Source organism: Arvicanthis niloticus, chromosome 3 (assembly GCF_011762505.2).
Source record: "Arvicanthis niloticus isolate mArvNil1 chromosome 3, mArvNil1.pat.X, whole genome shotgun sequence".
Lineage (NCBI taxonomy): Eukaryota > Metazoa > Chordata > Mammalia > Rodentia > Muridae > Arvicanthis > Arvicanthis niloticus.
The window spans coordinates 138,251,278-138,319,239 of record NC_047660.1 but is presented as its reverse complement, the minus strand read 5'-3'; the positions used below and the strand labels follow the sequence as shown (position 1 = coordinate 138,319,239).

The 67,962-nt window shown below is 51.0% G+C and overlaps 5 protein-coding genes across 13 annotated transcripts in view; 3 read left to right on the top strand and 2 right to left on the bottom strand.

Moving 5' to 3' along the window:
- The window catches only part of Vav1 (vav guanine nucleotide exchange factor 1), a 52,279-nt gene extending 41,499 nt beyond the window's left edge, over positions 1-10,780 (bottom strand). The window contains exon 1 of the mRNA XM_034497804.2: positions 10,441-10,780. Coding sequence (XP_034353695.1) covers positions 10,441-10,644 — 204 coding nt within the window. The 5' untranslated portion in view covers positions 10,645-10,780. The remainder of the gene's footprint in view (positions 1-10,440) is intronic.
- Positions 10,781-14,360: 3,580 nt separating this feature from the next.
- Sh2d3a (SH2 domain containing 3A) lies at positions 14,361-25,196 on the top strand. Its single transcript, XM_034497214.2, has 10 exons — positions 14,361-14,510; positions 19,515-19,646; positions 20,485-20,834; positions 21,082-21,155; positions 21,921-22,393; positions 22,954-23,069; positions 23,207-23,381; positions 23,467-23,578; positions 24,119-24,304; positions 24,894-25,196. The coding sequence occupies exons 2-10, from the start codon at positions 19,533-19,535 to the stop codon at positions 25,052-25,054; spliced, it is 1,761 nt and encodes a 586-aa protein (XP_034353105.1). The 5' UTR covers positions 14,361-14,510; positions 19,515-19,532; the 3' UTR covers positions 25,055-25,196.
- Positions 25,197-25,921: 725 nt separating this feature from the next.
- On the bottom strand, positions 25,922-40,166 carry Trip10 (thyroid hormone receptor interactor 10). Of its 8 annotated transcripts, none has more exons than XM_034498021.3 (15): positions 40,008-40,166; positions 38,685-38,800; positions 38,531-38,587; positions 35,982-36,129; positions 35,842-35,904; positions 35,154-35,258; positions 34,927-35,055; positions 34,147-34,293; positions 33,843-34,037; positions 32,309-32,476; positions 31,994-32,103; positions 27,901-28,033; positions 27,536-27,684; positions 27,123-27,244; positions 26,050-26,339 (listed from the first exon to the last, which is right to left on the bottom strand). In XM_034498021.3, the coding sequence occupies exons 1-15, from the start codon at positions 40,029-40,031 to the stop codon at positions 26,191-26,193; spliced, it is 1,815 nt and encodes a 604-aa protein (XP_034353912.1). In that variant the 5' UTR covers positions 40,032-40,166; the 3' UTR covers positions 26,050-26,190. The 8 variants fall into 8 exon arrangements, with proteins under 8 accessions (XP_034353918.1, XP_034353912.1, XP_034353913.1 ...); XM_034498022.2 differs by having other exon boundaries at positions 27,123-27,241; XM_034498027.2 differs by lacking the exon at positions 32,309-32,476 and having other exon boundaries at positions 25,922-26,339; positions 27,123-27,241.
- A 1,767-nt stretch (positions 40,167-41,933) lies between these two features.
- Gpr108 (G protein-coupled receptor 108) lies at positions 41,934-51,868 on the top strand. Of its 2 annotated transcripts, none has more exons than XM_034498476.2 (17): positions 41,934-42,125; positions 42,723-42,842; positions 44,294-44,344; positions 44,510-44,592; positions 45,437-45,558; positions 46,759-46,934; positions 47,030-47,134; positions 48,596-48,729; positions 48,826-48,901; positions 49,262-49,335; positions 49,428-49,545; positions 49,690-49,820; positions 49,987-50,030; positions 50,291-50,340; positions 50,461-50,544; positions 50,650-50,774; positions 51,391-51,868. In XM_034498476.2, exons 1-17 carry the CDS (start codon positions 42,000-42,002, stop codon positions 51,461-51,463), a joined length of 1,692 nt encoding a protein of 563 aa, XP_034354367.1. In that variant the 5' UTR covers positions 41,934-41,999; the 3' UTR covers positions 51,464-51,868. The 2 variants fall into 2 exon arrangements, with proteins under 2 accessions (XP_034354367.1, XP_034354366.1); XM_034498475.2 differs by having other exon boundaries at positions 46,738-46,934.
- Positions 51,869-58,091: 6,223 nt separating this feature from the next.
- The window catches only part of C3 (complement C3), a 25,844-nt gene continuing 15,973 nt past the window's right edge, over positions 58,092-67,962 (top strand). Inside the window, exons 1-21 of the mRNA XM_034498571.2 lie at positions 58,092-58,253; positions 59,348-59,537; positions 59,905-60,067; positions 60,170-60,240; positions 60,960-61,051; positions 61,149-61,231; positions 61,345-61,435; positions 61,522-61,624; positions 61,864-61,990; positions 62,098-62,213; positions 62,298-62,444; positions 62,926-63,135; positions 63,253-63,459; positions 63,796-63,954; positions 64,126-64,255; positions 64,813-64,884; positions 65,062-65,262; positions 65,893-66,001; positions 66,468-66,553; positions 67,220-67,362; positions 67,483-67,695. Of these exons, the coding sequence (XP_034354462.1) occupies positions 58,174-58,253; positions 59,348-59,537; positions 59,905-60,067; positions 60,170-60,240; positions 60,960-61,051; positions 61,149-61,231; positions 61,345-61,435; positions 61,522-61,624; positions 61,864-61,990; positions 62,098-62,213; positions 62,298-62,444; positions 62,926-63,135; positions 63,253-63,459; positions 63,796-63,954; positions 64,126-64,255; positions 64,813-64,884; positions 65,062-65,262; positions 65,893-66,001; positions 66,468-66,553; positions 67,220-67,362; positions 67,483-67,695 (2,793 nt within the window). The 5' untranslated portion in view covers positions 58,092-58,173. The remainder of the gene's footprint in view (positions 58,254-59,347; positions 59,538-59,904; positions 60,068-60,169; positions 60,241-60,959; positions 61,052-61,148; positions 61,232-61,344; positions 61,436-61,521; positions 61,625-61,863; positions 61,991-62,097; positions 62,214-62,297; positions 62,445-62,925; positions 63,136-63,252; positions 63,460-63,795; positions 63,955-64,125; positions 64,256-64,812; positions 64,885-65,061; positions 65,263-65,892; positions 66,002-66,467; positions 66,554-67,219; positions 67,363-67,482; positions 67,696-67,962) is intronic.

Here is a 67,962-nt window from a genome sequence, read left to right as displayed (position 1 = left end):
AGATGAAATCTTCCACCTTGGAAGGAAGCCCATTAAGAACAGGATGTGCTAAGGGGAGGTGAAACATTCTATCCCACAGAAACGCCTGTTAAGCTCAGGAAATAAACAACGGGAAATAAGTAGGAAGTCCCTGAAACAGAACAAATTCTCTAGACTCTGCCCTCTCGAAGCACAAGCTGTAAGGACTACTGGTGACCACTCTCAGACAAGCTGAACTGCCCAGAAGAGATTCAGACAGGACAAGGCACCTGGAGGAGACAACTATCCACCCTGCAGAGCTGCCGGCAGGCAGCTTTCATGAGTCACCAACCATGCCAGGCTTTGGTGATAACGCTGTATTTGAACCATTTCTGCTCCTCTTAAGTGACCCCTGACCCACATTCCTATATGTAACCCAGTGACACTCAGTGCTTCACCAAGTTTGACTTTGGTGGTATCCTTGCTTGTCCTGGCTGTCTGCCCTGTCTGGCAGTAGTGAGTAGTTTACATCCCCCCCTGAAGACAAAATATTCATCCAATAAAGATGAGGGAATAGGAAGGGAAGGAGAGGAACAAATATGGAGGGGCTGAAAGAAGAATGGAGAAAGAAGAGAAAAGGAAAGAGGGAGAGAGGGAGAGAAGGAGAAAGACAGAGAGACAGAGAGGATAATCCACCTCTCTGATTTAGAACTGAGCACTAACACAAAGCCTGACCCAAAAACCCCAGTCATTAATTGACTCAGCATTTACTGTTTACCCGGCACCGAGACCCAGTTGTGGATGAGGGAAACAGGGCCCTGATGCCACAGTGCTTGTACCCTGGAAAGATGGGGGAGATAAACCAGAGGGGCTTGAAGCACAAAGTAATCTGGATATGGATCAGTACCAGCGCTGCTGAGTATGTGGTAGGAGGTACAGACAGCTGAGGTAGACAGTAACAAGGACAGACAACTGCACAGCCGTGGGGTAGTGGAAGGGAAAGCAGGGCTCAGCTGGCAGTCACAGCAAGGCAGAGAGGGGATGGGCAGTGTAGGGCAGAATGCTGGACTCGGTGACCTTCAAAGGTACAGGTGCATCCACTTTACAAAGAGTCTGCCAACATCTACAGTGACACACAGTGCAACCGAGACTCCTGACAAGCAGCTCTACTCAAAAAGTAAAAATACCTATGGATTGGGATGTGACTGAGGGCGGAGCCCTGCCTAGAATCTCCCAGTGAAGGGCTGTGTGGATACAGGACTGCAGGTACCAGAGGAGGCCAGAATGTGCATTGTAGCCCCTGAAGCTGGAGTTACAGACGGTTGTGAGCTGTCTGATGTCTGTCTGGGAACTGAACTTGGGTCCTCTGCAAGAGCAGCTAATGCTCTTAACCCCTGAGCCATCTCTTGATCCCTACCTAATTTTTTGGAGACAAAGTCACTATCTCAACCTGGAGTTGGCCCATTGGGGTAGGCTGGGTGGTCAGAGGTCCCCAGAGATTCTTTATCTCAGCATTCCCAAGATGAGGATTCCAGACAAACACCATCATGTCTGCTCAACTCAGGTCCTCACGGTTGCACAGCAAGTACTTTATCCCCTGAGCCACCTCCTGGCTCCCCACACCCTTGTTTTAAAAAAGAACAGCTACTCCTGATCCTCTGTATCTGCAAGTGGACTGTTTTCAGGACCCTGTCTGGACCCCAGGTAAGACAATAAACAGGGGCAGTCAGTAACGAACCTACACATTCTCCCAGAGACTTGAAGTCACCTGTGGTGACTTATCTCAGCTGACAGAATGAAAATGCTGCGGAAATGGCTGAGGATTGATGGCTGCGAACCAGCCCAACACAGACAGGAGTCCTCTCCCCAGGGTTTCCATTCAATTTGCTGTGCATGCAGAAGCCAGAGGACAAGCTTAAAGGCTCTTCCTCAGGAGCCATTCACCTGGTGATTGGAGATAGGGTCTCTCACTGGCCTGGAGCTCATGGATTTTCTGAGCTTTGAACCCCAGAATCCCTGTCTCCATCTCCCATGTGCTGTGATGGGTGGACCACATCTGAGTGCTTTACCTGAGTGCTGAGGATTTGAGTTCAGATCCTACTGCTTGCAAGGCAAGCTCTCTACTAATTGGTTAAACTCAGACATACACATCTTTTCAATTCATTCATTCATTTTACTCTGTGTGTGTGTGTGTGTGTGTGTGTGTGTGCGCGCTAAGTGATTTTACCCACTGAGCCATCTCACTGACTCTCATCTATGTTTCTCTCTGTCTGTCTCTTTCACACACACACACACACACACACACACACAATCACCCTCTTGAAGGCACCAATGCATGCATCTTTTTTTTTCTAGCTGTGTATCCCACACCCAGACCTGGTAGCACTGAATAACAATTGCTGAATCAGCGAAGAGATGACTGGCTGAATGTAGCCTACTATCTGTTCCCTGCCAGGAGCAGTTTTGAATCCCCTATGGCTCTAAGAAAGATTGATTTGCCTGGGAGCCATATATATTTCCGTCTGCTTTGGGGCATTTATTATCAGAAGAACAGGAATATGAACAAAGTGTTTTGCATTACTTATCAATGGTGGCTTCGTTCCCTCTCATTACCACATATCCACCCCTTGTCCCTCTGAAGCCTTTGGTCTTTTATAGACTGCTGCTTTTAGGAGACAGAACAGAGTGGGCTGTAGCTACTTCCTGCCTTCTTCCGTTCTTCTGCCTTCTTTTTAAATTAAATTTAGTCGTGTGTGTGTGAGTGTGTGTGTGTGTGTGTGTGCATGTGAGTGTGCTGTATGACTGTGCATATGCACATATAAGTGTGTGTGCACTCATGTATTGTGCCAAAGAAGTCAGCATCGGGTATCTTCCTTCCTTGATAGAGCTCCATCTTATTTTTATTTTAAAAAACATCCTTGGCTACATAGCAAATTCAAGGACAACCTGGGCTACATGAGATTCTGTCTCAGGAATTTTTTTAAAATAAATTATGGTGTACTCAGCTTACAGAACGGTTGCTGCTATCATTACTCTCTAAACAATAGAGTGTGTGGTTCCTTCCATAGCAGATGCGTTCTACCAGCTGTGGAGACTCACCTACAGATGACTTAAAAGCCAAGGGAGGGTCCAAGTAGGATCTATGAAAATACCACACCATTTTCTACAAGAGATCAAATAACAGGCTGATATTGAAATCCATGAAACTGGCCTCTCATGTACCAAGGGACCACATATGGCTTGTCAGAAGACTGCGGGCACCATAGGAGAAAAGACATAAAATTAGGTGTGGCTAGGGTGACTCGGTGGGTAAAACACTTGCTGGGCAAGCATGAGGACATGAGTTCAAATCCAACATAAAGAGTGGGGCACAGTGGTGACACTTGTAATCCCAGCCCCGGGGTGAGGGCAGGTTGCAGACAGGAGGATCCCTGGGGATCACAGGCCAGTCTTTAAAAAGATGGTAGGGCTAGAGACTTGGCATAATGATTAAGAGCATGCAGTATTTCTTTAAAGGACCCAAGTTCAGTTCCCAGCAGCCACAGCCACTGGTAACTCCAGCTCCAGGGGGTGCAGGGCCTCAGGCTTTGCCTGGCTTCTGCACACAAGCTCAGTATTCTCACAGACATGTACTCACAATTGGAAACCTTTAATATATATATATGTATATATGTATATATACACATACATATATACACATACATATATACACATACATATATATACACATACATATGTGTGTATATATATATATATATATATATATATATATATATACATATATATATAATGCAGAAGAATAGCACTTGAGGAAGACACACATCATTGACCTCTGGCCTCCACAGGCTTGTGTACAAGCATGCACACATATGGTAGCACACACAAGCACACAGACACACAAGGAAAAAGTGGATTGAACAGTGCATGAAAGGTGGGATTTCAATGAGGTGTTGAGAGACTGATGTTTAAGCAAAGGCTTGGAAGAGGTGAGAGGGCAGCCAGGTTCTAGACAGGAAACAGCCAGCACAAAACACCTGAGGCAGGATTGTGATAGATGCATTGGAGGAAAGGCTCAGAGGCCTGTGGCTGGAACAGACCTCCAGAGGACGATGGAGGGGTGGGGACTGAACCAGGTGTCTGAGGAACCAAAACTAGGGCCTGTGAAACAAACACAACGTTTGTGGTTGTCAACACAAGACCCAACCTTGGGATTTGTCCTTGAGAGGAAAGCAATAAGGACTGAATGATTCGATTTCCAGCGAGGGACTGAGGCCACCATCAGAGCCCTGCCTAAAAACCCCAGTGAGTGTCAGGGTCAGTAATGGAAACCCACCCAGAATCCCCCAGTAAGAAGTTGGGGGCATGGTCATTGGTGGAACCATGCCTAGAATCCCCCAACGAGGGGCCTGGGGGAATTTCTCAGAGGTAGAACACTGGTGTAGCTTAGGAAGTCCTAAGTTCCACTGCAGCTGAGACAAAGAGAGATATAAATAGGGAACTGAGTCATGGAGATTTTCAGTAACTTCCTGTAATGTTTAGTGTCATCAACTTGACTGGATATGGGGTTAGGTAGGAGCCAATCCTCCAGTCACACCTGTGAGAGATTATTTAAGCTCTGTACCTGCCTGGGAGGGATTGTCGGTTAATTGAGGTGAAAAGACACACTGTAACTGTAGGACCCCCATCCCATGGGCTGGGATCCTGGACTGAGAGAAGAGTAGAGAGTGGGCCCAACACCAGTGTCTATCTCTCTGCTCCCTGACAGTGTTGTAATCTGTGGCTAGCTGCCTCAGTCTTTCCACCAGACCTTCCCCACCATGATAGACTGTAGCCTGGAACTTTGAGCCTAAACAAACCTTCCTCCCTGTGACCATTTGAAAAATGACTCCCATCATCTCTGGCTTTAGAACATGTGGTCAACCGATGGCATCGTTTGGAAAGGTTTAGGAGATGTGGCCCCGTTAGAGAAAGTATGTCACTGGAGGCGGCTCACAATGCTAGAGTTTGCTCTCTCTGCTCCCTGCCTGCTGTTCAAGATGGGAGCTCCCAGATCTTCCTGCCACAGGACTCTCACGTTGATGGTGATGGACTCTTATCGCTTTCCATTCATAAATCAAATGAACTCTTCTATAAGTTTCCTTGGCTATAATGTTTTATCACAGTAATAGAAAAGTAACTAAGACACTTCCCCAAGATCCTGAAGCTGGAATTGGAACTCAGAGCGTACCAGCCCACTAAACTTGGGGCCTCAAATCTCCTTCCATTGAGCCTAAATTGAAATCTTGGAGATGAGATCCTATTCACTGTGGGATATTCACCAGCATCCTTGGCTCACACACTGTGGATAGCAACAGCTTCCCAGGCTTCCTGGAGATAGCAATGAGCCCAGGCACTGCCAAAATCCCCCTCAGAGGAGCAGTGTGCGTCCCTCACACTCACCTGTACCTGGGGTAAAACTACATGCTGCTTCTGGGCCTTAGTGGGTAGAGCACTCACCTAGCATACACAGGCCCTGGATGTGTGCATCCATCCCTAGCAACATGTACTCCGGGTGGTCCACATATGCCATCCCAGCGCTTGGGAAGTAAACTGCTGTACAGGACCGTCACCTGAACCAAACTGCCACCATCTTCATGAGCTCAGCTCTGCTTCTTACAAAAGATCATTGCAGCTGGGCCTGTAGACCGTTAGTATTCCCTCATAGGCGGATGGTCAGAGGGGTCATCAGACCCTGACCTGAGCATCCAGCCATTCTCTCTAAGCCACTGTGCACAACTCTGTCCTGACTGCATATGGCCTCAGAGTCTGGTGAGGTGCTACAGTACACAGTGTGGAAAGGAAAGAGGTACATCTGCACAGCCATACCAAAGCCATCAGCTCTGAGGGGTGCAGACCTTCTGGCTTGGCTGTTCTGGGGTCACTCTCCTGCCCATGACTGCCTGAATTCCTAGTTGCTGTTTGCATGAACACACTCAGGGAGACTCAATAAATGACAGAAAAAATTCAAAAGGAGAGTATCTCTCAGGGAGAGACCAGAGCTAAGGGACAGCGTTGGAAGTTTCATTTCCATGCGTCTTTCTATTTCAGTCACACAAGTGGATCATTTAACCAGACACCTGGCTATGCAAAAGGTCCTGTTGTATTTGTTCTCTGAAAGACACCCTGGGGATAGCACTGCGTTCTGTCCATATGGTGCTGTGTACCTGTGCTTCCACACTGCTGTCTCAATTGTGCGTGCTTGTGTGCAGCTGTGCGTGTGCATGCAGAGGAACATCACGTGTCCTGCTCTATCAGTCTCTGCCTGGTTGAGACAAGGTCTCAACCTGGAGCTAGGCTGGCAGCCAGCAAGCCCACACACAGCACTGGATTTGCAGGGAGGGGCTCACAGCCATACCTGGCTTTTTAATGTGTGTGCAGGTCCTCATGGTTGCACAACAAATGCTATTATCCAAGTCACTAAACCCAAGCCAATCACTATGTTAGCTTCTACTTTCAGTTCAGACATGCCAACCAAGGGCTATACCCACAACAACAGGTACAAACCCTCATACCCACCTGCATGGTTTTCTAGGGCTGGAAGCTTGTCAATGCGTTATTTGACAATTCCTGCTTCTCCTGGAGTACAATGAGCCTCGCATCCTGACGGGCCTTTCCAAAAACTCATTTCTTTCTCCTCAGACCCTGAGCCTAAAAGTTCCACATGGAGGACTGCACAGTTGCACAGAGGCAGGAAGCACACATTTGTGATATCTGAAGCCTCTGTTTCTAACTATCAGCCTTTCTGTGGGTCTTAGACCTCATGGGCACTGGCCAGTCCGAATATGCTCTACTCAGATCTCCAACACCAGTGCAACCAGCTAGAAAGCCACTGCCCTGAGCACATGAATACCTACCTGCTGCTACTTACCTCAGGACCTTTGCACAGGCAGCACACACACACACACACACACACACACACACACACACAGGTCACTACCCACACATCCACAAGGCTCACCCTTCACCAACCCCAGGTTTCTGCTCTAGTCTAGTGAGGTTTCCTAGACTCCTTACTCAAAAATGCCAAGCACCCTTTCCAAGCATAGCTTTCTTCAAAGTATGAGCCACCTCCTAAAAATGTATGCCTGTCATTATTTTCCTGTTGGTACATTTCCCTTCTTTAGAATATAGTGTGATAAGATATGAGCATCTGTGTCACACTCCCATAGTCCCCAGCAACAAGAGCAGGGCTTGCCCTAAATAGTCGCTGTTTGATGGGTGGGTAGATGGGTAGATGGATGGATGGTGGATGGATAGATAGGTCAGCCTTGGCTATGACACACAGGGGTGAAAGCTCATCCTTAAGTCTAGCTGGTGAATAGGTGGGTGGAAAAAATAGGTAGATGTATAAATGGTTAGGTGGGTGGATTGATGAATGGAGGGCATAGAGTGAGATTTTCAGCACCAGATGTATAAAGTAAGTACAAGACCATTCTGAGATATGGTTGATGGGGAGGTTTTATTGTAGATATGAGGAAGAATACAGCCAAACTGAGAGTACAGAGCATAGAGAGAAAGTAGTAGACTAAGCATGAGCAGCAGAATGGACCAGGCCACAGTGGGAGGGGGGAGAGCAAGAGAGGAGAGAGGGCCATGAGATGGCACCAAGAGTGCAGAGGGCACATGGTCAAAATGGCAGGAAGAAGAAACTTGGGAAGGCAAACCCACAAGCTGGTGACATTTAGGGAAAGGAGTGGGGTGAGAAGAACTCAGACTAGCCTCAGGGACTGAGTAAATCTGAACACCAGCATGTGCTTTGGTATGCTAATAGGCACTACAGTTAGCCATTTGTCCCAAGTTTCTTTTGGACCTGATAGCTGGCTGACTGGATGGATGGATGGATGGGTGGATGGATGGGAGATGGATGGATGGATGGATGGATGGATGGATGGATGGATGAGTGGGTGGGTGGATGGATGGGGGATGGATGGATGGACGGATGGATGGATGGATGAGTGGGTGGGTGGATGGATGGGGGATGGATGGATGGATGGACGGATGGATGGATGGATGAGTGGGTGGGTGGATGGATGGATGGATGGATGGATAGATGGGTGGATGGGTGGATGAATGGGGGGTGGATGGGTGGGTGGGTGGGTGGGTAGATAGATGGATGGATGGGTGGATGGGTGGATGGGTGAGTGGGTGGGTGGGTGGATAGATGGGTTGATGGATGGGTGGGTGGGTAGGTGGGTGGATGGATGGATGGGTGGATAGATGGGTTGATGGATGGATGGGTGGGTGGATGGGTGGAGAGATGAATGGATGGGTGGGTAAGTAGGTAAGTGGATAGATAGATGGGTAGATGGATGGGTTTGTGATATATAGATTATTCCTTCACTATTTTCTGGACAAAGGAGAGAGATAAGGAAATGGAGGAACTAGTCTTCTCACTCCAACCTCTACAACTTTATCTCTATTGTTTCCCAATCAGTGGCTCCCTTCCTTTTTCTTTCTGCCTTCCATATCCCATGGGCCACTCTGTCCTTGGCTTAATTCTGCTAACGAATGCCCAGAAGACCCAGAGGAGATTTCCGTGGGTACCTCCTCTGGCATATTATACATAGCCTATTGGTTCTCACACACATCTCCACCAGAAACTGAATTTCCAAGGAAGGTAGAAAGACCAGAAGCCAGAAGCTACAGAGAAGATAGATGGGGAAGCTTAGGGTGAACATTGGCCGAGCCTGAGGCTTCACACAACTGGGCATAGGGAGGAGCCAGAACAATGAGAAATGGTCCCTGTTACGTAAGTCCTAATTCTCCCAAGTAGTGTCCTTCTTGCATTCCTAGAGCACAAGGACCTGAGATGCATCTTATTCTGTCTCCTTGAGTTTAAGAGCTCTTTGGGGAGCCGGGCAGTGGTGGTGCATGCCTTTAATCCCAGCACTTGGGAGGCAGAGGCAGGTGGATTTCTGAGTTCGAGGCCAGCCTGGTCTACAGAGTGAGTTCCAGGACAGCCAGGACTACACAGAGAAACCCTGTCTCGAAAAACAAAAACAAAAACAAAACAACAACAACAAAAAACAAACAAAAAAAAACCTCTTTTGGGGCCAGCCCAAGTTCTCAACATTGCCTGGTACGCACTAGGACTGTGGCTGGGACACAGCTGGTCCGCTGGAGATCAACACCATGTACACTTGCCCTTCCGAAAATCAGTCTTAGTTATGATATATGGGGGTGGAGGTTCATCCTTAACTCTAACCGTTTTCCCAACAGCTGTGATTGCCACATCATAAGGCACCCTGAGTCCGGCCAGAGCTGGGGCCCAAGAGTCCCATGGCTACTTCCTCAAGCCCTTAAAGCTACTGGAGTTCAAGCAAATGTAGGCAAATCTCTGCTCACCTGTACCCAGCCCGAGGGACAGTCCATGGGGGGCAGTGGGTGCTGGGTTCTCTATCTCCTTAGGGGAACTCACAAAAGCTTCAGAGACTGCTAACTCACTGGCAACCCCAGAAATCTCCTAGAGATCTCAGCAGGCCATTCTCTTAAAGTAACTTCCTTCTTCAACTTCATGGGACCCCTCAGATGAGGGAAGAGACCAGGCTCCACCCCCATTGCCCACCATTTCTAGGGACAGCCTCCTGGGACTTGGAAAAACAGGCTGTGCAGGACTGACAGACTGAGGGCAAGAGGACTGATCCCCTTTACACCAAGGCTGTGTCCTTCAGACCTGAGGGCAAGGCCATGTTCCCTTAGATACAACTCATGTCTCTCACACCCCATGGTAAGGCTATGTATTCCTTTGACTTGAACCTATATCTTCCATTTCTAGGACTATCAGCCCCCCCCCCCCCCCAAAACCCAACATCTCTGGGGAAGGAGAGAAGAGAGTACAAAGCTACCAGTCACCTTTCACCACCACCCCAGCCACATTCAAATAAGGATTTGAATACATTTCCTAAGCTCACCGGGGCATAGTCTGACCAAGCCTCCCGAGTGAATCGGGGAGAGTGCAGAAATGCCGAGCTCAGGGACTCCTAGGACCTTCTTAGGACCCTTCATGAAATGAATAGAGTTAGAATGCCACAGGGTCTCACACTGCAGCCCCCAATGCACCGTGCCGCACGGCACAAAGCCCTGGCAGGAAATGGAGGAGAAGGAAGATGTGAGGAGGAAGAAGGGGGTGCAGAAGAGGCGGAAGAGGAGGAGCCACTGCTGGGCGAGAAACTGAAGGCCTCTCTCTTCAATGCTTGAATCTGGTGGTGCTCCAACCTCATGTACCCTCTTGGCTAACTACAAGACAACCGAGTACCTCTTAAGAACCCTTTAAATGGATCTCAACAGAATCAGCCGGCAGTTAAGGAGATTTCCCCCTAAATTTGCCAGGACAGATGCAAGACAACCAAGAATGTACAAACCCACCCAGAGCTCTGTTCGGCTCAGCACCTCCCCTTAGCCAGAGCCAGGCCTACCTTCCTCCATCCAGCTGTGCCGACTCACCTGGGACATCTGGGGCCGCAAATTAACCTCCCGCAGATTGATGGCGTGGGGAAGCAGGTTGTTAAGCAGTTGACACAGGAGGACACCATCCCGCAGTGCCTGTGCCAGCTCACACACCTGGGCCCCGTCCCAAGTCACACGGTGGCTGGGAGGCAGCACCCGACACTGGATCAGCCAGTGAGTGCACTGTCGCCAGAGCTCCATGGTTGCTGCCTGCCTCTCACTTGGCCCCTCGGGGAGGCCCCGTGCACCCTCGTTCCTTCACCGCCGCCGCTGCCTGCCCCAGTGGGGACAACTACAACACCACTTCCTCTTCTGTGACTGTAACTGTCGCCCCGGGCTGGGGGTGGGGAGGAGCTGTGGGGCGGAGGGGAGCACCTGCAGTTCCACCCTCACGCCTTCCACTCACTGGTGTGACCTTGCCCTTCTTCACCAACACTGAGCAGACCCGGGAACCTGCTGAACTAAGGTCCCACTACCTCATCCAGTCATAGGCACACACGCTGTCACCGCCTACCTCCTCCTAGTCCCCTTTCTAAGGCCCTGACCTCTCACAGTCTGTTGCCCCTGCAGCAGCCAAAGGGGACCATTGAACACGGAGTCAAGTCTCAACCATTCTTTCTCCACCCAAAACCCTTATGACCTTCCTTCTTCCACAGGGTCAAAACTCAAGTTTTTCCTGTCCCCTACAAGGCCCTATTCACCCTGCCCCAATCGCTGCCAGCCTCCTCTCTCTGTCCTTCACTCCCTGTGCTCAAGCTACACTGACCTTCATCCCGCCCCAGGGCCTGTGCACTTGTGCCTACTGCTTGACAAGATGCTAATGCTCTCTTCACTTCCTACGTGTTGCTTTTTGACTGGTGGGTGCTCAGCCATAGTTGGGACATCTATACCACCACCACCCCGAGGCTCAAGGGAGAAGGGACACAAATTAGGTAAGAGGGGGGTGGGGGCTGTGAACGCTGTCTCCAGGACAGGCCATGATCACTGTGCTCATGAACTCAGTGCAGTTATGGTGGCAGCCCAAGATCAAGCCAGGAAGGAGCCAACATTCTCACAGGCGGCGGTAATGGACACAGTGGGTTACAAAAGAGCAAGTAAGTGAGCATGAGGTAAAGAGAGTCCACTCTCATTCAGAGTGCTTGAGGGAAGTCAGAAGGGGAGTTGAGGGTGGGTAGGACCAAGATAGATTGTTAACATGTAGAAAATTGCCAACAAATATAACTATAATAAACATTAGAAAACATATTCTACTTTAAAAGCCATTTTTCCGCTTTTATTACAATTATTTTTCTCACTTTGTAGATAGATAGATAGTGTGTTGTATGTGTGTATTGTGAAGGTACATGTGGGGCACAGTACATGTGTGGAGGTCAAAGGTCAACGTGAGGGAAAAGGTTCTCTTTCCACCATGCAAGCCCCAAGGATTGAACTCAAATCATCAAACTTGGCAGCAATCACCTCTGCCCACAGAGCCCTCTCACCACCCGTTTTCCTTTTTTTAAAACTTGTGTAGTGAATACCATGTGTTCGCGCATGTGTGTGTGTGAGAGAGAGAGAGACAGAGAGAGAGAGAGAGAGAGAACCGTGGTGTGTGTGTTGAGGTCGCAGGACAGCCTCAGTGTAGGTCCTCTCTTCCACAGCTCCTGTCTAGCTGCTCTCTGAGCTTCCAGAATCGTCTCTGCCCCCATCTCATCTTAGGAACACTGGGAATAAAGAGCACAGACTACCTCCTCTTGCTTTAATTGTGCCCTAGAGATTTGAACTCTTGTCCTCTCATTTGAGTAGCAAGCATTTGACGGAACCATCTCCCCCAGCCTCCAAATGCCATTTTTTCCTTATGTTTTCCTAAATTTTAAGCCACAATCCTCCTCCCTCCTTCCCCATTTTTCTCCTTCTTCAAACTCTGACTGTGCCCAACAAATTGCCTGACATTGTCATACTATAGCCCACCTTCCCTGCCATGAGTTCTCCTCCGAGTCAAGGCCACCAGTGTCTTTCCATGTCATTTATTAATTAATTTGTTTAACAAATATTTGCTGCTTTCCTGACCATAGCTTGTCTGGAACTAAAATTACCTTGGCAAAGAAGCCTCTCCCTGACTTAGCCCAGCAGGTTCCAAGCCGCTTAGCACTACACCTTTTATCTTTACGGCCAGTAGGCGGCGCTAGACGGCTTCGCTGGACCAGCCTGAGTCTGATTTACATACTAAGGATATGGTAGCGGTGGGCACAATCTGGAAACCCTCCCTTTTGCAACCTTACAGGGGAGGACAATTTCCATCCCCTATTTTTGGTATCTGTGACTTCCTACGCGTTCTCTCCCTCTTCTGTAAACTGGGTAACAATTTCTTTTCTTTGCATGCAGTTAGGGTCGGAGATTAGAGGGAAAGGCCAGGCAATTAAACAAACAAACAAACAAAACCCGATGCAAGCTGGAGAGCGCCAACTAGGTTTCTAGATTCGAATTCCATCCCCACCACTTCCAAGCTGAGGTACATTTGCACCAATGGCTTAGCTCCCCTCTTCTCTCCACTGAGAAAACGGGGGTGAATCCGTCATTCCTAGGAGGATGTAAGTGAAAATTAAGCAGGTGAGACAGAGAAAGCAAGCCAAATTGTCTTGGTTTACGGTAGGTGTTCAATGAATGCTGCCGCTATGATATAGAATACTTTACTAAGAATATCATGTAGAGGAGCTGGTGAGATGGCTCGGAGGGTAAAGGCGCTTACTATCAAGCCCGATGACCTCAGTTCAATCCCTGGGGCTCACATTGTGAAAGCAGAGAGCTGATACCCACAAACGTTATTCTCTGGCCTGCGTGTGTGAGCACATACACACAAGATGAATAAATAAAATATAATAAAAAGGAATCCCATGTAGAGCCCAGACCGATCTTGAACTTCGCGATGTATCTAAGGCTGACGTTGAAATCCCGATTCCTGCATACTGGGCCAGTGCTCTACCCACTGAACCCCTGCCACAGCCTAAGACTTACTAATGAGCTTTATTCAAACGTGGCCTTTGAATCTTTGAATAAATGTAGTATTGCTTCTCTTGGCGCAAATTCTCAACCCTCAACTTCCTCTGACTCTTCTCCAGGCATCAGGATGGAACCCCACCCACAACCTGAGAAACCATCCCCTCTTTCCTCATCCTGGTCCCAAAATCCATCCCGAGCCCATCTTTGGTAAAGGCTGTCGCCTTTCACACAAGTTTTTCAATTCCAATGGCGGGTGGGGGGGACAGAGGGAAGCTGCAGATTTAACGCCACAGCTCCAGGGCTGCCCTGAACTGACTTGGATCCTTGGGGATTTGGAGAGACAACCTCAACTCGGTCAGGGAGACATGGCATGCGGTAAACGTCATTCTAGAGCTTGAGGCTGGGTCTCAGTGGGCAGGGAGCTCTCTCAGGTCAGTTCCAGGCACCACATAAACCAGATATGGCACACCTATCATCCCAGCACTCGGAGGTGGAGGCAGGAGGATCAGGAGTCTAAGTCATCCTCGGATACATAGCTAGGAGAAGGGAGAAGAAAAAGAAGAGGAATAAGAAGGAAAGAGTAAAAATCATTCTAGTTTCCCAAACTAGTATATAGTTCTGGTAGGGCGTGGCCGTGAGGAGGCCGGGTGCCTGTCTAAAGAGCTGGAGTGTAAGTAAGGGCCACTTGGAGATGCCAAGGAAGAGGAATCTATAGAGAACAAGACAAACACGCGCGCGCACACATACATATGGGAACACACACGCGCACGCGCACGCGCACGCGCACGCGCACACGCACACGCGCACACACACACACACACACACACACACACACGTTCATAGGGAGCACGGCTAGGCACACAGGTTCCAAGGGGCCGGGTGAACGCCTAAGAGGTTCCTATGGAGGCGGGGCCTGAAGGAGAGGGCCTCGATGGGGCGGGGCTTGTAGGGGCGGAATCAGGTGCTGGGGCTGGGTTCCAGCCAGGTGAGGGCAGGCGAGGCTGGGGCTAGCCCGGGTATGGACATTTTGCGTCTCAGCCACTGATCTTCCAAGTTGAGTCCCGTCGGAACCCCAGAGTCGCGTCTAGGTGAGTGAGGGAGTGGTCATTGTTAGATCCCGGGGTCCCTACTGGTCAGGGTGGAGCCATTAGCCCTTAGGGAGAACCCGAGGATCCACCCAAGACAGGCTACGGGGCCGGAATAACTCTCCAAGTGAGTAGCCACGAGTCATGCGTGTCCGAGAACCCGGGTGTGTTTTAGGTGGCCCTTCCGCAGCTTCCAGCGTGTTTCCTGCCCTCTGCGGAAACACTCTTGGCTTCCACTTTCGTGTGCGCCATCACAAATCCGGATCCGCCCCTCCCTCCCTGGCTGGCTCCAAAACCCTTCCTAATCTCGCTTGTGGTCACTGGCTAAAACGGGGCGCGCCTCTTACTGCGTGATCTCCCTTTCTGGTCTCCTTGGTCCTATGAAAAGATCAAAACCAGCCTGTCTAGCCGCCTCACTCTTCACTCGCTGTACCCCCCCACCACAACACTCAGGCATCCCAAAACTTCGCGGAGCTGCCTCAGTCTAAACCTACGCAGCTCCCAAGTTATCGCCTCCTTTCATACTTGAAGAACTCCTGTCCCCGGGCTGGTGAGTTAGTTCAGCTGATAAAGACGCTTGGCTCGCTAGCCTGAGTTCGGTCCCTGAAACGCACGTGAAGATGGGAGGAGAGAGCCTTCTCCACAGATTTGTCCTCTGACCCCCATTCTCGAACCTTGGCACTCCCTGTCTATCATTTAAATTAATTTTTTGTTTGTTTTTTGTTTTTTCGAAACAGGGTTTCTCTGTATAGCCCTGGCTGCCCTGGAACTTACTCTGTAGACCAGGCTGGCCTCGAACTCAGAAATCCTCCTGCCTCTGCCTCCCAAGTGCTGGGATTAAAGGCGTGCGCCACCACTGCCCGGTTTAAATTAATTTTTAAATTAATTTATATATAATTTAATAATGTGGCTTGTTTAAATAAATTTTAAATTAAAAAATAAGCCTGCCCTCTAGCCTTCCTTATCGAATCTTCCTGTTTCATGACTTAAACCAGGAGGGACCATTAGAAATTAGCCTCGTTCATTTATCTGTTGGTTGTAGCTGGGATTGAGGGAACTGAGGCTCCAGGGACAAGCTGGTACACAGTAGGTCTTAAATCATCAGTATCAGCTCAGTGTCAAAAGTGAGACCCCCCAATTCCACCTGGATCTGTGGGGTGTCTGCTGGAGACTGCACCCCTGAATTTATGCAGCTGTACAGACACTGTAGACCCACAGACCTCGGTCAAGTCTGCCTATCCTCTTCCCTGATTCCTCCGCCCCACCACCCTTCCCTTCCCAAATAAATTATCCCCCAAAAGACCCAGAAAATGACTGATGACTTCATTGATCTGCGACGAACCTGTGCTCTCTTTGTGCTCCCCAAGCTCAAACTAGAGTTTGCTCCTGCCTCGCCCCCATTTCTCCGTTGGTTACTGGAGAAACAAAAATTTATTTGAGTTGTGAAGTTCAGGACCATAGGAGGGTGTGGGGGGTGGGGTGGGAGGGGAAACCCTGGTGACAAACAGGAAGTGGGCATGTTCTGGAGCACACCTGGCTTTAGGTATTCAGAGCCTGAAGCAGCTTCCTCCTGCCCCACCCACCCCACCCCCAGGGCGCAGGTCTCTGTTGAGGTAGCCTTTCCCTCCACCCCCCCACCCCCTTCCAGGAAGTAGTGACTCAGGAGGCAGGAATCCTGCTGCACACCTCTCCCAAAGGCCTGAGTCACTTCTAGACTCCAAGACTCCTAGGTGGAGTCTGGAGATAGGTAGACAGACAGACAGACAGACAGACACACACACACACACACACACACACACACACACACACAGCCATCCCACCCAATATAACTTTTCTGACAGATATTTGAGACACAGGCTGAAGCTTGTGAAATAACGTTAAAGACCTAAAATTCTAACTATAATATACTAACAAAATTCTCAAAGACATGGAGAAACTCAAAATGTAAAATTGTAGTCTTTAAGTTTTAATTTCAAATGCAGGAGGGAGGCAGGAGGACTGGGCCTGTGGTTCAGAAGTAGAGCCTAGCATGCTTGAAGCCTCAGGTTCCCTGACCAGCTCTGCACCAAGCCAGCCTGGGGGTTCCTGCCTGTCATCCCAGCACTGGGGAGGCAGAGACAGCAGTTCAAAATCATCTCAGGTTATATAGTGAGTTCCCAGCCAACCTGGGCTACATGAGACCCTCAAAACAATAAACAAAACTTGTGTTCTGTTGGCTGTGAGAAGGCATGGAGACTTAATAACAATATGTAACAATGGTGGCTCCTGCTTCGGTTTCACAGACGCTCCTATCTTAGCCTCAGAGTACTGAGTTTATAGTCACAAGCAGCAGTTCCCACATAAATGACGGTAACTAAGCTAAGCGGCCAGATTTTATGTATATATCTGTGGTATTTCTACACGTACTTCGTTTCTCCTCTGTGTGTACATGAACGTCAGCCGTTGCCAGCAGTCTGTCTCTGCACAGGTGAAGCTGTGAGCAACTCAAAAATCAGTGTTCCTGCTTGGTTTCTGGTATATGTATAAGTGTGTGTGTGTGTGTGTGTGTCTGTCTGTCTGTCTGTCTGTCTGTCTGTCTGTCTGTCTTTCTGCATGTGTGTGTGGGGTGGGGGTGGGGTGTAAATGTGTTTGACCCAACGTACACCACATATAGGGTCAGGACAGGGAATGTAGATGTCAGAAGAGGCTGTGGAATCCCTTGGAGCTGAAGTGACAGGCTGTTGTGGGTTGCAATGTGGATGCTGGGATCTGGACTTGGGTCATCTGCAAAAATAGTCTGCGCCCTTGACTGCTAAGCCCTCTTTGCAGCCTCCCCTCGGGTCCTGACTGAGTCAAGGATGGGGTGCAACCTGGAAGTGTAACCCAAATAAATCCTCTCCTCTCACAGCAACAGAAAAGCAAAGTAGGGCAAGGGTACAAAATTTTGTTTTGTGCAATATATATTTATTTATAAATAACCGGATTATATTTATTTATATACAAAATTATCTCATCTGGCTCATCCCCCAGTGTGAATATAGCCAGTGTGAAATACTTAGGGCTGAGCGGTAACTCAGTGTCAGTGTACTTGCCTGGACCTAGGAGGCCCTAGGTTCAAACACAGCAATACACACACACACACACACAAATTAGCTAAGCATACACCTTTAATCACAACACTCAGGAGGCAGAAGCAGGCAGATAGATCTCTGTGATTTCCAGACCAGTCTGGAATACATAGCTGGTTCCAGGACAGCAAGGGCTACACAGTATGACCCTGTTTCAAACATATATATTTAAGAACATTATATATAATATATACATGCATGCAAAGATGGCTGCAAATTGCTTGTTTGATTTATCACATGCATTCAGTGTGTATGTGTGTGTATTCTCATCTAACATATCATTTGAACAGTAATGTTATGTGAACTCTTCACAACAGCCAGTGTAGAATCTTCTAGATGTCTATCAACACATAAATAGAAAAGACACGTGGCTCGGCACGCGGGAAGTGGAGGCAGGAGTTTAAGGACAGCCTGGGCTACATGAAATTTTATCTCCAAAAACAACTGGAGAGGAATAAAAGGGAAATCTGGTGTATATATAATGAGTATCGTGTAATTATAGAGAGCAAAGTGTGTCATTTGCAGGACAATTGATGGGACTGGAGATTTGTTGTGTTGATTAAAATAAGCTAGATCCAGAAAAACAAATACCCTGTTTCTTCTCTTGTATGTAAAATACATATGATCAAATACTTAGATGAACATACAGGCACATATATGATATGAAGTTAAAAGGTGAACTACTTACAAGTGGAGGAGAACCAGCACAGCGGAGAGTGCAGACAGGAAGGGGTGGCAATGGGCTGGAGATGTAATTCAGTGGGAAAGAGTGCTTGCACACATGTCCCCAGCACCCATGTAAAAAGCTGGCCATGGCCACACATTCCAGTAAACCCAGCATTGGGCGGGCAGAGATAGGTGGGTTCCTAGAGCTCACTGGTCAAGCAGCCTAGCCAAAATGCCAATCTTCTGGGTCACTGAGGGACACCCGCCTCAAGGAATAAGGCAGAGAGTAATAGAAACCCAAAATCCACCTCTGGCCTCAACATGCACATAAGGGTGCAAACACCTGCGCACGCGCACACACACCCACCCACCCCACCCCCCCACACACACCCATGAGCACACATAGGAGAAACACACAGGAGCACATACATATAGGAGTACACACACATAAACACATGTGCATACATACATAAACACATGCACACACATACACACAAATCTTTAAATAATAGAGGGGTGATGGGGTGAATATGAACAGAATATTATAAGCACATTGAAGATGCCATGATGAAGCCCACTGCCCTGTATGCTGAGTGTGTGCTTCTTCTAGCTTCATCCTTGTTACTGGGATGAACCATTGACCAAAAGCAAAAGGCTTCTTGCAGCCTCTGGGCAACAGTGTACCACTGAAGGACCACTGCTTGCTGGCTCAGACACAGATCCCAGTTAGCTAGCTTTCTCATACAGCCCAAGACCACCTTCCCAAGGAGTGACTAGTGCTAGCCACAGAGGGTCTGTGTCCTTCTTCACAATTAACAGTCAAGACATCTCTCACAGACATGCCCACAGCTAAATCTGATCAGGTCAAGCCCTCACCTGAGACTTCCTTCCAAGGTGCCTCTTTGCTATGTAAAGTTGACATTTAAATCTGACTAGAAGCCAGGCAGTGGGGGCGCAGGTCTTTAATCCCAGAACTTGGGAGGCAGAGACAGGTGGATTTCTGAGTTCGAGGACAGCTTGGTCTACAGAGTGAGTTCCAGGACAGCCAGGGCTACACAGAGAAACCCTGTCTCGAATAAATAAATAAATAAATAAATAAATAAATAAATAAATAAATACTAAAACAGACTAGAGCAAATAAATGAATGAATCTGCCATTTTCAAAAGTTAGGTGATGGTGAAAGGATAAGACCCAGCCCCTCAATGTGCCCGACTCATTGCTCCCATTTTGCAGATGTGAAAGACTGAGACAATGAATGTTCAGAGCTCAGCCCTGATGCCCTCCACCAAGAGCTCCATGCAGGCACGACAAGATAAAGATGATCTTTCCCACCAGCCCTGGTACCATGGTCAGCTGTCTCGACAGGTATTAACTCTGCAGGCTGGTGAGAAGATTCTCACACTCTGATGTGAGAAATCCTTCATCTTAGATGAGCAATTTGGAGCCAGGGTCTGTTGGAAATAGGTGGGCTAGAAGACCAGAGACACCCTTGAAGTTTGATAAGTAGGAGCTGTCAGTCTCTGAACTAAAATCTCCCTTTCCTGGGATATCATTGAGGAGACTGAGTAAAGGTCCCATACCTCACTTAAATACAATAAACTGTGACAGACAGAGAGCTAATGATTGCCCAGGAGCCAGACATTCTGGGTCCAGATCCTAGACTTACATTCTTTGGGACTATGGACAATGAATTTGGCTTCTCTGAAACTCAGGTTTCAAATCTATAGAGTGGAGATCAAAGAATTCCTCTCAAGTTTGATGTGATGGTACATTCTGTAATCCCAGGACTCAAAAGGCAGAGGTGGGCAGATCTCTGTGAGTTAAAGGCCAGCCTGGTCTACAGAGTGAGTTCCAGATCAGCCAGGGTTATGTAGTAAGACCCTGTCAAAATGAAAACAACAACAACAAAAACCTGTAAAGAGGCTCTACAGTTTAAGGCCACTCTGGATTATATAGAGTTTATCTAAAAAAAATTTTTTTTTTAAATTAAAAACTCAGTAATTCTGGAGTCCTTTTCTGGCTAGAATCTCCTGTGGGGAGCTGGGAGGCACGGATCAGGGGTAAAGTCCTCCTCACCATGCCATGACCCCTCACCCCCCAAGGAGAATCCCTCAGTGAGGGACTGGAGCCCCTGATTCAGGGTGGTTCTTGTCTGGTGGGAGGGGAGGGGTCTGGACACATGCCACCTGTTCTGCATCATCAGGAAGCTGAAGCCCTTCTACTACAAGATGGTGACTTCCTTGTTCGTGCTTCAGAGTCCCGTGAGGGCCACCCTGTAATCTCCTGCCGTTGGCGAGGCAAGATTCTACATTTTGAGGTGTTCCAAGTAGCACTGCGTCCCAGGCCTGGTCGTCCACGGGCTCTCTTTCAGCTCGAAGATGAGAGATTTACCAGCATGTCGGCCCTCGTTCACAGTTACATGAGTCGCAGGCGCCCACTGTCCCAGGCCACAGGAGCTGTAGTCTCCAAGCCTGTGAGTCGTCAGAGGCCGCTGATGCACGGTCTCAGTGAGGATGTGCTCACAGACAGCCCGCCTGCAAGCAGGCCTTTCAGGTACTCAGTATTGAGGATTCTTCTGTCTTATTATTTCAGACAGGGTCTCATGTAGCCCAGGCTGGGCTCAAACTCACTGTGTAGTGGAGGATGAACTACTGATCCTCATGCCTCCACCTCTGCAGGTCTCATAATTAAGAACTAAGAAATGCCATCACCAATGTGGCTGGCGGATCGATGATATTGGTTGGTAGCATTTTTACGTCTCAGGATGCTCCCACAGCCTTTTGCACCTTTTTTTGTCTAGGCCTAGAAAGTGGAGCTCCAGCCAGCCTACAGATTTGGACCATTCAGGAAGAGGTGAAGATGACACCAGACCAGGTGAGGGGCCCCCAAAGTGGCAGCGGCTCAGAGATTGGCTCTGCCACTCTCCCTTAAGTGAGCTCAGTCCCCTGGACCCACCTCTTGGGACCTTGGTTTCGTACTCTGGTCAGTTGAGAGGCTCTCAATACTGACACGGGGCCATAAGTGTGTATTCAAATATGTGTGTGCATCAGGCCTGTCAGGCCAGCTACCAGAGAGGTAAAGCCATGAGGCTCTCTGATTCAAGGCAATCTACACTGTCCACTAAGACCCTCTCTCTCTCTCTCTCTCTCCCCCCCCCCAAAAAAAAAAGGTGGGGAGGGGCTGGGGAGATAGTGCAGTGGATAAAATGCTTGCCATGCAAGCATGAGAACCTGAGTTCAGGCCCCATATTTTAAAAAGTCAAGCTTGGTGGTGCAATTTTTGTTATTAGAGACAGATGGGGCTCACTAATAAGTGACAGTGACAGAAACCTGCTCAAACTGTGCCTGAGGGGCAACTCTAACGTTATCCCCTGACATCCTTATGCATGTGCGTGCATACCCACAAACACACGGACACATACACCTTCAAATTAAAAAAAAAAAAATAGTATCTAGAATTCAGAACACTCCCAAAGTGTTGAAGGTTTGTCTTTGAGGTTGCAGACACTGGGAAGGAATCCTCGGTTACTGGGCTGAACCAGTAGCCGAAGCAGGAGAGCCAGCTGCTTGTGTCTCATTTCCACCCCCTCTGCCAAGCCATCTTCTCTGTACATACCCATATCTCTCCTTGTCTCCAAAGCACCCCCTGCTTTTGAATCTGCCCTATACCGGACAAGCAGTGAACCCACATTGCTGAAGGGCCTACCTCATCTGGGAACTACGGCAGACAGTCTCAGAGCCTCTGATGGACAGCTTCATGCAAAAGCCTCCTCCGAGCCACTCCAGTCACCCTCCCTGGCCTCTGAACACTTCCCAACATACTGCGAACTCCTCCCCCGAGTGCCCAGCACTCAGAGAAAGACTCCCAGACCAAGCTATCCAGAGCCAGATGTCTGGTGGTGGGAAGCCAAGGAGGAAGAGGAAGAAGAGGGGGACAGATGCTTCATAAGACCACAAGCTGAGGTCTCATTTTGTCCCTCTGGCCACCCTTCCTGCCTGCTGGGTCCCCATAATCGGCCTTTGGACCCTGCAGTTCTGCACACTCTTAGAAACTTGTTTGTAGCACACCATCCTGGGAGCACTGCTCTGCACCTGCTGTTGGTGGATTGCCAGGTGGGTCATCTGGTAGGATCCTCTATCAGCAAGACAACAATCTGTCACTTTTCCTGGGGAGTTGTGAACAAATGTCTGCTCACCATAGATAAGGCACCAGCAGGCAAAAGAAGGAAATGATTTCAACTGAGTCTAGCTTAGTGACCTGGAAAGTTTGTGGGGTTGCTTCCCTGAGTACAGGTGAGAGGTTACTCACAGGAGGAGCATTGGTGACTCAAAGGCAGCAGCAGCATCACTTAAAAAGCCCAAAGCCAGCTTGGGAATCTACTCACGAAGCCTTGTCTCTAGCATCCCCTGCAGGCAGCTCTAGGAATTGTTACTGCTTATGAATTTTGTGAACCATGTAAGCTTCAAAGATTGCCTGAGACTTGCAAGTTTCCTCAACTTTCCTAGTCTTGTCAATTCCCTTCTCTTCCTAGAAGCCTGCCTGCTCCTTCCAGGCAGGAGTGTTTCAGTTAGGAAGACATGCTTCACCACAGGAGCAGAAGGCAAGCTCCGTGGTATAGATAGATCACCAGCACACTTGCCTGTTTCACCTCACTTTGTGATCTCCTGTCAAGGCTGTAGGCCTCCTGGGAGTGACCAAGAGTCAGCGGATTGCCATGGGTGTCCCCTCTGGTCTGGAACTACTCACACTTCCTCATGGCCATCACCTGAGGTTGGAGGTGCTGGAGAGGTGAGGTTGGGGGCAGGGTAACTCTCTAACCAGTTTCCTACCTCCATGGTGGAGGTGGCTAAGCAACCCACTTCCTGCTCCCCCTCCCATCACGAAGTCTCCTGCTGTCCCCAGACCCTTGCATTCCACCTCTATAGGATTGAGACGCTGGCGCTGGCCGGGGCCCTGGCTGTACTGGGTTGTTCGGGGCCCCTGGAGGAGCGCGCATCTGCTCTGAAAGGCCTGGTGGAGTTGGCATTGGTGCTGAGGCCAGGAGAGACAGGGGACCTGCTGGGACTAGCTGGGGTCATGGGCGCCCTGCTCATGCCCCAGGTGTGTTGGGAACAGAGATGGGGAGGAAGCCTGGGTGTAGGTGACGGAAAAGAGGGTTAGATGGGATTCCTGTCTCTGTATCCAGGTATCCAGATTAGAGAGCACCTGGCGTCATCTGCGAAGGAGCCACACAGAGGCTGCGGTGGTCTTTGAACAGGAGCTAAAGCCTCTGATGCGGGCTCTGGATGAAGGTACAGGTGAGAGGCCTTGACTATGCCTTACCTGCCTTGGGCTGTTTCTTAACCCTAGCTTTCCCTTCCCAGTCACCTTACTCAGCTTTCTTCCCAACCCCAGGCTCCTACCCTGTTCCTTGCTCCCCTCCCTGCCCTAAGTTTTCTTCTTCCCCCTTTTAAGCTTCCTGCTCTGTGCTAACACCTTTGCCATATGCTCCTCCTCTGCCCCAGCCTCCTTCCCAGCTCCAGGCTCCCCCTCCCGCCCTCCTTGCTCTAGACTCCTCCCCTACCATTTGCTAGAGCCATTAGTCTTCCCCGCTCCTGCTCTAGGTCCTAGACTCCTTCCTGGCCTCATGATTGGCCCCATCCCTAGGTCCCACCTTCTTTAATGAAATCCTTCCTCAATCCTGAGCAGTTCCCCTTCTCTAGGCCCTGCCCCTATCCCTGACCTCACCCCACCCCTCTCAGCCCCCACCCCCACTCAGCAAGTCTTTTACCACGCCCTTGTTCCACCAAGGCTCTGTCCTATGCCTGTCTCCAACCCAAATCCTACTCTTCCCACAGTACCCTGCAACCCAGGAGAGGTTGCCCTGCCACATGTGGCACCAGCAGTGCGCCTGCTGGAGGGTGAGGAAACCTCTGGGGCACTGGACGAGTCCTGTGACCGCCTACTGCGCATCCTGCTTGGAGCCCGACAGGTGGCCCGGGATGCGCCCCTGTTCCGCAGGGCAGCTGCCCAGTGCCTGCAAGGTGAATAAGAGCCTCTTGAAGGCCTCTTAGGCCAAGCTTCCCGGTCTCACCCAGCTGGGACGCCTCACCCCCGGAGAAGGGGTGCAAACTGCAGTCATGAACGCCAAGTATTGTTTCCCACTATAAAAGGGACCGCTAAGCCGGAGGAGCTACACCCATGGTGCCTCACTCCAACCTCTGGCCTGGGAAGACCCCCTCCCAGATGATCACTGGGATCCGCTCCAAGATGACTCCTTCCCTAGTCAGAACCCCGTCTCCTTCCTGGGCCAAACCCAACTTCTAAGACTCTTACCCTGGGTCATTTCTAAGATTTTAGATGTTTCCACCCTCTAAAGGAGCAAGCTGGGTGGGCGTGCCCTTCAATCCCACCTCCAGGCATAGCCCCTAAGGCAGGGACCCCTGCACTGTGCATCCACACTGGCCACCCCTGTGCCCTGTTCTCCTGTAGGAATCAAGGGGTACCCTTCCTCTGCTAACCTTGCCCAGGCTCTCCCCCATAGCTCCTATGGGCCAAAGTTCTTAGCATTAAAGGACAGGTCTGGGAGAGGCCTGAGCCACAGCTACAGCCAGCACACCTGACTGCCCACAGGATTCAGGCCGGACCCAGAACTACGGGAGGCACTGACCACCAACTTCCTGCGCCGCCTACTGTGGGGGAGCAAGGGAGCCCAGGCCACCAGAACTGACCGCCTACAGAAGTTCCATCACATCCTGAGCATCCTATCCCAACAACTAGAACCTCATGACTGAGAGCCCAGCCCCCAGTCCTTTTATACTTGAGGGACCCAAAGGAGGCTCCCCCAAGCTATTCAAGAGGCTATGAAATGAACTTGGTGCCCACACCCATCACGCCAGCACTTGGGAAGTGCAGATGGGAGAATCAGGAGTTCAAGAGCATCCTTAGCTACGTAACTTTGAGGCCAGCCTGGGCTCTATGGGGAAATTGTTTTGAATTCTGCACCCTCTCAGGTCAAAGCTTGTAAGAATCTTCCTCTTAAAACAGACCCCAAGGGACTGAGATGCAATAGTTGCCTCCTTTTTACCAAAAAAACTACTCAAGTATCCACAGACCAACCCTCACAGTCCAGTATGTGCTACTCACCCTACAGCTGGGGTACCCAGAAAGTGACCACATGGTGAACGTGTGACTTTTTAAAATAAAGATATCTTATATATAGGTCTGGTATCAAAGTTCAAATCTGACTCTGCCTCTTAAATGCTGACCACCTGCCCTCTCTGTGTGCTCCATCTAGAGAAATGGAAGGTGGAAGTGCCTGGTATACAGCAGGAGGTTCACAAGCATGGGGACCATGTGCAGGGAGGGCTTGCCAGAGCACACCTAGGTCCACCTCCGTTTATTCCACACGGAGCTCCTGAGAAAGGTAGCTTTTATCTCATTTTAGCTTGGGAGGGTACATGCAGGTATGAGTGCAATTGCCAGAGTTGGCCAGAGGGGGCATAGGCTTGCATGTTTGTGAGCTTCGGGAGCTGCTTTTCAAAGCCAATGCCTGGCCCTCTGCAAGAGCATCCAGAGCTCAACCACCAAGCTGCCTCCCCACAGAGATGCCTTCTGAAGGTCCACTCACTCCTGATATTGGAGGTGCAAACTCCAAGAACTTTATATAACTATATTTTTTTAATATAAAACAAAACTTGGCCCAAGCCGAGCGGCAGGAGAAAGGCCCTAAATGACGCATATGTACAACCACATGGGAAGCCACAGTGAGTCCCTGTAGGGCGACAGGTGAGGTGGATGAAGGACAGCAGGTTACACAGGTCTCAGCCAAAAGCCACGAGGGCAGGAATAAAGTGCAAGGTCCTGGGGGCCCCCTGTGGCCCAGAAGCAGCAGCTGACAGCCCTGCCCCTCATCCCCCTCCGGTGGGGTTCAGTTGAGTGTGACGCGGAGGTAAGACGTGGGCACATAGCCCTCACCTCCCTGTTTCCTCCTGACCCGCGTCCATCCATCACCCTTGTCTTCTTCCATCAGACTGAGATCTTCCCCCTCAGACATGGAGACGGTTCCTTCACTGGATCCTGTTGTGGAGTGAGGGGTGGGTATAGGTCAGATTTGGTGATCTGATCAGAAGTCATGGCTCCAAGCAACTGCCACATCCCCTGGTGTAAGGTTAATATTGTCAGCTACAGAATCTGGGAGCTCCTAACCTCAGAGACAAACTTGTAGGATGGCTGAGAGGAAGCTTCAAGATGGCTTGGATTTAGATGGGAAGCCCCGCAGTGAGATGGGCAGCACCACCCCACTGGTTTCGGTCCTGTACTAAATAAAAGGGAAATGGAGAGCCCATGAGGCAGCACTGTGGGTAAAGGTGCTGTCACGTTTGAAAGCCTGAGTTTAATCCCCAGATCATAGATGGTAGGAGGGAACCCATTCATGAAAGTCATCCTCTGGCCTCTCTCACACAAAGAACAAATAAAAATGGTTTAAAATAAGAAATAAACCCTTCCTTAAGTTGACTCCCCAGGTCCTTCCTTTGGCTAATACTGGGGACTGAATGGAAGGTCGAACAAAGTCTTCTCAAACACCCTACCACTGAGCTACAGTCTGCAGACCGAGTTCTTTTCTTTCTTTCTTTTTCTTTCTTAGTATAGAATAGGGTTTATTCAGGGCATGGGGAGGGGAGTTAAGAGGATAGTAGAGGCAGAGAGAGGGAGAGAGAGGGGGTAGAGGAATAGAGGAGTAGAGGCCAGCCATGAGCTCGTGGAGGCGCGGGGGAGGGCAGCAGAGAAAGAGCAAGAGAGGAACAAGAGATCAGTTCTTTTTGTCAAAACAAAAAAATTTAACTCATGCTATAGGCCCACCTTCAAAATGGTAGATGGCCACACACTGGCCAATAGGGGATGCAGGTTCTTCAAAGTCCTCATCGAACTCAGTATAGATGGGGGTGTCCTGGCCTTCTTCTGAAGGGGGCTCTTCTGAGCTGCTTGAGAAGTGGAAAAATGATGGGAGCAGGACCCTTCAGGGTCTCTGAGCCACTCCCCTGGCCCTCACTGGGACATTCTAGGTAGAGCTCCACCCTCTGACCACGCCCCAGCCCCTCACTGGGGAATTCTAGGCAGGGGCTCCACCCCCTGACCACACCCCCAACCCTCACTGGTTGAAATTCTAGGCAGGGGCTCCACCCTGGTCACATCTCCAGCCCCTCACCTGGGAATTCTAGGCTGGTGCTATGCCAAGCCCACACCTCATAACTGCTTCTGGTTTCCCTACCTACCTCTCCTTATTATCCTGGGATCCACTGTTGTTGCTGCTACTGCTACTATCAGGTGGGGCAGTAGTTGGGGGATCAGGAGGCCTAGTGTGACGGCTTAGACTGTCTCCTCGGTTACTGAGGACCCGGCTTTCAGCTTCTGCCAACCAAGCCTAGGGTTGGTTGGAGATCACAGCATGAGTTCCAAGGCAAGGTTTTGAGGTCATCCCACTCTGGACTGGGGTCATTTCCTGACATCACCCACACACACCCAAAACTTAGATGGTAGGCAGCTGGATTCTATCCCTCCAACACCTCCCCGTCCCCCACCCCACAGTGACTCATGCAGCTCTGCCTGTGACCACGTCTCCCCAGGGCATGCCTCTGACCTCATACTTCTGCACTTCCAGCTTCAGCCTTTCAATGTTCCCAAGGGTCTCTGCAATGCGGGGCTCTAAGCTGGCAGGGTCCCCCATTTGTGGTGTTTTCTCATATACATCTTTCATCTTCTTCAAGGCCTCCCTGAGACCAGATAGACAGACAGACAGGAAGGAAAACACACTCTCTTATGACTTACCAAGTAAAAATCAGGCTCAAGAAGAAGCAAGACTCTGGTGATGGAGACAAATGTCCCTGTGTGCCTGTGCTGAGCTGGAGGATAGCAGGTTTAAGGTTAGCCTCTGCTACAACAGCAAGTTCAAGGCCAACCCAGGCAACTTAGTGAGACCTTATCTCAAAAAAAAAAAAAAAAAAATCAAAACAAGACTATAATTGACTCAGTAGGTAACCCAAGCACGTAAGAGAGAGGACCTGAGTTCAGTACCCAGTGCCCAGGTAAAAGCCAGGCATGGTGGCATACACTTGTAATCCCAGCACTGGGGAGGCAGAGATAGAAAGATCTAAAATGGCCAGCCGTTCTAGTTAAATCTGAGCTGCAGGTCAGTTAAAGACCCTATCTCAAAACCAAAGGTGATAGGGGAGATGGCTTGTGGCTAAGAGCACTTGCTGCACTCAGCCTAAGGACATGAGTTTGAATCCCTAGCACCCATGTAAAAATATGGGTGCAGTTCCCACAGTTATCACCCAAGTGCTGTGCAGGGCAGAGATAGGAAGAGGCAAAGACCAAGACCCGATGTCCATGAGACCAGCTGCTGGTTCAGCAAGAGACTTTTATCTCAAAGGAGTGAGTCAGAGAGATAGAAGAGCTACCAGTGAGACCCTCTGACCTCTGTGTGTGCAGGGCTGAGGCAGCTGCACATACACCCACACAGGAAACTACCGGCACCTGAGGAACAACACTCAAGGTTGGCCTGTGGCCACCACAAACATGACTGACCACACATGTTAAATAAGTAAATAAGCCAGGCATGGCGGAACACTAAAGGTCTAAGGCAACCTGGAAAAGTTAGCAAGACCCTGTCTCAAAATAAAATACAAAAATAAGGGCCAGCAAGATGTCTCAGCAGACAAAGGCACCTGCAACCAAGTCTAACGACCCAAGTTCCATCCCTGGGACACATGGAAAGAGAACGACTCCGGAGAGCTGTTCTCTGGCTTCTGCACAGGAGCCAAAATAAGATAATGAATAAAAACACAATAAAAAATAAACAAACCGAAAAGCCAGCCTTTTTAACTCTCAGCAGGCAGATGCTTCACTCCACTAGAAACGCCTAGGCTGCATGCAGCTCCAAGCATAGCTTCTGTCCCATGATTTCCATTCAGTGGAAAAGGCCACATGTGAACAGCCAAATAGAAGTTGGCCGGCCACCTGCTAACAAGTGGCATGCATCACTCCTGTTACATAAGGAGGCTGGGCAGAGGATTTTGTTGCTTGGAAAAAATGACTAAAGCTTTTCTTGTCCTTTTAAATCTGGAAGCTTTTTCACCTTAATATTCTGTGTTTCAGCATTAGATAACTCGCTCTCCTTTCCCTCCTATCAAGACAGCAACTCAGACTGATTAAGCTCCTGACGGTGGTTGGACAGTGTGCTGTCTTGGCATTAACGGTAAGGATCCATGGGACGGGCGTTTTGTTTTATTTTGCACTCTACTAAAAACTTTGAAACTGAGCCTTGGTGCCAGTTTCGTCATTCCAACTACTTGGGAAACTGAGGCAGGAGAACTGAAAGTTCCAGAGTAGCCTAGGCAATTTACTGAGACCTAGTCTCAAAATAAGGATTACAAAAATAGATAAATAAAGCTGGATGGTGGCGTGCACGCCTTTAATCCCAGCACTCGGGAGAAAGAGGCAGGTGGATCTCTGAAATTGAAGACCAGCCTGGTGTATAGAGCAAGTTCCAGGACAGCCAGAGCTACACAGAGAAACCATGTCTTGGGGTGGGGATAGGGAGAAAAGAAAAAAAAAAAAAAAAAAAAAAAAAAAGAGGGCTGGGGGCATGATCAGGGGTCAAGTCCTTGTCAAGAGTCCCCCAGTGAGGGGCTGGGGATGTGGTCAGGAGTGTAACACCCCTTCACATTCTCTACTCCCTAGAATCGCCCAGTGCTGCTAAGGGTGGCTCCTACCCTACAGGGGACAATCCTGTCTTAGAAACTATAATCAGCAGTTTGTTGTGGGAAAGTATATACTACCATAAGCTGGTTATTCTTTAATTTATGTATTTGCTTATTTATCACACATGCCTGTTGTGTGCACATACATGCCACGGCACCTGTTTGGAGTGGGTTCTCTCCTTCCACCATCTGAGATCAAACTAAGGTCTTCAGGCTTGGGTGGCAAATGCCTTTAGTCACTGAGGGGACCAGTAATTTTCTTGTCTTTTGCTCAGTGATGTGTAGAGACTGCACAAGAGCTCACCAGATTCCATCTGCTGGATGATTTACAGGAAATGGGAAATAAAGGATTCTTTCCGGCTTTTATGCTTTTGTTCTTCACTGTTATTGTTTCAAGACAGTGTCTCAAGAAGACCAGGCTGGCTTCAAACTTAGGATCCTCCTGCCTCTGGCTCTGGAAAACTGACATTACAGACAGGGGCTACCACACCCAGCTGTGTGGCAGGAATCTCCTTTAAAACCATCAGATGTGGCTGAGGAGACGGCTTCAATCAAGTGTTCACTGCACAGGCACAAGGCAGGACTTCGATTCCCAGCTCCATTGTACAAAGCCTGGCTGAGACCTCATATCTGTAATCCCAGCATTGGATGGGCAGAAATAGGATATCCCCAGGTCTCTTTGGTCAATCAGCCTAGGCCACTCAGCAAGCCCAGATCCCAGTGAGAGACCCTGACTCAAAAAAAAAAAAAAAAAAAAAAAAAAAGAGTCAAGTGAAGCCAGTATAGTGGTGCACATCTTTAATATCACCACTTGACATCACTGTGCTTTCAAAACCACCAGCCTGGTCTATGTAGTGAGTTCCAGGCCAGCCAGGGCCACAAAGTGAGACCTAGTTGAGGCCCCAAGGCCTGACACTATTACTGATACTATGGTATGCTTACAAACAGGAGCCTAGCACGACTGCTCTCCAAAAGACCCAACAAGCAGCTGAAAGAGTCAGATGCAGATATTTACACCCAACCAATGGGCAGAAGCTGGTGATCCCTGTGGTGGAATTAGGGAAAAGCTGGAAGAAGCTGAGGAGGAGGGCGACCCTGTAGGAAAAACAGCATTCTCAACCAACCTGGACACTGACACTCTGCTCTGACACTGAACCACCAACCAGGCAGCACATACCAGCTGATATGAGGCCCCCAACACATACACAGCAGAGAACTGCCAGGTCTGGACTCAGTGAGAGAAGATGATGCACCTAACCCTCAAGAGACTGGAGGCCCCAGGGAGTGGGGAGGTTTGGGACGCCCCAGGGGTTGGGGTAGAAGGGTAGGAAACAATTTCTGGGAGAGGGGGAGGGGTGGGAGAGGAGGTACAGGATGTGGAAGAAGGTGGACCAGGGCGGGGATAAAGACTGGACTGTAAAAAAAGATTAAAGAATATAATAACAACAACAATAAATTCTTAATATTAAATTAAAAAAAAAAAAAAAAAAAGCAAAAATGGTCAAACCAAAAGGACAAGGTAGGCGCTAGAGAGACAGCTCAGGGGTTATTTCCTGAGCAACCTTGAGAACCAGATGCTCTGATTCCTGCATCCATGTAGCAAGTTGGGTAGACAGCCACACGCCACCTGCAACCTTGGTAGGTAGAAACTAGACATACAGAACTTGCTGGCTGCCAGCCTTGCCAAAAAGACCCAAAGTCCCAGTTTTGGGCCAGACCCTGCCTCACACAAGGAGAATGAAGAAAGAGAACACTGATGCCCACCCTCCTACAGCAACCAATACACACCCACAACCTTCACAGCCCAGATTGTGTTGCTAAAATCCTTGTGTACCATTGAAACAGTAGCAGCAGGGATGGGACCCTCAGGAAGCCAGGCAAATGCTCTACTGAGGTGGCTGTCCCCAGTCCTTGAGTAGCTCTGCTTAGGTCTGCATTCACCTCCAGCCTCCTCTAGCCTCCCATGCTCACCTCTGGTCCTCCTCCTTCTGCAACTCTTTGTTCCGCTCTTCCAACTGTTGCTGGAGTCGCTTTCTCTGCTGCTCCGGGGGCAGGTGACTGAAATCTTCGGTGACCACGGTCTGCAAGATGAGACAGGGTCTGAGTTCAGGATTTGCGACCCTACATTTCCCAAGCGCCTCTCTAGCTCCTGAGATACCAGGTCCACCTTCCTCCCCTAGCAAGGATTTTAGGGAGTGAGGCCATGCACAGAGCAAAGCTGGAATCTGGGGGACCCAGCAGGCGGCAGGAAAGAGTCCAGGGTCCCATCATCCGGCCTCAACTTACCCCACGGCCGCCTCGGAGGCTGCGGAAGGACGCTAGCCGCGGCTTGACCGACTTACTGATCTCGTTCAGTATGGCCAAGGGGTCGCGGCCAGAACGGGGGGATGAGGGTCCATCAGACAGTGTGGAGGGTAGGTGACCCCCCAGGAGGGACAGGGATGGGGGACGCGGCTAACGGTGGGGGGCCAGGGAAGGGGGGATGGGTCAAGGATGGAGGCGTGAGGATGTAGTCGGAGAAGGATGGACGGATGGGACACAGGAAACAGGAAAAACAAAATGGAGAAAGAGGGAAAAATAATGATAAGAAAACCACAACTGAATGATAAGATCACACAGAAAACACCTATAAAAGCAACAACAACAACGGAAGATTTGGGAGGTGCCAGGGAAGACAAGAGCAGAGGGGCCAGGGCCAACAAGAGGGCTCAGCAGGGAAAGGGTTTGTGCCAAGCCCTGAGTTCCACCCCCAGGACCCACAGGGTAGAAAGAGAAAACTGAGTTCCATAAGCCATCGTCCGACCTCCATACACCCCAAAATATAAAAATCTAATAAATTAAAGACTGTGAGGCAGGTGCCAGTCACTTCCCAAGCCTTCTTAGAGTCCCTTGAGTCTTAGGGACTCATACAGAACCCCAGGAGATGGGGCACCTACAAGACTTTCTGCACTTACAGTCTAGAAAGTAGGGTGCATGACAGAAGTAAAAGCTGGGGACAAAGTGATGGCTCAGTACGTAAAAATGCTTGCCACCACCAAGCACAATGACCTGTATGATCCCTAGGACCAAGGAGAGACCTGAAAGTCCTTCTGTGACATCTACATGTGCATGAGCACACACACATACACATAATTTTTTTTTAAAAGAACCAGGTTGGTCAGACACACAGGCTAAGGGGGACACACAGGGAGATGAGAAGTGGGACTATCAGGTGCTTGCCTACTACTCAGAAGTCCAAGTTCAAAAGAGAGGATGGCAGGTGGGAGGAGGGATGGCAGGTGGGAGGAGGGATGGCAGGTGTCAGGTAAGAGGAGTCTAAGTTAAATGGGATGGAAAAGAAGAAAAAAAAAACAACTGCAAGGAATGGCTAAAAGAGTGATTGTGGAAGGGATAAACCGAGGGGTGTCAAGGTAAACGCTGGACACTAAAAATCAAATTCCCAAGGAGAAAACGCACAGGAAGTGGAGGGTCCCCAAAAACATAAAGGATGGAGTTAGAGAAGGATGACTCCCAGGGATTGGGGGGCAATTCACAGCTGTCAGGCCAACATGAGATCTTCAAGGGTCTTAGGATGCAGCAAAAGATGCCATAGGCCCCCAACCCTGTCCCCTCTCATGTTCAGAGGGACTCCAAAGCTAGCCAGTGGGCTCTCAGGCCTGCCTTCCTCTGTTTCCTTCCCACCAGACTGGGCCCACAGCCAAGAGGGAAAATTCCTGCCCCAGGACTCGGCGTTCCATGTGGCTGCAGCTGACTCAGCGAGGACTTCGGCTGACTGTCCCCCCTTCCACCCACTCCTCACCCCAAGAGCTCCAGACCCCACCTTGCTCTTTTTCCCGAAAGGCCAACGCTTGGCACGGCTACGGCTGGAGGCTGCTCGGAGCTCAGGTCTACCATCCGGGGTGCCCAGGCTGCTGTCCGAAGGCACTCGGTTCATAACTTGGCTGAAGTCTTCGAATTCCAAGTCACCCGGGCGGGCAAACCCTGACTTGTGTAATTCGATGAGAACCTGTGAGTCCTTTGGGAAGGGACACGGAGTGAGTGGCAACCAGCGGCTAGTTTAAGAAACTCTGGGGAGCCCCTCCGCTAGCCCACGTCCCATCCCCGGGCTCGTGCTGAGCACCCACGTTCTTAGCATCCACGGACTCCGCGGCCACCTTCATGCCCTCCAAGCATTTGCCAATAATGGGAACCACCTGCAGCTCAGCCTCAGCTAAGAGCCCATACCCGGCCCCCAGGCGGGTGGTTCTGCGTTCGTCCATGTCCTGCAGCTTCTGAAGAGTGGAAGGGAATACAGGGTAAGTCAACCCTACCAACACCTTCAAGCTGAAGGCATCAGCCCTCAAGCCCAGGCTTGACAGAGAAGACAGAATCAGATCTGCCCTGATGACCCCAGGGGCAGGGTGAAGATGTGGACCCAGGAGCTCAGAAAAGTCTTCTCAAAGAAGGTTACAAAGAGACAGAGCCTGAATAAAGAACACACGGAATATAGACAATCCTGACACCAGGGTTGGGACAGAGAGTGAGGAAGATGGCTGGGGAGATCTGAGACCTGGGGCTTGTTACAGCTAAGGCTTAGAAGGATGAACAATGGGAGTTTCAAAAATCAAAGAGTCTCTTCCTTTCGCCCTTCCTTCTGTCTGTCCACTCCTTTCCCAATCCTTCCTCCGTTTCCTCCCTTCTCAGACAGGGTCTCTCTACTAAGCCTTGGCTTTCCTAGAACTTGCTATGTAAACCAAGCTGGCTCAGAAACTTCTGCCATCCTCTGCCTCTGCCTCCAGGATGCTGGGACTACACGCACGGTCCTCTTTCAATCTAAGAGTAAGGACATAGGAGCTGGGATTCTAACACTCCAGTGGGAGCTAACAAACTCTGAGGGACTTTGTCAACAAGCTTAAAGCACTCACATCGAATATCTGGGGCATCTGTGAGAAGTAGAAGTGAGCCTGGTCTCGGTTGAAGCGCTGCAGCTGGGCGGCGTATTCGTTCTTGCTCTCTTCTGCCATGTGGTTCCGAAGGTGAGCCTGCTGCTTGGCCTGGGCAGTGGGACGGCAGGGAGGAGGTCATGCGCAGGTCCTGGCCTCAGCACACTCAAGATGGCCTGAGCCTGTCCCAGACTTCACCCTATACACACCTTCTCCACATCCGCCTTGGTGGCATTAATGTCCTGATCCAGCCGCTCGGCAGTGTGAGCCGCTTTCTCAGCCTCCCGGCAGTCTCGCTCAAACTTCCGCTTACTCTATGCAGGAGACAGAAGTGGGGTGAAGAATCTGCCTTCCCCCAGTAGCAGAGTGGGCTGCGTATCAGCCAACTGTGTGGGTGGCACACACCAGTCACCCCAACACCAGGAGACAGGAGGATTAGGACTTCAAGACCAACCTGGACCACCATATGAGACTTTGTCTCAAAAAAAAAAAAAAAAAAAAAACCAAAGGGATGGCTCAGCAGGTAAAGGTGTTTTACCTCAAGAAAGGCCAGCTACCTGAGTTCAATCCCCAGAAACTCCTCAGAGGTGGGAGGAGAAAACGGACTCCAGAATTGTCTTGTAGTCACACGTACTCCTCATGGTATGCAAATGCCCCCCTACACACACACACACACACACACACACACACACACACACACACACAGAGTTCAAGGCCAGGCCAGCCTGGGCTACTCCAGACCCCACCTCAAAAAAAGGTGTAGGCATAGTAGGTGTGCTGAGTACCCCACAGGGAGAGGTGGCCCTGGCCACATAGCATGAGTGGCTCTGTGCGTAAGCAGCCACACATACCCAGCTCTTCTGGGCCTGAGCTAACAGCTGCCCCATACACACTCACATTCTCTAGCTGTTTGAAGCCATTTTCCAGCTGCTGCTGGGCCCGACGGCCCTCCTGGAAGTGCTGTGCAAACAAATGGGAGACCCTTAGTGAGGTTCCAACAGGGTCCCCAGCAAGCATGGGTGGAAGGGGAGTCTCACCATCTTCCTCTCCTGCTTCATCTCCTGTGAATACTTAGCCAGCTCCAGACACACTCGGATACCAAGGCTCTCAGCCACCAGTTCTCGCTGGCCTGCAAAATCATTGACCTCCTGGAGAAGCTGGACAAATGACTGTTGCTGGCTGAACCTGGCAGGAGACAAGCAGAGTTCAGGACCAGAGATGGACCTGTGTGAACCCAGCCTGGCACAGTGACATAGGCCTGTCATCCCAGGGCAGGGCAGGGGGAGCAAGAGTTTAAGGCCAGCCTTGTCTACATGTTGAGTTTGATGTCTGTCTTTGCTACTTGAGACCCTCCCTGCAAAGAGAGAAAGTGGGGGTGGGGTGGGCAGAAGGGAAGGAGGAAGAGAAAGGCAGAAGGAGGAAAAGAGACAGAAGGAAGGAGAAAGCGAAAGGAAAAAGTGGAATGAAATCTTGAGTTACATTCATTCTCAAGTCTGTGTCCCTAACTTCCAGCTCTTAATTCAGAAGCATTTTGCAAATCAACTTTTTGGAGGACCGATGCTTATAACATCTTCCCTGTTGTTGTTTGAGGCAAGATCTCACTATGCAGCTCTGGCCAGCCCATAACTCTCTGCCTGTCTCTGCCTCCTGAGTGCTGGAATTAAAGTTGTGAGCAACCATGCTCAGCCTTTGCAACATCTTCTATGAGTCATTCCTGGTTGGTGGCAGAATACTAGAATCAAATGTCTGTTTAGGTTTCGAAACAGAGTCCAGCTACATAGCCCAGGCTAGCCCAGACCCCTTGCTCTTCCTGCTTCAGCTTCCTGAAGCCACTATGCCTAGCCCCCTCATCATATTTTAGAGGTATGAATACAATAATCCTTCAGTAGCCATGGCAACAATTTCTGGGGTACTTAGAGGGTACCAAAATAAAGGATGCTGGAGCCCTTGTATACAACAGCAGGATCTGCACAGGGTCTGTGCTGCTGGCCCAAAGCTCTCCAGATGACTCAGGACTCCTCCACAATGTAAACACTATTTACTTAATCCAAACCGTCTGGATTAGAGAGCAATGACCAAAAAGTGTGCCTGTGCTCAAGAAAGGAATGGCTTTGTTGGAGTATTTTCAGTCCTTGGGCTGGGCTAGAGGTGCTCAGTGGGGAGAGCGCCTAGATCCATCCCAGCACCCTGGATGCGGAGGCAGGGGGATCAGTGGGGAGAGCGCCTAGATCCATCCCAGCACCCTGGATGCGGAGGCAGGGGGATCAGTGGGGAGAGTGCCTAGATCCATCCCAGCACCCTGGATACGGAGGCAGGGGGATCAGTGGGGAGAGCGCCTAGATCCATCCCAGCACCCTGGATGCGGAGGCAGGGGGATCAGTGGGGAGAGCGCCTAGATCCATCCCAGCACCCTGGATGCAGAGGCAGGCAGATCAGGCTATAGAGTGAGTTTGAGGCCAGCTTGGGTTACATAAGACCACATGCACTCACACTCACACACACAAACAAAGGTATGCACACTTTTTTTTCAGTCCTTGGAAACCCTGGAGTATCATTCATATCAAGCCACCAATGAAACCAAATATCCCAAACCAACAACTATCTTAATTTCTGGAGCTTTTTGAAGTAAACCTTTTATTTATGTACTTATTCAAAATACAGTTTCACTAAGTAGCCCAAGCTGGCCTAGAACTCACAATCTTCCAGTCTGGGCCTACAGATCCCGAGTGCTGGAGTAACAGACATTGCCACCATACCCAGCTCACCTTTTAGATTTTAAAGGGAAGGGTTTAGAATGAAGTTTAAAGTTTCTGGAAATAACTACGACTGGCTACCAGTATGTCTCTTTAGAATTTTAAGACAGGGTAGCATGTAGCCTAGGCTACCCTCAAACTAACTACATAGCTGAGGCTAACCTTAAACCAACCCAAGGGTGCTAGGATGACAGGCAAGCACCAACATGTCCAGCTTTGGCCACTGCTTTTAGACACGTAAACTCAGTTCTTTGAACGCACAAGATAGAGTAGAAAGTTCTGCCTTCAGACCCTTTTTACAGATGAGAAGAGAGGCAATCAAAAGTCACTGACACATTCCAGCTCTTGGGTTAAGAGACAAGTCCTGGCTAGAGGGAGCAACGGGACAACCAAAACCTTATCTCAAAGATAAAAACTAGGGTCGTCGATGGTTTAACGGGTAAAGGTGTCTGCGGCTAAACATGATGACTAGAGTTTGATCTCTGGGCTCAACATGGTGAGAGACAAGAACTGACTCCTTCAAACTGTCCTCTGACTTCCACAAGTGCTCTGTGGCATAAGTAGGTTCATCTCGCTCTCCAAAATAAACAAATATTAAGCAAAAAGCCCCCAAATAACTCAGCTACAGCACAGTGAGGGAAAATAAAAGCTGAGAATTTACAAACCAAAAGGGCTCTCTCTCTGCTGGAAGTGAGTAAATTCCACCTTTGGCCAACCAGACTCCTAATGGGAGGTGGGACTGGAGGTGCAAGGTGGTGTGGTCCCTGGGAAGGTGAGAGACCCACACCTCCAGCCCCACTCCCCGCCCCCACGGAGCCTTAGCCCATTCTTACTTGACTTCGGGGTCATCTTTGGTAGGTCTCTTGGGAAGATACTTTTTCACCAGGCTCCTAAGGGTGAGGACAGAGGCAGGGAGGCTGAGAACGCGGCCCTCCTGCGGGATCCCCACGGAGTCCCAGAGCAGTGAGCACCCACCCTCGTGCTCACCGGAGTTGCTTGGCATAAGCCTGCTCCACCTCGGCGCGTTCTTTCACAAACTTCACGTATTTGTCCAACAGATCCAGCCCCCACTGCGTGTGGCGTTCCAGCACCTCAAACTGATCCTGATTGCAGGAGTGCGATTGGGGAACGTTAAGGTCACCTAGGTGGGGGGCACCGAAGTCCCAGCGACCCGGAACACCGGAGGTGGGGTGGGGTAAACAATCTCGGGGCTTAGCGGTTCCAGCAAGGGCTGGCTGGCTTCCCCAGGCGCCGCCCCGGCGTGGCGCAGGGGAAGAAGGCAGGAAGCTGGCGGGAACCCCCATCTCCTCCTCCTCCTCCTCCTCCTCCTCCTCCTCCTCCTCCTCCTCCAGGGAAGGGCCTGGACAACAGGGCCAGGGCCCCAAACCAGACAGCGGGGTCTCTGGGAGTCCGGGTGACCAGCAAGGGTGTGGAAGGAGGCTAAACCACTCCAGCTCCCCCCATCCTCTAGTTCCCTCCAAATTCCGAAAAATCAGGAGGGCTTGGCACAAAAGTCAGGCACAGAAGGGATGAGTTTGTGCAGCTCAAAGTGCATGGAAGCAGGATCGGGGACCTCTGTGGCCAAATTTCCCTATTCGCCAAGATCCCCCGGGATCCTCCATTGAGTGACTCAGTTTCCCCTGCTTTTGTGATGCCTCCACTATAGTGGCTCACCCCCACTACAACCGAAGATTCCACCGCCTCCAGAAAGAGGAGTGGTCAATAGTCCGACAAGGATTCAGGGAAACTTCTAGGGCTTCCTGGGTGAGGTTAAGAGGCGGGTAAGGGGTGGCTCCGCCCAGCGCCCGGGGCCGAGTCCTGCAGCCCCCTTCCCCTCCCCCTCAGCGTCCCAATGTAAGCGGGGAAGGAACCCAGTAAGGCCCCACGTGGGACTGAAGATGACCAAAGGGTCCCCTCCCCCTCCCAGCAGGACAGGCGGGCGACGGGCAGGGACCCAGGGGCCGTAAGATTAGCCTCCAAGCCAGGCCAGGACGCTCAAAATAGGTGACCTCGCCCAGCTGTCCCCCCCTCCCTGGCCTGGTCCAGGGACTTCTTCTGATGGTCTTACTCTCAACTCTGTGCCTCAGTTTCCCTATGCTGGTCCTGGGCAAAGAATCCCTGGGGCCCTCGAGGCGTCTAGAAAGTCCCAAAGGAACTTTTAAGAGAGTGCGGAGGGCAGAGGGCGGGGACCCAAGGGATCAGCTGCAAGGAAAAGCGCGGAGTCCGGGCAAAGGTACTTCGGGGACAAAGAGCGGAGAAGCCAGGACCCCAGCAACGGAGAACCCTGGAAGCTGGGGAGAAAGGACTTACCCACAACTCGGTACCCCAATCCATGCTGCTCTTGCCGCTGAGGACGCCACCGCCTCCTGCCCGGGTCTTCACCGCCCTCCACAGAGACTCAGCCCCAGGGCAGGGTGCCCAGCCTCGCCCCGCCCCGCTGCCAGACCACGCCCACCAGCCTAGACTACCACGCCCCTTCGTGTTTTACCACGCCTCTGCTCTGCCGAGCCCCCAGCGGGACGCGCTGAGGGCGGAGCCCAAGTGATGCTCCGCCCCCTATTAAAGCATCATGAGCCTCCTTAAAGGACGCCTCTATTTTACAAATTTGTACCCCATATTATTCTCCTCTGCCATCCTAAACTATTCATCCATTCCCTTCAACTTCGCAATTCTTATAAAGAGGCAAAATATCAAAACCCCAAATCCAAACAGTCTCTCCCACTTCTCCCCCACTCCATGGCAGGGAAAGTCTGTGGTTGGTCATTAGGCTCTTGCGGGGACCTACTCGGCTCCAGAAATCTGCATTTCGTCCCACTAATAGCCTGTTTCCCTCCGGCCACAGAGATGGGATGACTTCGATCTACCTCAGGACGCACCTCCAGCCAAGGCCAGGTCCATTAGCACACACACCCCACCCCATACCCCACACCCCACCGCATCCTGACTTCTCTTCCTTCCCGCCAGAGCCTCCTCTGAGAAATAGAGGACAGGTTGTCCTTCGGGCACCGTTCTGAGCTACGCGCACACACTCACAAACACTCACACACACACAAACACGAAGGGGGGGGCATGCACGCACCGCACCTCGCGTTTGCACTTGACTACGCGTTTTCCAGCCTCACTCAATAAGTAAGACCCAATCACTACTGTCCCTAGAGATACCTAAGTATCTCCCCCGCCCCTTTAGACTCTGGGACCCTGGGGCTTAGGAGTTCAGGTCCTCCCAATCATAAAAGTCCGTTCACACCTTGTAAATCCCCTTGGGGCTCCAGGATAAAAGGGAAGAGGCCCTGGTGGCTCCCACCCCCACTCTGCCCGGCTCTAGGTGCTTTCTCCTCCGCTGCAGAAGTGTCAAAACACTCTTGGGAAAGAGGCCCTGGAGCCCATGCTGGAACTGAGACTCTGGTAGGCCTTGGCCCCACCTGCTGGTGGTTTGTGGGTTAAGCTCCGAGATGTAAAGTGGGGTAGAGGGATGGTGGAGGAGGGAGGAGTCAGAGGCCCAGTGACAAAAAAGGTATCAGACTGGGGTGGGAAGCTTCGCGACAGGGTCAGCAATGTAATTAAGAGTTGAAAGCTACAAGTAGGGTCCAGCAGCTGGGACTCTTCCAGATCTAAGGACAAAGTAGGAGTTGAGGAACCAGTGTGTAAAATGGGGTCGGGGAGGAACATGGAGAAGTCAGTGTTTCAGGTTGAAGTAGGGATTCAGCTGCTGCAAGGAGGTTAAGCCTGGGGCGGAGTAGGTGGGACCTACAATGGCATTCAGCCTAGGATTAGAGGTCAGCATAGGGTGAAGAATTTTAGGATTCTCGATGGCCCAGCCAAGTTGAAACAAGGGAAGCTCACAGACGCTTACGTTTACTAAAAACTCCACTTCTGGCCGGGAGCTAAGTACGGGGAAGAGAGGAATGGGAGAGGAAGTGCGTCCTTGGGAATACTGGGAAATGTAGTTTATGTATGCGTCGTTGCACAGCTCTGCTCCCTCTACTTTGTGGGTAATGTAGTCTTGGACCGTTAAGAGTTGCTGAAGGAATTCCGCTTTAAGGGACGAAATATGGGTTCCTGGATCACTGGTGAATCGTCCTGTTCCTCAAACTACATCCGGGACAATCTGCTTAGCGATTGGAGAGTATGAAAGGGGGGCTGAAAAGGATAAGCACGCCCATTTGAGAAATCGTCTGACAATCAAAAGGATCACCGTTGATAATTGGGTGACTCGACCACGTCGTGCGACTATTGGCTGAAAAGTGGGCGGCCCCTATCAAGCGTCAGAGTCTGTGTTCGGGGGCAGTCGCAGCCCCAGAGATGGCTGTGAGCGAGAGGAGGGGGCTCAGCGGCGAGAGCCCAACGCATTGCGGATGGGGATACTTATCGCTGCTGGTGCTGATGCTGAACGGCTGCTCAGGCCGTATTCACCGTCTGACTCTCACAGTGAGCCCCGCAGGCTTGGTCTCTCTGTCTTCCCCCATAGCTCTGCCGGTGGATGGAGCAGCCGCACCCCCCACTGCAGGCCTCTAGTGGTCTCGTCCCGGGGTCCCCCCTCCCGGTGCTCGTAATGGGTTAGCCTGGCTTAGGGGGCAGGGCTTCATCTCCCGGGACCCCTGACCCCTGGCGCTTTAAATTTCGGGGGAACCTTGGTAACTACCATAGGACCTTCTGGGAGGAAGGGGTACCTGGTAGGATCTTCCTGGAATTCACTTGGGGGGGGGGGGGCAGGTAGGCTGGCGGGAGACTACTTTAAAATTTTAGCCCAGATAGAATCGAAAACTTTTCCAGGAAGTCGAAGCTATTCACACCAGCATTTGTAGCCCACTCTCTCAGGGGCCTGTCATGGGGTTGCCAGGGTCTCACCCCCCTGGACACCCAAACCCACCCTGTAGCTGCCTGGAACTGAAGTAGGAAAATGTCACCAGCACCAATACGCTGTACCCAGGAAGGCTTTATAGAGACTCTCAGGGAAACACACAGTGAGGTTGAACTTGGTGGGGAGAGTGCTCTTACTGCCACTGTCTCTTTGGTTTCCTGCAGGGGGAGAAGCGAGCTGACATTCAGCTGAACAACTTCGGATTCTACACCAATGGTTCCCTGGAAGTAGAGCTGAGCTTACTCCGACTCAGCCTCCAGGAGACAAAAGAGAAGTCACCAAAAGTGAGGGGGGCTCATGGGAGGGCTCAGTACACAAGGTCTGGAGTTTCATCCTAGCTCGGTCCCTCATCAATGTGATCTGTGGCAAGTCCCACAGCATTCTTGAGCCTCAGTTTCCCCACCTGTCACTTAATCAATAGAGCATCTCATGCAGTCTGGGTTTGGGGGGTACAGATTAGTCATCTTAGTGTCCCTGCTGGCTGATGAGAAGGATCAGAAGTTAGCCAGCCAGTACATATGTATAAAATGCATTTGAATTATACTCGCTTTTCCCCCTAACTCCTCCAAGATCCATTCCCACCTTCCCAAACTCCGCCCGATCTCATGTCATTTTTTTTTTTTTTTTTAAAAAAAGACATGGCCTCACTATGTAGCCCCAGATAACCAGGAACTCTGTGTAGACCAGGCTGGCCACAGGCTCAGAGCTCTGCTAGCCTCTTTCACCCAAGTGCTGGGATCAAAGGCCTGTGTTTTTTTTTTTTTTTTTTTTTTTTTTTTTTTTTTTTTTTTTTGTTTTCATCTGGGGCCACACCCTCCCTCCCTCGGTCAACATCCATCAGCTGTCCACAGCTCCTTAGCTAGGTGTAGGGGTTCAAGCACCCCTCTTTCCTCCATGCTGGAATGCTGACTGACTCAATCTGGGGGCAAGGGGGCATCCATAGCTGCTGTGAGTCCATAAGTAACAGTCTGCTGTGTTCAGAAGACACTGTTTCCCTCTGGCCCTCCTCACCCTCTGCCTTTACAGTGTCCCTTTCCTCTTCCTCCTCAGCAGTGTTCCCTAAGCTTTGGGTGAAGAGGTGTGATGTAAATGACCCATGGGTAGTGGCCTTGTTTGTTTGTTTGTTTGTTCGTTTGGCAGAGAGGTAATGTTCAAGGCAGGGTCTTAGAACTCACTATGTAGACCAGAGACCTTGAACTCACAGATCCAGTAGCCGAGTGCTGGGATTAAAAGGCATGCACTCCTGTACCTGGCAGGCAGCCTCTCTCTGACAGTTTGTGTTATGACAGAGTCTCATATAGTTAGCGTCAAAATCAAGCCCCTTCTGCCTCAAGTCCATAGCCCTTGAAATTGCAAGCATGCTCTGCTCTGCCCAGCACATATCACAACCTGATTGGGTAAAGCCAATCAGGAAATGCACTCCACATGAGCATTGTGGGTCCAGGATGGGGCAGGACACTGAGAAGCTAGCACATAGTGGGTGTTCAGTACCTGTGATAGCACATAGTGGGTGTTCAGTACCTGTGAGATGAACCGGTAGTGGTGCTACATGCTGAGGTAGAAGTAGGGTTGCTGCAAGCGTAGAAGTTCAACCCCAAGGTGGACAATATGGTGAGTCCTTACCACGCAGGGCTACCTGGCTAGTCCCTGTCTCAAAGCAGAACAGAAATAGGCTACGTTTCTTCTGCTGCCGAGGATAGTTTGGGAGCCCTTCACTTTTTCTCTTTTCCATCAGGTGGGGTTCAGCTTGAGCAGAGTTCGATCTGGCAATGTTCGCTCTTACTCGGTGAGTGGAGAGCATCAGAGGGGAAGAGGGAGAATGGGTGTGGTGTCGGGGCCTGTCTTCTCCATATTATGACTACAGCCAAGGAGGGGCCACGGGTGGATGGGGAAGCACACTGAACAAGGCTATGGGTGGTTGTAACCCAGGTCCCCTCCATCCATTACCCAGAGCCGAAACTCCAATGAATGCCCTCTGGACAGAAACAGCAGCAACTTCCTGGTCCTGTTCCTCATCAATATCAAGGACCTGCAGTGAGTTGGGGCGGGGCAGCCCTAGAAAGAAAGCCAGTCACTTGCTACATGGTACATTTTGTGCGTGCGTGCGTGCGTGCGTGCGTGCGTGCGTGCGTGCGTGTACATGCTTACTGCTGGAAATTGAACCCACTGCCTTACAAACTGTAGGCAAGTACTATATCTCAACCACACCACCATCCTCTCAGTAGGGGATTCTAGTTGGAGGGGTCAAGGGAGGCAGGGAGCCTTCATCCCTGAGCCACAATCCCAGCCCCTCACTGGGGGATTCAGGGTAGAGGCTCTACTCCTGAGAACCCCCAGCCCTCTGTGTACTTTTTAAGACAGGATCTCAATAAGTTTTACCAGGTTGGGCCTTGAGTGCACCCTGTAGCCCAGGCTGACAGTCCTCCTGCCTCAGCCTTAAAAATATCTTGACTCACAAGCCTTCTCTCTGTAGACCATGGTCTTTCAATTTGGTTCATAAATGGCCCACCCCCGATGAACTGACAGTTGCTATTACAAGGAACCATGACTGTGTGAGCTACTGTGACTGGCAATGGCCAGGTGCTGAGATTTGGTGACCAGTGGCTCTGAGAGATGAACCAGTCCCTTAAGGAGGGCATCCATAAGCCGGGTGGTGGTGGCACATGCCTTTAATCCCAGCACTTGGGAGGCAGAGGCAGGCAGATTTCTGAGTTCGTGGCCAGCCTGGTCTACAGAGTGAGTTCCAGGACAGCCAGGGCTACACAGAGAAACCCTGTCTCGGAAAAAAAAAAAAAAAAAAAAAGGAGGGCACCCACACATATCCTATACCTGACCATATACTTGACCCTCCCCTTACTGATTCCTCCCTTCACCCCAGGGTCCAAGTCCGAAAATATGGGGAGCAGAAATTGTTCATCTCCCCTGGCCTCCTCCCTGAAGCTCCCTCCCAGGCAAGTCCCCCGAAGCCAGACCCAGCAGGCACCCCGAAGGACAACGGAGGTAAGTCCAGGTGGCCCGCAGAGCTGTGCCAGAGACCAGCTTTAACAATACTGGGTGAATTAAACCAAGGCAGGCGGCCAGGTGTGGCATCAGTGATTGGGGTATGACCTCCGGCAGTTTAACCCCTGCTGATAGCAGCAGGGAATTAAGGAAAGAAACTTAACTACTTGGCCTCTACACTCTGGCTCACAGACCTCTTGCTGAGCGGGCCAGAGGCTCAGAGTTAGTTAACATGAGTCAGAGAAAAAGGGAAAGAAAAGTCATGTGCATGTGCGTACACACACACACACACACACACACACACACACACACACACTGAATGAAGCAGAAAAGGCTACACCAAGACTTTATAATTGCTTTCAATTTTTTATAGCATTTTTAGACACACAGCTCTCTAAGTAGAAAAAACTACCTCATAGATAAAATGTTACACAAAAGACACTTACAGAAGGATATAGTGGGTTTAAAGCAGTGTTTAGTCTGTGAGCTCATTATACGTTCAAAGCAACAGTTCACATGGCCTTGCCTTATCACAGTGCACACCTGTGGCTTCATCTGTGGCCCTCACCTAGAGTGAGTGTTTTTCCTTAATCACAAATCCGTCCCAAGCCTATTTCTCTTTTTAGTGTAATTATGAAAGCTCATCGTGTTCCATATTATGTAGCCTTTATTCTGTGAGGAGGGGGCACATTCTATTCTTAATTCTTCTAATTTTATTACATCTTTCTAGTAAAACAAAAGCTAGCTCCTTCAACTTTCTTCCTAAAGTTATTTGAATCAAGTCAGGAATTCTATATGACGTCATTATTCATCTAAACAGCATTAATTCATGAAAGTTGATCTTCACGTTGATCTATGGGAAATTTACCCAGTAGGTGGGCTATCACCCAGAAGTGATCACACCAGGCTGTAGGCAGTGAGGGGTCTCCTGGTGTCCACTCACACCAAGTGTGTGAGGAGTATGGCAATGACAAACATGAAGCAACACCTCAGTAGCAAGAAGCAATCCTGGGACGAAGTCTCTGGGGCTGTGCCTCACCAGAGCCCCCTCGTGGCAGCCATGCAAGACAGTGGGCCGTTGCAGGGAGCTCACTTGCCCTCCACAGCTCTTCCTGCATGGCCTCCACCAGAGCTTCTCTGGACGTAGGCTGAATTTTCTGCGCATTTGTCTTTTGACAGTCATTCACCCATCTCCTACAGAGATGTCTGCAGTCAAGGAGGATCAGGCAAAGCCTACAGTGCCCCAGGTTTCAGGGGGACACAGGCACTCATCTGAGGGACAGCCACAAAGACAGCCACCCCCACAGGACCCCAGTGAGAAGGAAAAGGATCTGGTGTTGGGGCTGGGCCACCTCAATGACTCGTACAACTTTAGTGTGAGTATCTGCCCTGCTTCATGTCCCCACCTCTCCTGAACTGGGCCATGGCTAAGGAACCCTCCAGACTGACACCCTCTTCTCCCCATGACCAGTTTCACATCGTGATCGGCTCCAGGGCTGAGGAAGGCCAGTACAGCCTCAACTTCCACAACTGTCAAAACGCCAAAGCAGGCCAGGAGCAGCCGTTCGACCTGACTGTGAGCATCGGGACAAGTGTAGCACAGGCAGCTGAGCAGCTTGGTTTCCATTCTATGCTAATCTTTGTTTTCTAATCACACTTTATTTACTGGGGGGAAGGGAGGAGCCATCACAGCACATGTGTGGAGGTCGGAGGACAACGCTCAGGACTAAGTTGTCTCTTTCACCGTGTGGGTCCCAGGGAACTCAGGTCATCATGTTTGGCAGCAAGCTTCTTTACCCATTGAGCCATCTTGCCAGCCCCTGGATGACCTGCATAAAGTCCTACATTGGGCTTTTGTGGGACATGCAAGCTAGGGTGTCCACCCCTCCTCTGATTGAGAGTATTTAAGGGAAGACAAAATTGTATCTATTCTAGATGTGTACAGAAGTGTGTGTGTGTGTGTGTGTGTGTGTGTGTGTGTGTGTGTGTGCATATGTGCAGGTGAGCTTGCATTATGTACATACAGAAATTAGTCAGCCAAGTGGTATTCCTAAGGATGCTGTCCATACTGGTTTTGTTTGGTTTGGTTTAGTTTGGTTTGGTTTGGTTTGGTTTGACACAGGGCCTCGCTTTGTAGCCCAGACTGGCCCAGAGCTCACTGTGTAGGCCAGGTTAGACTTGCATTTATAGAGCCCCACCTGCCTCTGCCCAGAGTGCTGGGATTAAAGGAGTGTGACACCACACTCAGTTCACCTTGCTTTTTGCAACAGGGTCTCTGACTAGCTTGAAGCTCACAGATTCTGCCAGGCTAGCTAGCAAGGGGAGGGATCCTCCTGTCTCTGCTTCCTGTTGGGATTTCAAGCAAATGCCACCATCTCTGGCTTTTTTCCATCGGTTCTGGGGATCTGAACTCTGCTCCTCATACTTGCAAGGCAAACACCTTAGCAACAGCGCTGCTTCCACAGCCACGTGCATTGTCAGATGTCAGGAACGACCTAGAGACCTGTTGTGCATTTATTTTGAATGTGAGTGTTTGTGCAGTGCATGTGGAGGTCAGAGGGCAAGTTGCAGGAGTCAGTTCCTTCCTGTCTAAAAGACATGTGTCTCAAGGTGCCACCTGAAGCTGTCCTTGGCCTCCACACAGACAGATCACAAAATATGCCCTGAATGATCCAGTCACAATGGGCATTGGATTACTGTGGATCACTTTTCTCCTGGTGTCTCCTAATCAGCATCATGTAACAGCTCTGTATCCCTGTATGCAGTGCTGAGCTGTTCTGAGCCTTCTGGAAATGTGGGAGGCCCTATGCAAATACTCCCTTGACACTGGGTTATCCTTGGGTGTTGGTTCTTCTGGGGTCCCAGTGCCAGTCCTCTGGCTTCCAGTTTAAGGCTGTGTACCCATTTGAGAGACAGGACCAACTGAGGCTCTAGCCAGAAAGTAGGAGAACTAGAGACTGGAACTTTCTGAAATGCAAAGCTAGAGCTAGCTACAGGGGCAAGGCCACCCACCTGCATCGTCAACCCCCCTCTACAGGTCATGATCCGAGAGAAGAATCCAGAAGGCTTCTTGTCAGCGGCTGAAATCCCCCTCTTCAAACTCTACCTGATCATGTCTGCCTGCTTCCTGGCTGCAGGCATCTTCTGGGTGTCCGTGCTCTGCAAGAACACGTAAAGCCCCTTTCCACCCCACCCTCACCTTCCCTCTCCTCTGAGGGCCTCACATGTGGACCGTAGCGAACGCTCTCCCCCCCTCCCCCTCTGCAGATACAGTGTCTTTAAGATCCACTGGCTCATGGCAGCCCTGGCGTTCACCAAGAGTGTCTCCCTACTCTTCCACAGCGTGAGCACACGGGGCCCAGTGACGACACAAGGGTGGGATGGTGAGATGGGACATCTGTCCGCCTGTGCGCCTTGTCCATTTCACTTCTCATCCACTCAGCCCAGCTCTCACCGCCCACCCTCCAGGAACATCCATTGGCCCAGTCCCTGCTGACTGTCCACCCTGTTGTCTGACCATCCCCCCCCACCTAACCTGTCTCTTGGGTGGAGGGAGCCCGTGGTAACTGACTGTAACATTCATCCCACCCCACCCGCAATCACCTGCTTGTTCCATAATTATCATCTGTGTTCGTAACTGCCCCCCCTCAGCCCCCCGCACCCATCCTCCTCTCTGACTGCTCATGCATCTGCCTGCCTCCAGATCAACTACTACTTCATCAACAGCCAGGGCCACCCCATCGAAGGCCTCGCCGTCATGCACTATATCACACACCTGTGAGTCGCCCACCCGGCTCTGCACACGGGTGGGGGAGGCAGGCAGGGAGGTGTGGGTCCCCACCTCATCATCAGAACCCCTGGTCTCCCAGGCTGAAGGGCGCCCTTCTCTTCATCACCATTGCCTTGATCGGCTCGGGCTGGGCCTTTGTGAAGTATATGCTGTCCGACAAGGAGAAGAAGATTTTTGGGATTGTGATTCCCCTGCAGGTATTGGGGTGGGGGGTGGGGGTTCAGTGGGCGGCTCAGGAGACAATGGAGACATGGAGGGAGAGATTCAGAGAATGTTCGGGTGGAGTACAGGAAGGGAAGTCCGAGGTGGTGGGGATGACCTGGCACCCTCCATCCCCACAGGTCCTGGCTAATGTAGCATACATTGTCATCGAGTCCCGTGAGGAGGGTGCGAGCGACTATGGACTCTGGAAGGAGATCTTGTTCATGGTGGATCTCATCTGCTGTGGTGCCATCCTCTTCCCAGTGGTCTGGTGAGGACCCGGGCCTGCCCCTCCACCCACTGAGACCCTGCACTCTCACCTGGCTGGGGAGCTGCCTGCCAGTCCCACTGAGGCCCTTACCCTACCCAACAGAAGACTCCTGTACACTGGACGGGGTCAATACTGATCAGTTCCCATACTCCTCCACCTGTTCCAGGTCCATCCGGCATCTGCAGGATGCATCCGGCACTGATGGGAAGGGTGAGGACCCCCTCCTGGACTTTGTCCCATCCCTGCTTTCTGTCTGACACCAGTGCTGGGGTCCACTGACTACGTGGCTGTGCGCGTCTCACTCCTCTGTGCCCAGTCATCCAGCCACCCACACATACTTCTCAGTTACTTTTGCTACTGTTCATCCCATTGCCCTGGAGCTGCTCCCCAGGCCCTGTCCCCTTCTCCACTGCCTCCCCTCCTGCCAGTTTTAGTTATCCCCCCTCACCCCACTCTGTGCCCACCCACAGTGGCAGTGAACCTGGCCAAGCTGAAGCTGTTCCGACATTACTACATCATGGTAGGAGTCCTGCCTTCCCACAGGACTGAGTCCCGCCCCACTCCCTCTGCCCAAACCTTGACCCGACCTCTGTCCTTGTGCCCATACCTCCCCCTCTCCCGGCCAACTTCGTGCCTCCAGGTCATCTGCTATATCTACTTTACACGAATCATCGCCATCCTGCTACAAGTGGCGGTGCCCTTCCAATGGCAGTGGCTGTACCAGGTGAGCAAGGTGGGGTCCCCGGTAGGGGAGTCCCCAGGAGGGTGTGTATCTTTGGGAGGGTGGGTGACCAGGAAGCCCCACCTAACCCCATGCCCCGGCCCTCAGCTCTTGGTGGAGAGTTCCACACTGGCCTTCTTCGTGCTCACTGGCTACAAGTTCCAGCCGGCTGGGGACAACCCGTACCTGCAGCTGCCGCAGGAAGATGAGGAAGACGTGCAGATGGAGCAAGTGTGAGCAAAGCTGGGGGCGTGGCGGGACCAAGGTGTCTGGAGCTGACCCAGAGCCCTGGGCCATAAGGCAGGATGGGCTAGGCCTAGGCTGCTTCTGGGGGTGCAGCTAGGCAGGACTTGGGTAGTGGGGCCAAAAGGGGATAAAGGTAGGGTATGAGTGGCTCTAATACTGGTCCAGGTGGTACTTGGAGATGCCCAGGAGTGGGACAGAGCTGGCTCTGATGTAGGCTGCGGAGGAGAGGCTTAGGATCTAGGTGATCTACAGGGATGGGGGTTGGTGGGCAGCTTGCAGGATGGGCAGGTCTGCAGTCACCATAGAGATGGGATTAGACTACTGGCACAGTACTCTATGACTAATTGGGATTAGACATAGGCTGTAGCAACTATGTCTGTGGAGCCTCAGAGGCAAGCTGGGTCAGAACTGGACAGCTCTGGAGTGGTGGGAGCTAGTCAGGCTTGACAGCAGGGATGAGACTGATATACTAACCACTGGACCGGGCCTGGAGGTGGGGAAGGGAAGGATGGAATGGGAGGAGGTGGGGCTAAAGTGGCTCCTGGACAGGGTCTGCTTCCATTCATCTGCTAGACCTTGTTTCTGCTGTGTGCCCTCTCCCAGGATGACAGACTCTGGGTTTCGGGAAGGCCTGTCCAAAGTTAACAAGACAGCCAGTGGCCGGGAGCTGTTGTGACTTCCCTGTGTCCAGCGAGCCACCCTCAGACCTTCTGCACCTCGCACCCCTATACTTGTCCCCAAGTGTGCAGGGAGTCCGAGGGGATGCTGCTGACAAGGCACCCAGGAAGTGGATCCCCAAGGAGCCTTTCAGAAAAGATGCCCTTCTCCCTGCACCACAGCCCTGTCCTCGCCAGGGAGCACTTTGCCTCTTGTGGTACAATAAGGACCAGTCTCTTTCATTTCTTAAATTTCTTGACTTTGAGGGTTCTGAGCGTTTAAGGCAGGCTGCATTTATGATCTCGAACCCTGAATTCTCAGTCCATGTGGTGGCACGTGCCCGTCATCCTATTGCTCTGGAGAGCCTGGGGGGTCATAAAACCTTGATCATTAAAAAATAAAGAAAAAGCAGAATTCCCAGTGAGGGGGGACCACCTGCTGTGCTGAAGCCAAGCCCTGTGCTGCTGGGGGCGGCATGAACAAGTCCCCACCCCATCCTAACCCTTAAAGACCTTTCAAGTCGCCAGACCCAGGATAAGAGTAACACAGGAACTGACCCAGCCACGGAAGTCTGGAAGGTAAAAGGAAAGGCCGTGGTGAACCCGTGTCCCCTGAAAAGGGTGCCACCGGGCGGTAGGAATGGTTAAATGCTTGCCATGTCGTACCGGGACCGGAGTGCAGATCCTAACCTCCATAAAGATCTGTATGTGCCTTGTAATCCTGGCACTGAGGAGACGGAGGAGGCAGATTCCCTCCTCCCGGCTGCTCAGCCAGCCTAGCCTACTTCCTGCGGCCCAGGCCCTTGAGATCACACTGCCTCAGCGCTAAAATGGATGGCACCTGAGGAACAGCAGGCAAGGCTGGCCTATGGCCATCACACCTATAGACACACAATCAGTGTGGGTTAATGAATGCCAAGTACCTGAGGCCACCCAGTAAAACCAATGGCTGCCAGGTGTAATGGTTCAAGCCTGTAAACTCCCAACATTCAGAAAACTGAGACGGGAGAGTTAACTAGGGTTTGAGGCTAGCCTGGGCTAGAAAGTGCAGTCCTGTCTATGTGGAATGGATAGACGTGGTCATGAAGGTCCAGCAACAGCCTCAGCATGGTCTCTTAGAGACCCCCTTAGAATTAGCTCTTCAAGATGGCTCTCCTCTCTGCCCTCCCCTGAGGATACCCAGGAATGTCTTACAGAGCAAGTGCAGAGGCATGGTGGCAGCAGGTAGAGGAAAGAGGAGAGAGGCCCAGGTGAAGGCTTCCACTGTAAGGAAGAGAAACCAGCTGCAACCCAGACACACAAATAGCCCAGCCAGCCAGCAGAAGCACCACAGGCTGGGGAGGAGGCATGAAGAAGCTGGTGGGAGGTGGAGCCAAGCCTGGCTAGGGCAGCAGCAGGCAGAGTCTCAAAAACAGATTCCTGAGGCTTTGTGCCAAGGCCCAGTCAAGAGGAGACTCGGGGACCTGTGCAGTTGTACGTGCTGAAGTACGTAGTGATAAGCCTCCCACGCCAAAGACGAGCACACCCTAGTCCTCTACGGGCGGCAAAGGGGCTCTGAGGATGAGGGTTAAGGAACAAGGTAAACATGAGGGTACCCTTTTGGGGCCCAGTGTCCTCACAGGACTCGTGCATGAATGAGAACAAGGGAGCTGGGGTGGAGGGCAGGGGAATGACCTGCATAGCCTTCACACCTGGCCTCCCAGGATTAGGAGCAATGAAAATGTCTCAAAAAAAACAAACAGGAGAGAGCAAGTGGAGGGAAGAAGGCAGAGAAGGGAGCGGTGTGTGAGGCACTTACCTGAGTGTTCTGTTTGTCTGGTGCATTTCACGATCTCTGGAGACCAGACTGAGGCTGCGGGGGCTGGACTCTGCCCTAGCCCCCTCCTCCTCTGTCAACTGGGTGCTGCAAGCATGCACACGGGGCTCAGGGAAGAAGCTGGTGTCACAGGCCATGTGGACAGTGCAGGGTCAAGGTCCCTGGAGTTAATGAGTTACTGGGGAGTCGGGTGCAGGACGGACAGGGGTTCCAGGAAAGCCTTGCAGCAGAGACCTGGTCTAGAAGTGGGGAAGCAGAAGAGAGCCAGAGCTTCGAGTATGGAGGCCTGTGGAGGGAGTGGGAGGGGTGCACGGGGGCTGTCACACCCAGGTACTTCAGAGTGGAATCAACCAGAACTCAGATCTGCCTCTTCCTCTCTCATCCTCTGCTGAAACCAGGGCTCAGCATCAATAGAAGGGTCTGGCTATGTATATCAGGCTGGCCTGGAACTGGCAGAGCTTTGCCACCTGCCGGGGTCCCTGAATGGGTGCACCATGACACCAGGCATTTCTCTCATTTTTTTTTTTAAAGAATCATTTGTCCAAAGAGCATTTTATTTTACCTTTTAAAAACATGTTTAGGCAGGGTTTCATGTACTCCAGGCGGGCCTTATACTCTCAGGACTCAAGGATGAACTTGAATTCCTGATCCTTCCAAGTACTGAGTATCAGGCCTGCTCTACCACACCTGACTCATTTGGAATTTTGAGACAAGGTCTCACTATGAAGCAGGCTGGCTTGGAACTTGTGGCAATTCTTCTGCCTCGGCCTCTCAAGAAGAATGTCCAGCACGTACTGCCTCCTTGCACTACTCTCCAGTGTATGTAAGTCCAAAGTTGATGTACAGTGACGTACTCACTCTGCACTTTTCTTTGTTTACCAAGGCCTCTCACTGAACCCAGAGCTCACTGGCTCCTCTGGGCCAGCAAGCCAGCTTGCCCAGGGCCCAAGGAATCTCTGCCTCTCCTGAGGTTATCTATCAGTGGATACTAAAATGCTCAAATCACTAGCTTTGAACGTGGGTGTTGGGATTTGAATCCACTGAGCCATCTCTCCAGGTCTTGATATATACCCCAGGTTGGTCTCAAATACCAGTCTTCCCTCCGCCGCTTCTTAAGTGTTAAGATGGTAGGCGTGCACCGCCCTACCTGGGATAACTCTACTTTTTCATTGTGTGTGTAGGTGCAGTATTTTTTAGCCAAATAGTTTGCATAGATAGATGTAAAGGCATAAAAAGCCTTGAGACTGGAACATTGGACACAGGGCTCCCGCTTACTGGAAGTCCCCTCACAAGCTCCCTGCCTTGCTGGCTCAGCAGGCCCACACCCTCCCCCCCCCCCCAAGTTCTGGACACAAGTTCTTGTTTCCCTAGAGGAGAGTCACTGGGTTCAGGAATTCCCCATCTCTCTTCCTTCTCTCACTTTCTCCCTCCCAGTGGGCCCTGGTCCACTCCTGGCTTCCTGGTTACCTCCCAGCACCTAGTTCTGCAGTCTTGTGACTTCCAGGAGGTCAGGACAAGGTCTCGACCCTTGCCACATTCCCAGCCAGGCCCAGAAACAGGAATGGATATGAACCATCACATTGAGAATTGATCTTTCTTCCTCCTCAGCCACAGGGCTCCTTTGTAATCAGCCCAGACAGTTACCCACCTCCACCCACTAAGGTAAACAAGTTCCCCGAGGACAAAAACAAATCCCAGTAAGCAGGAAAGAAGCCAACTGGTAAATCACATAGTGAACAATGGGGGCCAGGAAGAAGGCTCCGTTGGAGTGGTCGAATTGGTTGCCAAGCCTGGCAACCTAAATTCCATCACAGGGACGCATAGAGTGGAGGAAGAGTAGAACACCCACAAGTTGTCCTCTGACCTCCACACATGTATGAGTATGTATGATAATAAATAAAAATAAGATGTGATTTTAAAAATGTATTAAGTGCAAATGTATAAGATGCAGTTTTAAGATGTGTTGAATGGACAAGAAGAGTGTCTGGAGTAGGGCAGACGAAGGAGCAGAGCTGGTAAAGGGGGGGCACTTGGACCAGTTTCAAAAATCGGGCCCCAGTTATGGAGGCAAACTAAACCTCCCTCCTCCCTTTCTGCCTTCCACAGAAAGGATGTTGCAATCACAGCTAAAAGACAAGCCAGGTTTGTTCTAACTCCCAGCCACCCCATGCCCCGAGAGGCCAGGGAAAATGAGTGTTTTACAGGAAATCAGAGCAAACTGCCCCCTTAACCCCTTCATGGAAGGTGTCATGAACACCTGTTCTTGGATTGGGCATCACCACGTTGGTTCAAAGTGTTCCCCCCGTCCCCCAGCCATTCCTACCCCAGTCACAGAGGACAACATGTTAGCAGCAGTAGGCATCAGGGATAAGAGATTCCAGTTACTACCTAAGACAAAAAGTTCCTAGCAAAGTGGGTGTGGCCACCAGTCAGCTCATCACTCCGGAGCCAGAACAACACAGGTTGACAGGTTCCAGACCAGACTGAACAACAGAAAACAAAACAAAAAGCTATTGGTGCTCAAGTGGCTATGGCAACTCAGCCCTCTGGAGCTGGAGGTGGGCAGAGCACTTGCCTAGCATACATGAAGTCCTGGGTTACATCCCCAGAACCACAAAAATCAGGCGTGATTGTGACTACCTGTCTGTCAACCGAAGCACTCCATGTGAGGAAGGATGAGTTGGAGTTGAAGGTTATCTTTCTTACATGGGGATTTTGAAGCCAGCCAAGGCTAATGAAGGGTCAGTCTCGTAAGACAGAAAAACAGACAAAACAGCTAGGCTTGGTGGCCACCCCTTTAATCCCAGCCAGTACTTTCGAAGCAGGGGTCAAAGGATCTCTGAGTTCTCAGCCAGCCAGGAGTACATAGACCCTATCTCCAAAGATCTGAAATTCAGCTAGCGTGGCCCAATAGCCAGGCCAATGGGAAATTGACAATTTACTTCTTGAAATTTGCAGCCTAGCCACCAGGTGTATAAAGCTGTAGAACCTTCAAAGAGAGAGAGAGAGCTGGCAAGATCTAGCAGGATTACACCCAGCCACCCCAGGGGACGCCAGCTAGCTGTGTTAACACTGTGCTTTGCAGGAAGAAACTCAAGCCAAGGGCTCACCCATGGCTGCTGAGTGGCAGCTCAGACAGGAAGTGGGCACTAAGTTGTTTGGTAACCCAAGAAGTCTGTCATCAGCATAAATTGGCTGCTTCCACACCAAGTACCAGGGGGAAGTTGGCAGCGAGTAGGAGAAAGCTTTCTGAGCGTTGATCTGGAACAACCGTTGGGGCAAATCTCTCACACACACAAAGCAAGATGGCCCTCAGACTGCACTCAGGGACACTGGGAGAACAATACAGAAAGAAGGTTAATGGTTACTGTAAAACCTATGGGCTGGTAATGATGGGCCAGAATCAGCCTTTCTAGAAACGGAGTCTGTGGGGCTGGAGAAATGACTCACTGGTTGCCCATCCAGAGGATCTGTGTTTGGTTCCCAACACCCACATGAGGCTCACACCAACATCTGCAATTGTAGATCCAATGTCATTTCTGGCCTCTGTAGGCATCAGGCATGCACATGATGCACAGACACACATACAGGCAAAACACTCCGACACATTTTAAAAAGAAAAGAAGCGGTGTCATGTAGCCCTGGCTGGCCTTTAACTTGCTACATAGCTGAGGCTGACCTTGAACTCCTGATCCTCTTGCCTCCAGCGCACACCAGAATTAATTAAATCTGTGCTACTGAGTATGGAAGCACTTTCCTACTGAGCTGCATTCCAAAGCCACTATTTGTACTTTATAAATATTAAGCGTTGTCAATCATTACCTGCCTACAACTACAAAGCCAATACAACTGAAAGAGATAATATCCTTGTAGGCACAGGACAAGTCCTAGAGGCAGAGCCAAGAGAGCGCCAAGGAGAGTCCTCCATGACTCTCAAAGCCCGCCATAGTCATTCAGCCACCCCGAGTGACAGGGTAGGTAAGGTCCACTCGTTCTTTTCCCTAGAAGGCAAGCGAACCTCCTGGAGGGTGAACTACTAGGGAGCCTCAAAACTAAAGCTTAACTGTCCCACTGCCAAGAAACCCTCCCAGATCCTCTAAAAACCAGATTTTTTTTTCCACTTTAGAAAATGTGCCACAGAGCTGGGATTGTATATGAGGACCTGTCCCCACCCTTTATCCTCCTAATAGGAAAGACTTGGATTATAAATACATAAGTAGGGCTTGGGTAATGCCCAGCAACTGAGAAGGCAGAGGCAGGAGGCTTGCTTGAGGGCAGGAGTTCGGAACTGTTTAGCACAGTGGTCTCTGCCCTCCTAGACCTGCCACCCTTCTGTCCAGTTCCTCATGTTGTGCTGACCCCCAACCATAAAATTATTCCATTGCTATTTCACAACCGTAATTTTGCCATTGTTATGAATTGTAAATATCTGATACACAGAATATGAAATGTGCAATCCCAAATGTGTCTCCACCCACTGGTTGAGAACCACTGATTTAGCAAGACCTGGGGGGGGGGGGTAGAGAGAACCAGAGAGAGAGATGTGCTGGGTTACTGGGACCCAGCTAAGTGTGGGAGGAGGTCACTTCAATGGTCTCTGGTGTAACCAAGTACAACAGGGACCAGCCCAGCCTCAGCATCTGGCCTTGACCCCAAGAGAAGCCTGAGCCAGGCGGGTACTTTCAAGCTCCAGGGAAATGGAAATGTGCTTGGGGTTACTCACCCCAAGACTTGTTGCCCCAGGTTTGTGAAAAGCTTAGGAAACTGTATTGCGAAATCTGGGGCAGGCCCTGGGGCAGGAACAGGGAGGGACCAGAGAGGAGAGCCACATAAAGAGGCACCATCCACAGCCTGGCTCACCACTGCCCACCCCTGTCCCTTACCCCCTCTCTCCTTCCACCTTTGTCCTTCACTATGGGGCCAGCTTCAGGGCTCCAGCTACTAGTGCTACTGCTACTGTTGGCCAGCTCCCCACTAGCTCTTGGGAGCCCCATGTAAGTAGTTACCTTCTGGGGGTGCAGTTTCTTATAGAACCCTGGGTGTGTGGCTAGTGGGGGAGGAGACAGGGATGTTAGGAATTTGTGCTGAGGGCTGGAAGATGGCTCAGTGGGTATGAACCTTAGTTCAAACTCCCAGCATCCATGGAAAAGCCAGGAGTGGCCTCCAGAGCCTGTAACCCCACACTGTGGGGCTAGAGACAGGATACTGGGGATTGCTGGCTGCCAGCTCAGTACTAAGTTCAGAGAAAGGAGACATTGGCTCAAGGTGTGTATATGGGGGTGGGGGGTCATAGAACAGGACACTTGACAACCTCTTGTGGCCTCCACACTCTTATGCATGTGCATACACACACACGGGGGGGAGAGAGAGAGAGAGAGAGAGAGAGAGAGAGAGAGAGAGAGAGAGAGAGAGAGAGAGAGAGAATGTGAGAGAATGTGAGAGTGTTTGGGTTGCTTGTATGTAAGGGTATTTACAGTCTTATGTCCATAGAATCCAGGTATTATAGTGTTGGTGTGCCTACTTATAAAAAAGAAGGTCTATAGATTTAGGGTTTCCCTGATGTCTTGTGGTTTAGGCAATGGTAAGTTTAAGATTTGAGGACTGGAGGATTGTTGGGGTCTAGAGCCCTTATGTGAGCTGTCAAAAGCCAAGCTCAACATTGGGCCTGACTACATGAACCTGTCATCCTGGCTACTCTGGAAGCCCAGACAGGAAGTGTGCATATTCCAGCCAAGTCTGGACTACAGAGTGAGTTCAGGCTAGCCTAAACAACTTAGCGAGATGCTGTTTCCAAACAGAAAAGTGGGGAGAGGCTGAGGTGTAGCTTAGTGGTAGAGAGAGCACTTTCTCAGCACATGGGACGTCCTTATGGCTGGTATCCAGTGCTGAAGCCAGAGAAAGCCAGCTTCCGGAGGCTGAGGGAAAGGAGGCTGTAGCTTGGTGCCTTCTCCCGTGGGGAGGAACATAGACCCAGGCATCTGCTCTGGCAGGTGTCCCAGCCAGCACTGAGAACCCTCTAGAAGTAGGGACTGGGCCAGCCACAATGAGGGCTGAAGTCTCAGGCCTTGCTCCCACAACCCACGGTCAGGTACTCCATCATTACTCCCAATGTCCTACGGCTGGAGAGTGAAGAGACCATCATACTAGAGGCCCACGATGCTCAGGGTAACATCCCAGTCACAGTCACTGTGCAAGACTTCCTAAAGAAGCAAGTGCTGACCAGTGAGAAGACGGTGTTGACAGGAGCCAGTGGATATCTGAGCAGGGTCTCCATCAAGGTGGGCAAGGAACTAGGGAACTACAGTCAGCCATAGCCCCTTCAGGTCCAGCCTGGGTCCTCCAGGCTGCCTCCTGTCTCCTCCTCTGAGTCCCTCCCCTCTGACACCCCTACCCTCTAGGTTCCTTTCCTTTGATTCCCTCTCCTCTGAGTCCCCTCCCCTCTAACACCCCTCCACTTTGAGACCCTCCCCTCTGAGTCCCCTACCCTTTGAGACCCTCTGCTCTGAGATCCTTCCCTCTATGATCCCTCTCCCCTCAGTCCCTTCCTCTGAGGGGAGTCGACAAAGAGAAGGCCCAGGGGCTCTGGGGACACTCTCTGGGCACCACTCCTTGCCAGAGTCCTGACTTCCCCTGGCCCATGCATAGATTCCAGCCAGTAAGGAATTCAACTCAGATAAGGGGCAAAAGTATGTGACAGTGGTGGCAAACTTCGGAGAAACCGTGGTGGAGAAAGCGGTGCTGGTAAGCTTCCAGAGGGGGTACCTCTTCATCCAGACAGACAAGACCATCTACACCCCGGGCTCCACTGGTAAGTGCTGTGGGAGGCTGCTCACACCAGGGCCCAGGGCCGGAAGATCCTCCCAGAGCTTAAGGTCTAACAGAAGTCTGTTTGTCTCCCCACACCCTCCAGTCTTCTATCGGATCTTCACTGTAGACAACAACCTACTGCCTGTGAACAGGCCAGTCGTCTACACCATTGAGGTACTTAGTTACTGAGTTTCCCAGAGATGGATACCCTCCTCTCTGAGTCCCCTCCTCTCCAAGTCCCCTCCCTTTTGAGACTCTCTTCTGAGACTCAGTCCTCTGAGACAGTCCATGGGCAAATGGCTACACAGGTGGATCAGTGCGGAGACCAGAGATCTAGGAAGACCCTTAGGTCACAGACTGAGGAATCCAACTCCAGGGAGACTCCCTGAACTTCAGTTTCTCTATCTAAAGATTGGGATGAACTAATAGTAGTTCTGTGTGGTCAGTCCATTCTGCCCAGTAGAGGGCCCTGCTTAAAACCTGAGTGAAGACCCTTCTTTCTCTTCCTACAACCCTCTGTGGCTCCCATTTCTTTAGAGTCAAAGTCTTCCTTGCAAGGCACAAGGTCCTGCTCACCCTGCCCAGTTTTCTCCCTTCCTTCCTCCTCCTTCTTTGTCTCTTGCTCCCTCTGCTCCAAACACACACACATCACATCCCTCATCTTTTAAATGCCCAGGATTTTGCTGCATTAACTATGTCCTAAACATAAAAAGGAAATGCACAGAGAGGTTGAGCTATTTACCTGAGAACACAGAGCTTATAAGTGGCACAGTAAGGATTTGAACCTAGGCTGGGTTACCCAGGTCTGTGTTCTTAAGTGCTGCCTCTGTGAACATAGATGGGGTGGTTGTGCCTCTGAAGAGTTGCTTTATGCCATAATGCCTTTCTTACAGACCCCTGATGGCGTTACCATCAAGAGAGAAACTGGGACCCAGAACAAATATGGCATCTTGTCTTTGTCTTGGAACATTCCAGAACTGGTCAAGTATGTCTGGGTCTCCAAAAACGGGATTCCCCTGTCCCAGGAGAGGGATGGGGAAGAGGCACTTGAAGGCCCAGCCACATTCCTCGTCTTCTTGCAGCATGGGGCAGTGGAAGATCCAAGCCTTCTATGAGCATGCACCGAAGCAGACCTTCTCTGCAGAGTTTGAGGTGAAGGAATACGGTAAGTCATGGGGTACCCGGCACATGAGGCCATTGCACTTACGCTGCCCTGGCAGCCATGCTGACGCCCTGGCAGCCATGCTGAGATGTCATGGTCTTCATACCCCATGCCAGTGCTGCCCAGTTTTGAGGTCCTGGTGGTACCCACAGAGAATTTTTATTACATCGATGACCCAGAGGGCCTGAAAGTTTCCATCACAGCCAGGTGAGGAGGGTGGGAGTGATGCATGGGGGAAGTCTTCAGCTAAATCCAGAGAAGTCTCCAGGACCCCGAGTCTCCTTGTCTCTAAGGTTCCTGTATGGAAAGAACGTGGACGGGACGGCCTTCGTGATCTTTGGGGTCCAGGATGGCGATAAGAAGATTTCTCTGGCCCATTCCCTCACACGAGTGGTGGTATTGCCTCACCCCTTCCAGAGCTTGGAATAGCAGCCTCTCTCCCCTGAGACCAAGGCCCATCACCACCCCTCAGCCCATCCCACCTCCATCATCACCCCTCAGCCCATCCCACCTCTTAGGCCCTCCCAGTCCCTCACCTTGCTGAACCAGGCCACCCATTCTGAGCTCCCCCCTTTCCTAGCCTCCCCTCTCTTGGGGACCTTTCCCCCTCCCTCATGCTCTCCTCTCCTCTGCAGATCGAAGATGGTTCCGGGGACGCAGTGCTGAGCCGAGAGGTGCTGATGGAGGGGGTACGGCCCTCCAACGCAGATGCCCTGGTGGGGAAGTCCCTGTATGTCTCCGTCACTGTCATCCTGCACTCAGGTGAGGCCTGCTTTGATGAAGGCTGACAAGGCTAGTTTGAGAAAGGAGGCTTGGCCCTGAAGGGCTGCTAGGATGCCTGCCCTCACTAGTACCATCCATCTCCTCAGGTAGTGACATGGTAGAGGCAGAGCGCAGTGGAATCCCAATTGTCACCTCCCCATACCAGATCCACTTCACCAAGACACCCAAATTCTTCAAGCCAGCCATGCCCTTCGACCTCATGGTAAGATCCAGGGCTGGTCCCCATTTCTACCTTCAGTCACTCAGAACACACTGACCCTTCTCCTCCGCCTGACTTTGTCCATAGGTGTTCGTGACCAACCCTGATGGCTCTCCAGCTCCCAGAGTGCCAGTAGTCACTCAGGGATCCGATGCACAGGCTCTCACTCAAGATGATGGTGTGGCCAAGCTGAGTGTCAACACACCCAACAACCGCCAACCCCTGACCATCACAGTGAGTGCCTGGAGCTCCAATCCTCCATGGTCAGGGAGTCTCCATGGTCAGGGAAACACAGGGCTCTGCTCGTTTTCATGACACTTTCTGTGGTTCACCCAGAGGATCCCACCTTGCTGTAATAAAACACCTGGCAAAAGCCACTTCAGGAAGGAATGTATATAATGGCTCCCGGTGTGAGGCTACAGTCCTTCATGGCTGGCAGGCACAGAAGAGCTGACAGCAGCTGCTCACACCCCATCAGCAGAGATGAATAACACTGGTGCTTACCTCACTTTCTCCTTTTTATTCAGTCCAGTCCAACAGCTCAGGGGAGCACGGTGCCACCCACACATTTAACCTAATCTAGAACCCCCCTCAGCAGCATGGCCAGCCCTCATCACCTGGCTGATCTAGATGCTATCTAGCTGAGCCTGTTGTGAGCATCCCAACCTGGGCAGCTCTGGGAGCCACCATGCCTCTCTCTGGATTCCTCACCTAGGTCCGCACCAAGAAGGAAGGTATCCTAGACTCTCGGCAGGCCACCAAGACAATGCAGGCACAACCCTACAGCACTATGCACAACTCCAACAACTACCTACACCTGTCAGTGTCTCGAATGGAGCTCAAGCCAGGGGACAATCTCAACGTCAACTTCCATCTGCGCACAGACCCAGGCCAAGAGAGCAAGATCCGATACTACACCTACCTGGTCCGTGACCACCAGGGACCTCCAGCACCCCAAGGATTCATGCCCAGCCCTGGGGTCTCCTGCACCTATTCTACCTAGCCCTGTCCTGGTTCTTATGCCAGCCCATCATCCCTCTAGGTTATGAGCAAGGGGAAGCTACTGAAGGCAGGCCGCCAAGTTCGGGAGTCTGGCCAGGACCTGGTAGTCCTGTCCCTGCCCATCACTCCAGATTTTATTCCTTCCTTCCGCCTGGTGGCTTACTACACCCTGATTGGAGCTAATGGCCAAAGGGAGGTGGTGGCCGACTCTGTGTGGGTAGATGTGAAGGATTCCTGTGTAGGCACGGTGAGCACCCCCTTCCTGCCCCCTCTTGCCATGCTGCTCTGACTGTCCTGAAATTCAATATGTAGACTAGCCTAGGCTAAGCTCACAGATTCACAGAGCTCTGCCTGCTTTTGCCTCCCCTCACCCCCACCATTTTCTCTTTTTCTCTTCTCTGTCCATGTTCTCTCTCTTCACCTCTCTCTTCTGCTTATCTCTTCTCCCCCACTGTCTCTTTGCCCTCCCCATTTCCCCTCCCTTAAGTTCTCTCTGTCTCCTTTCTGAACTTCCTTCCTCTTTCCTTCTGTGGGTTTTCTGGGGTTAACTCTTCCCTGTCTCGCTTCTCCATCCTCTCTATAGCTGGTGGTGAAGGGAGACCCAAAAGATAACCGACAGCCTGCACCTGGGCATCAGACAACACTTAGGATCGAGGGAAACCAGGGGGCCCGAGTGGGGCTAGTGGCTGTGGACAAGGGGGTGTTTGTGCTGAACAAGAAGAACAAACTCACACAGAGCAAGGTACGTGCCTGCATCCCTCAGACCAACCTGAAGTGTGGTGAGTGCTAGAAGCTGGGTCTGTGAAGGGCTGGATGTTAGAGTAAGGAGGGGCGGGATGGCTGGGTTGAGCATCATGATGGGTTGGTGGTTTCTTTCCACCCCCTCCATCCACCCATACCGTCCCACTTGCAGATCTGGGATGTGATAGAGAAAGCAGATATTGGCTGCACCCCAGGCAGTGGGAAGAACTATGCTGGCGTCTTTATGGATGCAGGCCTGACCTTCAAGACAAGCCAAGGCCTGCAGACTGATCAGAGATCAGGTGAGAAAAGAGACCAGGGGTGGACACAAGGAGGCATCCAAACCTAGATGCCCATATAAGAACAGGACCCTGGGATCAGGAGACTGAATCTCTGCCCTTCCTTTATCAGCAACACCTGCCTATCCCTATTTGCTTAAATTAGGTTTTAATTGTATTAAATTAAAGGTGTGTGTGTATGTGTGTGTGTTTCTCTGTGTGTGCACATGTGCATGTGTGTGAGTGCATGTGTGAGTGAGTGCATATGTGTGTGCAGTGTGTGTGTGTGTGTGTGTGTGTGTGTGTGTATGCGGTGTGTGTGTGTGAGCTTGAGTACACATTCACCATGGCATGCATGTGGAGGTCTAAAGACAACTCGTACCGCTCCGTTCTCATCTTCTGTGGGTCCCAGAGATCAAACTCTGGACGTCTGGATGAGCAGCAAGCCCCTTTACCCCATGAGCCATTTCACCAGCTTTTCTTGTTTCTTCTTGAGCCTCAGTCTCTCCCACTACCAAAAGGGTACAACCATCACATCCCAGCTTTACCCTGTCCCTCCTGTCTCTCTCTCTCTCCCTTAGATCTTGAGTGCGCCAAGCCAGCTGCCCGCCGCCGTCGCTCAGTACAGTTGATGGAAAGAAGGATGGACAAAGGTTAGGAATCCTCTACTGACCCCTATCTCCATGCATCACCCACACCCATCCTGTTAAAATCCCATAGGAGGAGGAGAGGGCTGCCTTCCTTGTCCTGCCCCAGGGAAGTTCTACCTGAAGTCTGGTCTGATGCTCTCCTGACGGCTAAGGCTGACACCAGGTCTGGGCTTTCCACAGCTGGTCAGTACACGGACAAGGGTCTTCGGAAGTGCTGTGAGGATGGCATGCGCGATATCCCTATGAAATTCAGTTGCCAGCGCCGGGCACGCTTCATCACCCAGGGCGAGAGTTGCATGAAGGCCTTTATAGACTGCTGCAACTACATCACCAAGCTGCGTGAACAACACAGAAGAGACCGGCTGCTGGGCCTGGCCAGGAGTGAGTGGCGACTTGTAGAGCGACATTTGGGTGGGCGGAAGGGTGGACACAACTGCCCAGTGATGGGTGGCTGTACCTGTTTGCTGGAAGGGTGGCCCAAAGACTGTGTCCCCAGCCCTATCCCCTGGGAGGACAGAAGGAGGATGGAGGCATCTCTGGGCTGTGTGTGAGGAAAGACTGAGGGAGGGAGCCAAGGACTTTTCTCATACTGGGCATCAGCTTTTCCACACCTATACCCCCATCCCACAAAGCAATACGTCTTCAGCAAAATGAAGATAAATTCTTCTATAATCAGTCCACACTGAAACTAGGTGCGACAGCACATGCCTGTCATTTTAGCACTCAGGAGGCTGAAACAAGAGGATTGCTGCAGGTCCCAGGCCAGCAGGGACTACCTAATGAGTTCCCAACCAGTTTGGATGATGGTCATCTTGATAGCAACAAATCTGTAGAACATGATTTTTAGATTTTAGTTCCTAGATGGAGAGAGGGATCCCCAAAGACTAGTGTGTCTGGGGCTGGTAGAAAACTGCCACACAGTAGTGAATGCATCTATACAGCTCAGAAAGGTTTTCAAGGGCACCACCTGCAAAGTAGGTCTTTTTCCAAATCAAATCTGCCTACCCTCAGGTGACATGGATGAAGACATCATTCCAGAAGAAGATATCATCTCTAGAAGCCACTTCCCAGAGAGCTGGTTGTGGACCATAGAAGAGCTGAAAGAACCAGAGAAAAATGGGTATGGGTCTCTGATCAGTAAACAAAGTTGCAGGCCACCAAGACTCACCACTTGACCCACACGGTGGATGGAGAGAACAAACTCTCAGAAATTGTCCTCTGACTTTCACATTAAGGTCATGGCAGAAGGATGACATACACACTTAAACATCCACAGTAAATATATTTTTAAAGCGGGGTGGAGGGTAGGGGATGGGGAGGGGATGAGGCTGGGACACGCCTACTCCACATCCTTGCCTGAGAGTAGAAGGCATCCTCCCAGACAGTCTCATTTGCATATGATTTGCATGTACCTGCCAACTTCCTGTCTCCTCTGGATTCACCATGGAGGTCCATGGGCTGAACTAGCAAAACCACAGGTGCAACCTAGAGCTCCTATCTAACGTGTCCCCAAGGCCCTCCACCTCAGCACCCTCTCCATCTTGATAGATCTTACCACTTAATTTTTAAATTTCTGTTACACCCAGAATCTCTACGAAGGTCATGAACATCTTTCTCAAAGATTCCATCACCACCTGGGAGATTCTGGCAGTGAGCTTGTCAGACAAGAAAGGTACAGGAGGGGCTGGGAAGACGGCTCAGCAGTGAAGAGTTTGCCCTGAGCTCCATCTGCAGAACCAGCATAGGAAGGAGGGAGTCATAGTGCCTGCTTGCAATCCTGGTGCTGGGGAATCAGAGACAGGAGGATCCCTGGGACTTCCTGGCCAGCCAGCCTAGCCCAGCAATGAGCTCGAGGGTCAGTAAGAAAGCTCAGTGGTTAAAAACATTTGCTGATCTTGCAGAGGACCAGAGTTTGGTTACCAGCACCAACATCAGGCTTCTCACAGCTCCCTGCAGCTCCAGGGGATCTGATGCCCTCTTCTGGCCTCTGTGGATACTGCACTGAGCTGCACACAAACACAGAAGACTCATGTGTACATACATAAAATTAAGTATAGTAGAGAAGCAATTGAAGACAGCACTCAGTGTCAGGCTCTGGCCTCCACATGCATGTGAACCCGTGCACACATGTGCACATGTAAACACATGAGGTTGGACATAACTGGCTGTGATATCACCACATCTGGGATTTGCTAATCACATGCACATGTTTAGTCTTCAGCTTTCTGCAGATGGGATCAGCCATAGACAGCTAGGGAACTTGAAGCAGAAGCCCGCCTTTGCCTCCCTGCACAGCCCTCGCACCCTGGACCCTTCATACGCCTCTTTCTGCCGACAGGGATCTGTGTGGCAGACCCCTATGAAATCACAGTGATGCAGGACTTCTTCATTGACCTGCGACTGCCCTACTCTGTGGTGCGGAATGAACAGGTGGAGATTAGAGCTGTGCTCTTCAACTACCGTGAAAAGGAGACTCTTAAGGTGGGAGCAAGTCAGTGGAAAGCCACCAGGACCCATGGACCCACCCTCACCTGCCTTGTCCCCTCCCTCACTTGCCCTGACCTCCCTCACACACCTGCCCTGACCTTCCTTCTCTTGCAGGTGAGGGTGGAACTGTTGCACAACCCAGCCTTCTGCAGCATGGCCACCGCCAAGGAGCGCTACTTCCAGACCATCACAATCCCTCCCAAGTCCTCTGTGCCTGTGCCTTATGTCATCGTCCCCTTGAAGATTGGCCTCCAGGAGGTGGAGGTCAAGGCTGCTGTCATAGGCCACTTCATCAGTGATGGTGTCAAGAAGATACTGAAGGTTGTGGTGAGTCCTTGGGGCAGCTGCTGCCTCTAGCCTTCAGATTTCCCTGCTGTTGACCAAGGATCATCTTGTGGCCCAGATGTTACAGAATCTTAGAACTGGCTAGGCTTCAGGGTGTAGAGCACTCAATTCATTCATGCAAAGTTCCAGGCTCTATCTCCTGTACTTTGTAAACCAGGTATGGGGTGTGCCCAATGATCCAAGCACTTGGGAGGTGTGGGGCAGGAGGATCATGAATTTGAGAACAGCGGGGGTAACTTAATGAGACCC

What these genes read in the sequence shown, in the direction of transcription:
- Trip10 (XM_034498021.3), bottom strand. Translation starts at nt 40,031, where the DNA reads ATGGATTGGGGTACCGAGTTGTGG. An exon ending in AGATGCCCCAGATATTCGAT is followed by an intron (nt 34,294 to 34,926) that starts GTGAGTGCTTTA and finishes TCCACTCTTCAG; the next exon opens with AAGCTGCAGGACATGGACGA. An exon ending in CTTTCGGGAAAAAGAGCAAG is followed by an intron (nt 32,477 to 33,842) that starts GTGGGGTCTGGA and finishes CCCCACCGTTAG; the next exon opens with CCGCGTCCCCCATCCCTGTC.
- Gpr108 (XM_034498475.2), top strand. Translation starts at nt 42,000, where the DNA reads ATGGCTGTGAGCGAGAGGAGGGGGCTCAGCGGCGAGAGCCCAACGCAT. An exon ending in ATCCTCTTCCCAGTGGTCTG is followed by an intron (nt 49,821 to 49,986) that starts GTGAGGACCCGG and finishes CACCTGTTCCAG; the next exon opens with GTCCATCCGGCATCTGCAGG. An exon ending in ATCCGGCACTGATGGGAAGG is followed by an intron (nt 50,031 to 50,290) that starts GTGAGGACCCCC and finishes GCCCACCCACAG; the next exon opens with TGGCAGTGAACCTGGCCAAG.
- Sh2d3a (XM_034497214.2), top strand. Translation starts at nt 19,533, where the DNA reads ATGAATGTTCAGAGCTCAGCCCTGATGCCCTCCACCAAGAGCTCCATG. An exon ending in AGGTTGGAGGTGCTGGAGAG is followed by an intron (nt 23,070 to 23,206) that starts GTGAGGTTGGGG and finishes CCACCTCTATAG; the next exon opens with GATTGAGACGCTGGCGCTGG. An exon ending in AGCTGCCCAGTGCCTGCAAG is followed by an intron (nt 24,305 to 24,893) that starts GTGAATAAGAGC and finishes GACTGCCCACAG; the next exon opens with GATTCAGGCCGGACCCAGAA.